The 72,089-nt window shown below is 41.5% G+C and overlaps 2 protein-coding genes across 6 annotated transcripts; both read right to left on the bottom strand.

The window, feature by feature from the left end:
• Positions 1-16,614: 16,614 nt before the first annotated feature.
• Positions 16,615-40,440, bottom strand: NYX (nyctalopin). 2 transcript variants are annotated; one of them, XM_063444263.1, is made up of 3 exons: positions 40,257-40,440; positions 39,565-39,642; positions 16,615-18,106 (listed from the first exon to the last, which is right to left on the bottom strand). In XM_063444263.1, the coding sequence occupies exons 2-3, from the start codon at positions 39,596-39,598 to the stop codon at positions 16,728-16,730; spliced, it is 1,413 nt and encodes a 470-aa protein (XP_063300333.1). In that variant the 5' UTR covers positions 39,599-39,642; positions 40,257-40,440; the 3' UTR covers positions 16,615-16,727. The 2 variants fall into 2 exon arrangements, with proteins under 2 accessions (XP_063300333.1, XP_063300334.1); XM_063444264.1 differs by lacking the exon at positions 40,257-40,440 and adding an exon at positions 39,803-39,856.
• Positions 40,441-56,047: 15,607 nt separating this feature from the next.
• DDX3X (DEAD-box helicase 3 X-linked) lies at positions 56,048-69,419 on the bottom strand. 4 transcript variants are annotated; one of them, XM_063450126.1, is made up of 19 exons: positions 69,083-69,419; positions 65,208-65,259; positions 65,059-65,109; positions 63,714-63,785; positions 62,978-63,088; positions 61,500-61,617; positions 60,856-61,014; positions 60,677-60,776; positions 59,898-60,033; positions 59,667-59,752; positions 59,212-59,310; positions 58,949-59,109; positions 58,674-58,818; positions 58,384-58,528; positions 58,080-58,261; positions 57,880-57,997; positions 57,277-57,430; positions 56,903-57,026; positions 56,048-56,297 (listed from the first exon to the last, which is right to left on the bottom strand). In XM_063450126.1, exons 1-19 carry the CDS (start codon positions 69,125-69,127, stop codon positions 56,214-56,216), a joined length of 2,142 nt encoding a protein of 713 aa, XP_063306196.1. In that variant the 5' UTR covers positions 69,128-69,419; the 3' UTR covers positions 56,048-56,213. The 4 variants fall into 4 exon arrangements, with proteins under 4 accessions (XP_063306196.1, XP_063306197.1, XP_063306198.1 ...); XM_063450127.1 differs by having other exon boundaries at positions 65,059-65,106; XM_063450128.1 differs by lacking the exon at positions 63,714-63,785.
• Positions 69,420-72,089: the final 2,670 nt, after the last annotated feature.

Here is a 72,089-nt window from a genome sequence, read left to right as displayed (position 1 = left end):
GGGTCAAGAAGGATTTTTTTTACTAGTTTGTTGCAAAATTGGAAGTGCTTCAAACTGAATTTTTTTTCTCACAGCAAAAACAGATGTGAGAAAGGCTGAACTTAATGGACACGTCTCTTTTCAGCTATGTATCTAAGTAATAGTCATTCCATCGCAATCTCAGTCACGTGGCTATGTTAGAACTTTTGAACTGAATTAAGGGCATGAATAGAAGTCATAAGAAATCTATATATGGGAGGGGAAGACTCACCAGAGGGTGGGAGAGGGTTGAAAAAAGTTTAGCAGACATTCTCTTCACTAGCAGCATGTGCTAATACTGGGGTCAGATTGACCCCAACAGGCTTTTTAAAAATGTTATTAATTGTTTTTATTGCAAGCCACCACATGAGTAATCCTCTTTCTGCAGAGTTGTCCTGTTCAGTTGATTTTTGGTTTTCTGAAACATTTTGGCCGAAGCACACACATCCACAAAACGTCAGAGATGCAAAAGTACATTTTTCATTCAGAAATTGAAAAGCAAATCATGTTGCATATTGGTGGAGCAGACTAACGTGTCCCATAAGAGTTTCATTTCTTTGTGTTCCACAATTTCATTGACCACTGTACACATTTCTCAGGATAAATTCATGCTTTTTAACTCGTTAGCAACTGTTGGTATGTAAACAGTCCGTGGTGTTGGCTTTCAATATGTGACATCATAATGATGCTTTGACTTTATAGATAGCTGGACTGGGAAAGCAAAGCCATTTGCATCTTGGTGGAGAAGAAAAAAGTTTTCCCACCAAAGTGAGATCTTCCAGTTCCTAAAATGTACTTTTGTTCACAATAACTGAGTTTAGAAGAGAGCAGGTAACTGTTAAATGGAAGCTAATGTTTTGTGGGATTTGAAATATAGCTAGTAAGAAAGTGTATTATTATTTAAACATATGGCTCTATGTGTAAGTCTAACTTTAGAACGGAAGGTATATTTATGTGAAGAATAAGAAGGTTGTGGTGATTTGGAGCAAATCTGATTTCAAGCAGGAAAATGGGTTTCTTCACAAGTAGATCATTATAGGTTCGATTTTGGGATCTGTGTTGATTGCACAATGACTGTGAGGCAATAAAATGACTGCATACTGAAGGTTCTATCACTATGGATAATATCATGTTACTGTTTCAGATAAATATAGTTGTGGGTGCAGACAATAACTGAAGAGGAATAGGGATGCAAGAAATGGGGATGGTTATCGATGGGATATTACTGCAACATGGAAACGGAGTGTAACGGGAATTACTTAGTTTGAAATAGATTTGGATTAAATATAATGAAATCCAGCAATCGATTTTTGGTTCTCAGGTGCTGACAGAGAATATTATGCAATCTTTATCTTAGCTCCATCAGTGCCTAGTTTCCAAAAAAAAACTATTGACCTTTATTTAAAAACTAGGCACTGCTGGAGCCAATATAAAGTGGTAAGTTTGAAATGCCTTTACAGTGATGACTCACCTTAGGTCCTAGTAATATGGCTATTTTTTTTTAACTCTTTAGCAACTGTTGCCATGTAAACATTCTGTGGTGCTGACAACACATGTCACAGACTTTCAATGCATGACATCATAATGATGCTTTGACTTTATAGATAGCAGGACTGGGAAAGCAAAGCCATTTGCATCTTGGTGGAGCTGATTAAGAATCCCCACTAGAGCGAGGTCCTAAAATGTACTGTTGATCACAATAACATACAAGAAGTGGATACAGACAATAACTGAAGGGGAATAGGTATACAGGAAATAGTGATGTTATCAGTGGGATAGTACTGCATGTTATAAATGGGATGTAATGGGGAATTACTTAGTTTGAAATAGATTAGATGTGTTTTTTCAGAGCAATCTATCATTCTATAATCCTAATAACAAAGCAATAGTCAAACTAGTTTGAGTTTCAGGGTAAGGGTTAGTGAAGTGTTACGGTTAGGCCTATTGTAATGGTTTGGGAAATAATTAGGGTAAGTGATGGGTTAAGTACTAGTGATGAGGATAGGATTAATAATAAATATAATGAAATCCAATAATAGATGTTTACAGATGTGACAGGAGAGAAAACAATATCCTGTTATTGGTTTGCACTTTGACCTTTTAATGAATGCCACGTTCCATCGATGTGGCAGATTAAGGGCTAGGCTTAAAGTAAGATTTCGGGTTAGTGGTTAGGGCTATTGCAGTGATGGCTAATTGTGACACCATAAATTGTTTCTGGACTACATTTCCCATGAAGCTCAGCTAGCTTTTAGACTCTAAAATGGCAGGATCCCATTTCCTTGTCAGGTTTAAAGCTAGAGCAATATTAAGTTTAGGTTTGATGGTGAGGATAGCTAAGAGAAAGTGGTTATCTTGATATGTCTTCACAGTGATCGCTAATCTTCAAGGAACACTATAGGGTCAGGAGTACAAATGTGTATTCCTGAACCTATAGTGTTAAAAACACAATTTAGGTGGCCAGCTATTCAGCGTCTTCTTGCAGAGATGTCGTGCAGCACTAATCCAGGAAGCACCTCTAGTGGCCGTCTGAGTGACTTCCACTGAAAGTGTCCCTATGTAGCAGTGTAAAGACTGCCTTTTCTCTGAAACTGTAGTTGCTGTAGTGACTATAGTGTCCATTTAAGTCCTAGTAGTCGCTATAATCAGGCGCATTAAGAAGAGCTTTAATCAGGCTCATTCATTCTTTCTGATAGAGGTAGGGCTAGGGAGCTAGGCCTACTGAGAGCTAGGCCTATTATAATGGTTAATAAAATGTATAGGGTATGTGCTTACCCTGTATGAATTTGGAATAAGATTAAAATGAGGGTTAAATAGAATAAAATCAAGCATTAGAAGTTTAACACTCATAACACAACAATATGTCATCCCTTTATTGTCTTTCACATTGATCTCTTAAATTAAAGGAACACTAAAGTTGTTATGGTACTTTTTAGCAGTAAACCAAAATGTTTAAATGTCTATCTGTTCCTGTCCAAATTGAGAAAATTGAATTGCGTATATACGCTGAAGTAATTCAGTCTGACACACGGAGTTCAGGTTAAAATAACTTCGAGGAAATTTATTGGCAAGTGAAGCAAGAGCGGGCTCGCAGGCCCTTTTAAGAGGCATTTTGCATCATCATTGATTATCAAGATATCAGTAAATACACATCATTAATTGGATTAATTGTTAAGTGTCTGGATTAGTGTCCACCTATCAATATAATTAATTGGCTCAAAAACTAAGTGGTTAGCTACGTGTCCACCCACCGAGAGGTGGTATTGTTTGGACACGGGTGGGGACAAGGGGCTCAAGCGCCATTTCCCTTAGCATGAGGTTTACTCGGTGGAAAGGGGGGCTTGAGCGTCATTTTACACGGTCAGTGATGTCAGGTCTTGTGGTCAGGTGCAAGGTCTCTTATGAATAGAACATTTCATTACTACAGTGTTCTCATGGCCTTCAATTTATACTATGTTGCGAGTTAGGGGAAATTCAGCAGTTCCTGAGTTAGTCATGTCTTTATAGAAAATACAGTCTTTGTCCATTGTATTAGATGTGCTGGGAAATTCTGTCATGTAATGTAGTTTTAAAATGGAAAACTCAGGTTATGAGGACAAAATGGAGGATTTGTCACAGTATGGGGTTAAAATGGAGTTAGTGCAATAATTCAATACAAGTTCAATAAAGATTTTTAATAATTCTACATCAGTCCCCCCTATGAAATGTTAGATTCTAAGAGATAAACTTTATTTGTTAGTACCAGAAGACGTGTTAACCCAAAGGCACAGAAACCCCGTGGCCGCTAGCTAGGTGTTAATGCAAAGTGCAAGTCTGTCCCTAAATCTGACCCTAATAGGCTAACTCATCGTCAGTATGGCTCTCGAACACTTCACTCCCATGGGTGGCCCATGGTGGCTTGCCCACCACTTCTCCACACGGGGTCTTTACCATTCACTGACAGATGCTGTCCCTAAGCCGGTCCCTTCCTAGAATTCTCGCACTTTATCAACAAAAGGGATAGTTTGCAGCGGTAAACAGGGTGAGTTGAGATCTTGGAAATCTTGGTCATCAACTTCGAGATGTGTGAAAGTGGGTGCCGCTTGGTCAACAGTCTTCATGAGGGATTTCCTCAGACAAGGGAGGACACAACAAAAGAGAAGAGCAAAGATAAAAAGAAAAATTAGTATTGCCATACCAATATGCATTAAAGCCTTTTGCCATCCTGTCATCCAACCAAACCATCTTTCCCAGGGATCTTTTATCCCAGAATTCCTTTTTAACTCTTCAGAAAGTTCATTTAATTTTTCTATGGCTAATGTAACTTTACCATTAGGGCCTGTGTTTTCTGGGATGTAGGTACAACATGTCATGGTGTCTGGCAAAATTTTACATACTCCTCCTTTTTCAGCTAGAATCATGTCTAAGGCCATTCTATTCTGGAAGGCCATTTGGGATGTGGCCTGCAACTGTTCGGCCAATCCCTGGAGGGCATCTCTGGTATAATTAACAAAACGCTGTTGGTTATAATAAATGTAATTTATCCAATTTAAATTCTTGTTTGCGGTAACTATGGTAAAAAGTGATTCAAATCCTGCAGCAACTTCATCTCTTGCTTTAAATTCATTGGGCACCCCCCTAGGCACCCCAACGGCATCAATATAAACATGAGGATCAAAGCTTCCTTTCACTGGGGCTTCGCGCTTAACCTTAGTGTGCCTGGACTCATGGGTGTTGAGGTGTGTGTCAGAGATAATGTGTATGGGCATAATGGCTTTAGCCAAAGTACACTCCCCCCACCACTCTTTGTCCATTCTGGATCTTAGCTGTAAATACCCACACAACCAGTAAATATCCCCTAATGAACTAGTGTGAAACTGCAACAAGTTCATGGAGACATTTCTGTAGGTAGCACAATACCCCTTAGAGAAGTTACCCAAGAATTTACCAATTCCATCATAATTAGCATAACAAGTGTAATTACCTTTATATACTGTAATACCATCTGGGGGTTTGACATCCTTGGTTAGAAGAGGATACTCTACTGTCCATGCTTTACATATGGACCTGTTGAAATTGTAGTGATAGGCAAAAAGACTCAAAACACATTCTTCTATATCTACTGGCAGGGTTAAAGGCACAGTGCCCAGGTGAGGCCGGGCACCGCCACACACATAGCATGTGGTCTTGTTATGCTTATTAGCATTATATTTCATCCATTCTAACCATAGGTTAACATCATTAAAACCTGTTTCAGCGGCCATGGTATCTTCAAAGGTGGGGTTAGCAATGGCCATCATGTCTTGAAAGGTCTGGATGTGTGGTTTTAATGGGTTAGGGACCATATGGGTGGCCCCTTGCCACTCAGAAGAGTTGCACATATCTTTGAGGTAGAAATGCCCTAACTTGTGGTAGGAACCCTTTTTCCAATACATTCCCATTACATATTGGTCTGCATCTGTTGGACTTGGATGCTCGATATTAAGGATTAATTTCATTGGTGTACCCCCCCCAGGCTTTCTCAAAATCATTCTCTGGAGAAGGGATATACCATGATCATCTACTTTAGATAAGGCACTTTTTGGTTTGTAACCCCAGGCAGGCCCGGCATTCCATCCCGCCGCCCCCCAATGGTCACAATTGTGCCCCCATTGTTTGTCAACTACACAAACATATGGGTCTTTTGCATGAGGGATATCTCTATAGATATTCTGAATTTGTGATGTAGGGAATGGGCATTCTACGATGTCACAATAATCAAAGGTATAAGCAGCCACGTGGGTACATGATGAATTATACCAGAAGGTGTACCCACTAACATCTTTGGTGATGGCTACTTGCTGGGCCTTAATTGAACTAATTAAGGAGATGATGTACCAGAGGTACATGCTTGTGCGGTATCTGCTTCCTCTGGGGCAGGAGACTTCTTGCAGTGGGAAGCGTGGATCCAATGTGCCCTGCCGGCCAATTTGACGGAGGTTGCGGTGATCAGGAGAACTTGGAATGGACCGTCAAATCTTGGTTCCAGGGTATTTTTCCGCACAAATTTCTTAACCAGAACCCAATCTCCGGGAAGCAGGTTGTGGGTACCTGTATCCAAATCGGGATCTGGAATTGAAGAGAAAACTTGGGCATGTATTTTGTTTAAGGCACTTGCAAGTTCAGTTACATAGTCTACTAAAACATCTGATTGAAGCTGTAACTGTTGCGGGTAATAACAACCTAGTCTGGGTGCTGTCCCAAATAGAATCTCATATGGGGATAATGAGTGCTTCCCTCTAGGTGTGTGTCTAACGCTGAATAAAGCTATTGACAGGCTTTCTGGCCAGGGCATCTTTGTTTCTTGTGACATTTTTAACATTCTGGCTTTTAAAGTGCCGTTCATGCGCTCTACTTTACCACTACTTTGTGGGTGGTAAGGGGTGTGGAAGGCTAGGGTCACCCCCAGAGCAGTCCAAATTTCTTTAGTCACTGTTGCTGTAAAAGCTGGGCCCTGATCACTTTCAATGACTTCTGGAAGTCCGAATCTACATACAATATCTGTAAGTAGGCGTCTTGCGGTTGTTTTTGCAGTGATATTGGCCACTGGGTAGGCTTCTGGCCAGCCTGAGAACATGTCCACTATTACTAGTGCATATTCATGAGGCCCACTCTTGGGCATTTGGATATGGTCAATTTGAATTCTCTGGAATGGGTACATGGGTTTTGACAGGTGTTTTGAAGGCACTTTGATTGGTTTTCCTGGATTGCATTTTGCACAAATGACACAGGCCCTGCAGAAGCTGTTGATCAATGTTGTGATTCCAGGTGCTTCATAATACTTTTGTATGAGGGCGGCCATTAAGTCTTTTGACAGGTGTGCAGGCCCATGTGCCCATTGGACAACTGCTGGATATAAATTTTTTGGAAGGCAGAATTTAAAGTTGTTGTAATATATTCCGTATTTTAGGATAGCTCCTTTCTTCTTCCATTTCTGGATTTCTTCAGGGGTGATTGCAGCTTGCTGTTCTCGCAAAATTCTTAAATCAGTAGGAAGGGTTTGCAGAGCAAAAATAGGAACTTCTTCTTCTTGTCCGGACACTTCTTCATCCACTTCCTGCAAATCTCTGGCTGCTTGCTTAGCGGCCTGATCAGCCAAATGGTTGCCCTTTGCTTCATCTGTATCCAACTTCCCATGTGCCTTGACTTTCAAAACGGCCACTTCTTCAGGGAGTAGGAGGGCATCCATTAGTTCCTTGATTGCAGAGCTGTGTTTGACTGGTGTACCGGCGGTGGTAAGAAATCCTCTTGTCTTCCAAATGAGGCCGAAGTCATGTGCCACACCCAGAGCATATCTTGAATCTGTATAGATGTTGGCACGTTTTCCTTCGGAAATTTTGCATGCTGAAGTCAGGGCTTGTAATTCAGCTTCTTGCGCAGACATTGCTGGTGGTAAAGATGATGATTTGATAACTTCATCTGTTGTGGTTACAGCATATCCTGTATGGTATTTTCCTTCTTCATCAGCATATCTTGAACCGTCCACAAACAGGGTAAAATCTGGATCTGGTAATGGATTCTCATACACAGTTGGTAAGTGCACTGTCTCCATTTTCATCTGTTCAAAACAGTCATGAGGTGTTTCTGGGTCATAATCATTCACTATGACTAGATCTTGAAATTCCTTTTCCAGGAAATGGCGTGGCCATGCTTCAAGAAGATCAGTTGTTGGGTATTTGGCAATACCATTTTCCTGTAGCTGTGTTTCATCCATGGTGGCCCATAACTTTGCCATGGGCCCAAGATCATTCCATGACCTTGTTTTCAATTTGGTAACAGGAATATGTGGAATAGCAGTATCCCAATGACGGTACAGGTAATTGAGTTCTGGAGGTAGTTGGATCAGGACCATGCTATTGCCTTCAGAGTCACAATAGAAATCTTGAGCAGTGAGCTTCACATCAATCCAGTGGTAAAGCTCATCTTCGTAGCAAGGTTCAGGAGTAATGTTTGGCTTGTACCACATGGTACAGAAGGCATAATCCTGGCCTTCAGAGAGAGGTGTCTTGTCTTCGTAAAATGTTAAATGTGGATGCATTATTTTCTTGATACATCCACAGAGAAGGTAGATGTAGGTTTCATCCGTGATAAATCCATAGTAGATACCCCCCTCAGGGAGTGGAAGAAGAGTGGATGGATTAAGAACTTGACATCTTTGTATGGAAATGTTGTCAGGCAGAAGAAGATTCGTGGGGGCGTGGGGTAGGCGAAGGTGTCTGGCTGGAGACACGTGCTTGAGCTGGACTTGGTTGATAATGGCAGAGATGTCATGAGGGGCCAAAACAACCAGAGGGTGGCCAAGGACTAGGTCTGCAGTTCTTTCAATGAGTTTTCTTGCAGCAAAAACAGCCCTAAGGCAGGAAGGAGTCCCTCTGGCCACAATGTCCAGTTGACATGAGAAATATCCAATAGGCCTCTGGCGGCCTCTTAAGTCATTAGTTTGGGTAAGAACTCCTGTAGCATGGCCTTGTCTTTCAGAGACAAATAATTTGAAAGGTTTGGTATAGTCTGGTAGGCCCAAGGCAGGAGCAGAAGCTATGGCACGTTTAAGAGATTTGAAATTATCCAGAGCTTCATTGGTCAGGCAGAATTGGTCTGACTTGAGTGCATCATAGAGAGGTTGCATAAGCAGAGAGGCTTCTGGGATCCATGCTCTGCAGTAGGAAATGAGGCCTAAGAAGGCATGAAGAGATTTAGAAGTCCTTGGAGGTGGGATATCCAGTACTGCCCTTACCCGGTCCCGAGTAAGGTGTCTGGTACCTTGAGCTAGGCAATGACCAAGGAAAATTACGGAAGGTTGGCAGAATTGCAGCTTGAGAAGTGAAGCTTTGCATCCTTGTTCTGCCAAATAGCAAAGGAGACTAAGTGAACACTTTTCAGTAGTGGGAATATCATCTCCACAGAGCAGTAAATCATCCACATACTGGAGCAAAACAACTTCTGGGTGTTCAGCTTGCCATGGGTCAAGGATGGTGCACATGGCTCTTGCAAATTGACTTGGAGAATTTTGTGCCCCTTGGGGCATGACAGTCCAGGTATACTGTTGCATTTCATGGGTGAAAGCAAACAGGTATTGACAGGATGGATCCAGTGGAACACTGAAAAAGGCATTAGCCAGGTCAATGACTGTGAAATACTTTGCAGATGGTGGGACTCCAGAGAGCAGAGTGTGAGGGTTTGGTACAAGAGGGGTGTCCAGGACAGTTGCTTCATTGACGGCACGGAGATCCTGAACCATCCTGTACTTCTCTGGCTCACCTTTTGGAGTTTTCTTCTTCACAGGAAATAATGGAGTATTACATTCTGATTTACATTTCACTAGAGCACCCTTCTCCAAGAGTGCTTTGATTTGGATAGAAATAGCTGCAGCCTGTGCTGGTTTTAAAGGATATTGTGGTTTTCTTGGTAACTTAGCTCCTGGAATAAGCTTTACCACCACAGGTGGGACATTTAGGTGACCTATGTCCTCTGGGCCTGAGGACCATAATTTAGCAGGCACCTGTGTTTTTAACACTTCTGGGAAATTGGACCTCGGTTCTGCTGCTTCCCCACGGGGTCCTTCTAAATGCAGCATCAGAGGTAGGGAGCACAAGGCTGAGGTGTCTGATTCAGATAGAGGTGTAGACATTTCTACTTGTCCATCTGGAGTGAAGGTGATAGATGCCTGCAGGCGTGAGAGAACATCAGCGCCTAACAGGTTAATTGGGCATGTGGAGGATACCACAAAACGAGCAAGCAGGCTAGTGCCAACTCGTAGTGGAGTTGTTAAAGGGCTGTGTCTTGGCTGGCCATCCACTCCAACACAAGAGACATCAATATTTGACAGAAAAGATGGGTCTGGCAGGTCTTGTTCTCGCAGAACACTTCGGGCTGCACCTGTGTCAACAAGAAATGTGGTTGGTTGGCCCTCAATGGGTAAAGTCACTGTAGCAAGTGGCCCCCCCTTATCCCCTGTAGACACTGCCATGACAGGGGTTACAGACACAGGCTTGCCAATTTCCTAATCATCAGGTTCCTCAACTATTGGAACCGTTGTCTCGGCCTTGGGGGCCGGGGCAGGCCTGGACGGCTTTCTTGGCTCTCTTTTAGGTTCTGGGCAATCATTTTTAAAATGTCCTTTAGCCTTGCAATTAAAGCAATAACCATCCTCTGGTTTGGTGCCTTTGGGAACAGGGGTGGTGCGGGACACCATAAGAGGAGCGGAACTGGGCCTTCTGGGGGCCTGGGCAGATTCCAGACCCCTAGCAACTAAGAGTAAAGTATCCAGAGGAACAACCTTATATTCAGGGCGTGCAGCAATGATTCCCTTGCGTATGGAATCTTTAACACCTTGGACAAATGCACCAGACAGCATTTGTGAATGGATCTTATCAGTAAGATCAAACCCCAAATCTGTAAACATTTGATACAGTCTTGCATGAAACCTTTCCACTGATTCTCCTTTATCTTGTATAACATCAGTAAGGCCAGCAGCCTGATCTGCAAGTTTGTCCTTAGCCCATTCTCTCAATTGGTTGCAAAAAGTTACTCCGGAGGGGTAATCAACATCACTGGAGAGCAGATCTGTACTGAGGTGGCGGGCCATGCTGGGCCAATATGCATCCCCTGCTTTAATAGCACAAATGCTCAGTAAATCACGCCATGCGGCGGAATAAGTCTTTTGAATTTTAACTATCCCTCGGTAAAAAGGCATAGGTTGCTTTTCTGGGTCAGGGAGTGATTTCATTAAAGCACTAGCTTGAGTGGGGTTAAAGGCAACATATTTAGGAGGGGCCCGTTCTCCCCGACCCTTGTGTCCAAAGGGATCATCGATAGAACGATGAGCTGAGGCTCCCGCAGCCTCCAATGAGTCCTGGGATACCCTGTCATCCTCTTCCTCCTCTATTTCTACGATCTGGGCCCTTCTACGTGAGGGGCCCGCTTGAGGTGACAGAACCGGGGGATGGGAGGGAGTCCCAGATGCGGGGGTGGCTTGTGGGTCATAATCTTGGGATAAGTAGTCACCGGGAAGTACCGGCATCAGGGGTGCTGGATGACTGGGGGCCGCCATATTGGGGGCGTGAAAGGAAGCTGCATTGGGGTTAAGGGAAGAAGTGGCGGTCATGTTGGATGTGGGCACATCCGGGGCAGACTGTGCCGTACTGGGCATGACCGGAACCTGGGGAGTGGCTTGGGGAAGGGGGTATGGATAATTTGGATAGGGCAGGGCCATGGGATATGGGAAAGGGTATGGCCAGGCTGGGGAGGGCAGGAGAGTTGGGTGGGGATTAGGGAAGGAGGTGGGATATTGGACCGGGGTGGGGGCGGGTACGGGAGCGGACGGAGAGGGACTGGTAGGGGTGGGTGTAGAAGGAGGAGCCGGAGCAAGGGAGGAGGGGGTAGTTAGCTGGGCGGATGCAGATGGGAGGGTAGAGTTATCAACGGAGAGAGAGTGTAGAGAAGAAATGGCAGATGAAATGTTAGGATTAGGTACAGAAGATAGTGTAGGGATGGATGAGGATGATGGGAATGTTAGAGACGGGGAAGGGGAAAAGAAAGATCCATCAGAATTCAGGACCGGGCAGACAGGGGAGGTGATGGGATGGGCATCGGGAGGATTGGGAGTGGGGAACATAGTCAGCTGGCTATCACCTATTGCTGACTGAACCTTGGGGATAGACATCCCCTGGGCGCCATTTTTGGGCGCTGGCTGAGGGAATACCCCAGCAACACAGTTATTATGATACACAAACAATTTCACACCTTTGTGATTTATTTCTTCCTCAACCCAACCTTCCTGCTGAATAGCCTTCGCTACTCTGTACCATGCTTCAGCAGTCTTTAATAAATCGTTATCTGTGAGCTTGCCTTTCTTCTCTGTCAGTAATCTACGCCAGCTTTCTGGCTGCAATCTACCACATGAAGGCACAGCAATTTTACACACTTTAGCAATTCTTTCAACACCTTTAACCATTTCCTCTCCCTCTCTGTCTTCAACTAAATCACATGCGAGCCAGCCCCTACCGGGCTTACTCAATTCCTGCCCCATATTCCCCCTCCCCCTACACCAGCGTCCTAGATATAGGGAAAGAAAAGGAAAAAGGAACAAGAACGTCTACAATGCTCGACTGCCACTCGAGGAAAGGGTGGGTCCCCCTCAAGTGCGTCTTCCCAAAACGTAGACTAGTCACTGAATCCGCCTACCCGGGGTGGTAGACACGGATTGGAGCGAGGTGAGAAGTGTGTGACCAATCACTTCTCTATCAAGAGAAATAGGAGTGGATAGAGTAATAATATAGGAAGTGTAGAGAAGGTAAAAAGGTAAGGAGAAATCCTTAGAGACAGACACAGGAGTTTGAATGACTCCTAATTAAACAAACAAGACAACAATACAATTGAAATACAGTGCATGCATCACAGTTCAAATAAAATCAACAGTAAACCTTTCCTTTACTCGCGTGACCTAAGTCACCTCCCTCAACCTCGTAGTGTCCCCGCTCGGAGAACGACTTCCTCAAGTCTCACTACCAACGGCCACGGAAAGCAACTGACACCGGTCCGAGATCCGTAAGCCTCCCTCGTTACAGCAGTCCACTAGGAGTGGCCACCTCTATCCTCACACTCGTAGTGCCCCTATGAAACCCACTCATAAGTCCCACTACCCCGTGGTGATGAAGACAGCAATGCCTGCCCGAATCCACACACCACAAATAACAATTGGAATGCTCAAAGCTGGAGGGTACCACCTCTCTGCAAGCAGAGTTATGTGCACAATGAGGCTAGCTAGGCTATCAAAGTGACACCAGAAGGATCCCCAGGAAACTATGAGTCTACACAATCTCCACAGATCCAACACCCCTCTTTTTCCATACAGCCACAGCCACGAGGCTCCTAAAAGAGGTAAACAGGCAAAGAAGACCCCCAGGAAAACTTCCACAGGTCAACCCCCCTTTTTCCCTACAGCCACAGCCACGTGGCTCCTAAAAGGAGTAAACAGGCAACAGGACTCCAGGCAAATCCCCCGGGTCCACCCCCCTTTAACCCAAAAGGGGTAAACAAGCAAACAGGCGAACAGAGGACCCCAGGCAAAACCACCGCAGGTCCACCCCCCTTTATCCCAAAAAGGGGAAACAGGCAAACAATTCAAACACACCCAGGCAACAGATAGACTAAATGCAGGTAAACAAGTGAGTAACGAGACCCCGGGCAAGATATTACCTGTCTTTGATGTCCTCCCGGGAAGCAGTCACAGACACGTGGACGGGTCAATCAAAGGGGCCGGAACATACCGGTGGCTCTGCAGAAGTCTCTACCGTGTACCTGGAGGTGATCAATCTCCTTTCCTTCCCCACGGATTCCTCCGTCCAACAGCGTCTTCCTTAGGACGGCTCACCGGCCAGACATAGCCCGGGGCCCCACGTTGGGCGCCAAAGTTGTTATGGTACTTTTTAGCAGTAAACCAAAATGTTTAAATGTCTATCTGTTCCTGTCCAAATTGAGAAAATTGAATTGCGTATATACGCTGAAGTAATTCAGTCTGACACACGGAGTTCAGGTTAAAATAACTTCGAGGAAATTTATTGGCAAGTGAAGCAAGAGCGGGCTCGCAGGCCCTTTTAAGAGGCATTTTGCGTCATCATTGATTATCAAGATATCAGTAAATACACATCATTAATTGGATTAATTGTTAAGTGTCTGGATTAGTGTCCACCTATCAATATAATTAATTGGCTCAAAAACTAAGTGGTTAGCTACGTGTCCACCCACCGAGGGGTGGTATTGTTTGGACACGGGTGGGGACAAGGGGCTCAAGCGCCATTTCCCTTAGCATGAGGTTTACTCGGTGGAAAGGGGGGCTTGAGCGTCATTTTACACGGTCAGTGATGTCAGGTCTTGTGGTTAGGTGCAAGGTCTCTTATGAATAGAACATTTCATTACTACAGTGTTCTCATGGCCTTCAATTTATACTATGTTGCGAGTTAGGGGAAATTCAGCAGTTCCTGAGTTAGTCATGTCTTTATAGAAAATACAGTCTTTGTCCATTGTATTAGATGTGCTGGGAAATTCTGTCATGTAATGTAGTTTTAAAATGGAGAAGTCAGGTTATGAGGACAAAATGGAGGATTTGTCACAGTATGGGGTTAAAATGGAGTTAGTGCAATAATTCAATACAAGTTCAATAAAGATTTTTAATAATTCTACATCATAGTCACCTAAATTACTTTAGCTAAATAAAGCAGTTTTAGTGTATTCATTCCCCTGCAATTTCACTGCTCAATTCACTGTCATTTAGGAGTTAAATCACTTTGTTTCTGTTTATGCAGCCCTAGCCACACCTCCCCTGGCTATGATTGACAGAGCCTGCATGAAAAAAAAAAACTGGTTTCACTTTCAAACAGATGTAATTTACCTTAAATAATTGTATCTCAATCTCTAAATTGAACTTTAATCACATACTGGAGGCTCTTGTAGGGTCTAGCAAGCTATTAACATAGCAGGGGATAAGAAAATCTTAATTAAACAGAACTTGCAATAAAGAAAGCCTAAATAGGGCTTTCTTTACAGGAAGTGTTTATGGAAGGCTGTGCAAGTCACATGCAGGGAGGTGTTACTAGGGTTTATAAACAAAGGGGTTTAACTCCTAAATGGCAGAGAATTGAGCAGTGAGGCTGCAGGGGCATGTTCTATACACCAAAACTGCTTCATTAAGCTAAAGTTGTTCAGGTGACTATAGTGTCCCTTTAATATCTCTTTCTAGTAACTGGGTCGGGTGAAGAGGTTGGATTAAAGCCATGTTTCGGGTCAAGGTCAGTGCTGGGTTTAGGGTAAAAGCAGGGTATAGGTTAAGGCAAGGTCTAGAGCTCATGTTAAGGAAAACTAAAGCAAATGACATTGACATTGTCAAGGATTTTCATTACTGAGTATTTGTTCTATATTTAAGTGGGTGCAATTTTAAGCCATTGCCAGAGTCCAGCAAACTGCTGAGCTGCATACCACGGCTATGTTCCTCCCAGCCTCAACTGTAAGGAGGAACCACACTCTGTGCTGCCAGGCTGGTGGCTCGTTGCTCTATATTCTCTCCTTCTGTGTTTGCAATACAGGAATAGGTTTGCAGCTACCCGCCCTTCAACAGTTAATGGTCTGTCCATGCCTCTATATATGCAGAGAGGCTTCCACGGACAGAGGCTGCAGCATGTTCTGCCCAGCAGTGGCGGATCCATATCTCGGGAGGGGCACTTTTAGATTATTTAAAGAAATAATCCATGCACAATAACCACTACAGCTATGTGTAGTGGTTATGGTGCCAGGAGTCCCGGGATCTCCTCCCAGAGTAAGTAGTCTAACCGTCTGTTGGGATATGGGGCTATAGTAGGGCATAAGAGCAGTGGTGTGTGTGTGTGGTGCAATGTGTGAGGGGTGCAGTGTGTGTGTGTGGAGGGGGTATTGTGTGAATGTGTAGAGTGTGTGGGGCAATGTGTGTATGGGGGGCTGTGTATGTGTGGCAATGTGTGTGGGGGGGGCAGTATGTGTATTTTTGGGCAGTGTGTATGTGTGGGGCAAGGGCAATGTCTGTATGGGAAGCAGTGTGTGAATGTGTATGGTGTGTGTGGGGGCAGTGTGTGTGTAGGGGGACAGTGTGTGAGTGTGGGGGGGGCAGTGTGTGTATGTGTGGGGGCAGTGTGTGTGGGGGGCAATGTGTGTGTGTGTGGGGGGGGGCAATGTGTGTGTATGGGGGGGGGGCAATGTGTATGTGTGTGTGGGGGCAGTGTATGTATGTGTGGGGCAGTGTCACTGCCCAGGCAGTGAGAGGGAATGTGTCCTTCCCAGCCATCTTGCTTTTCAAGCAATAGAGGACTACACCAGACTACACATATGCCCAAGCATCCGCAGACACATTACAACATACACCCCTGCATGTACAGTACACAAACACACATTAGCCTCAAAACACATATACCCCAGCATTCACACATGCCTGCACATATTGACATTTCACAAATATATCTACAGAAATTAATTGATTATAAAAATAATCATTAGTTGTAGCTCTAAAATAGACCTTTGTATCAGTCCAGGCACTAACTAAGGTAAGGAAAAAAAAAAAATTATTTGATATTATTTCACAGTGAAGACTACGGTTACAACCCCCATTACCATTAAAAAGAGACAACCAAAATAAATAAGATACTGCACTCAAAACTGAAAATACAAAAATGCTTTTTATTTTTAATGATCACAGTGGGAAAAAAAGTCTTACTTTCTGGAACTTTTCCCTTAATTCTCAATCTGCTTCATATCAGTCAATGCTCCAAATAAATTATTATCAAAGGTACTATATATTGTAGATTGACAGCTAAAAGTACCCACGAGAATATATTTTAGATTTCACCAGCACTTTTAGAGTTATTAAACCACAGGAACAGTATTACCTACTATTGCAAGTTTTTAGCTCTATATTTTCACTCTATTAAAGTGGGTGTAAAACTAGCTACTTTAGTAGAGCATTAATAAAAAAAAAAAATAATGTGCTATTAAACAGTTTAATACAAGCTGTAAATGCATATAACTTGAAATAAATATTTGTTTAGAAGCAGCCAATTAAGCCCCCAGCACTTATTTTATCATAAAATAATTACTTTTGTTTAAGCAGGTGGCAGGGATTTAATAATATATCAAAGGGAATAAAAGAAAATCTAAAACGTTACAGTAATCTAGAACATATAAAATATCACAAGACTGGCAAAACACATAATTCCTTTATTATAATGCACTGTATTCAAAGAGAGCCCAGTGTCATTAGTTTCAGAAAAGGTACTATTGTCAAAACTCTCTGTTACGTTTCCTCGATCTTCATAATTGCCTAAAGGTCTAAGTAATTTGGAGATAAGGCTGCTCAGCTTTGATTCCATGGTAGATGGCACTCTCTCTGTGGGAAGGGGAATAAAATATGACAAATTGTGTTCTGCTGCATCCAAGCACACGCCATCGGGTGACTTTGTGAAGGTGACACTGCTGAGGTCAACACCTGTCACAGATGTTGGTGAAGAGCAGGGAATATCACGGACAAGCTTGTAGTTGTCCATCCAGTCTTTTAACCATTCAATCCTACAATCACATTCCCAAGGGTTTTTAAAGAGAAAAAGTCTCCCTATAAAATATACAGGTCTAAAAACATCAAACGGTAAAGTAGCTAAGTTATTACTATTTAGGTGCAAGGCTACCAAGCTTGTAAGATTTTCAAAAGCCCCCTCTTCTATGTAACATATTTTGTTTCGGTCAAGATAGAGGACTTCTAACTCAAATAAATCTTGAAACCATACATTGGAGACGTTCGTAATAAAATTCCCACCCATGTTTAACAGCTTTAATTTTCTCAGCCCTTTAAATGAGTTTTCTGGTAATTCATTTAATAAATTGTCATTAAGAAAAAGGAACTCCATTCTCTGGCAGTCTTGGAAAGACATATCATGAATTACATTTATTTTATTGTCTTGAAGGTTGAGATATTTCAAGTTTGTGAGGTCTTGAAGTGAATTATAAGCCACAGCTTCAATTTTGTTACTCTCCAGGTAAACATGAGTCAAATTCCTCATACCCCTGATGGATCCAGGTATCCTTCTAAAGTTATTTTGAAAGAAGATTAGTTCATTCAGAAAGGGAAGTTCTATAAATATTCTGTCGGGGATGTTAAAAAGGTTACAATCGGCCAAATCCAGTTTTACAAGTTTCTTTAGCGCTGAGAATGTCCGAGTGTGCAAATAACGAATGTAGTCATTGTGAGCCATTTTCAACTCAGTCAGGTTGGGTAGCCCTTTGAAAGCCCCTGGGGTGATGAAGGATATGTTGTTGTGACTCAGGGACAGACATTTTAATGAAGGCAGAGTGCCAAAAGCCTTCTCTGAGAGGAACTTGATGTTGTTTTTATCTAGGTTAATAAAGGAAGCTTCACAGGGAAATTCACTCGGGATTTCTGGGAGTCCCAATCGATCACATAAAACAGAGCAGTTCCTCTCATGTGTGCAGACACAACTTGAAGGACATGACCGGAAGCAAGCCCATATGGCGTAAATTGGTTGGATAAAAAGAACAGCTGGAAGAGAACAAACATTCTAGTAAGACATCCAATATAGGATACTGTACATGTTTAATGCAAAGTTAGTATTTCAGTAATAAAAAGGTAAGACACACACACATGCAAGTAAAATATAAAAGCAAGTAATCAAACAATGTTATAGGTAATAGGAATACATATCTGTTTACCTATGATGCTGTTGTTTTATGAAAACACTATAAACAATATGCATTTTTAGGATATTTACTCCAAGCTATTAAAAGTTCTAGAAATCTATTATGCAAATAATATATCTGTCATGACATTGATAAAATCACAATATCAATAACATTACACTATGCTGTTTGGAGTCCTTACTTGTCATGTTATTTGTATTTATATAAAATATATTTCCTAAACTAACATGAAAACTTTGAAATACAGCTCAAGGCCCATTATTCCTTTACAGTTGGAACCACACAGTGAGGCAAAGTGTGTTCTGCTGTCATCTGCCAAGACAAGAAGATGCTCAGCTGCCGGAAGATGAAGTGTAACTTATTATTGAAGAGTACATGTTTCCATTGCACTAAAGTCCAATGTTAGTGAGCTTTTTACCACTGCATGTTTGGTGTATAGTGATTTTGGCCTTGTGTGCTGGTGTTTAGCCATGGGAACCTATTCTGAAAACTCTCAATGGTTCTTGTGCTGATGGTGGTTCCAGAAGTAAATGTGGTCCTCTTGGGGACAGATAATGTATATGATTTGCTTTTGTGCATTATAACCCTTGGCAGTCCCATTCTGTAAGTGTGTGTGCCTTTGTGCATTAATGCTGAGACTTCTTTGCAATAAATAATTCCACGATAGCAGCATTAAGACCTGACTGAGGCAAATCTAGATGAAGATACTACCACCTGAGTAGGTTTTTTACTATTTAGTAAAGTTTGCGCTGTGTGTGCAAAATATCTCCATTGGGTGAACTTCATCTCCAGACTCTGCTGCATGCAATGTATTATAGTGTCCAAACTCATCAAGTGCACTGATAACATTGCTGAGGTTGTCAATGTATTAATATACTACTGTGTTTAATTTGAATATTTTACTTCTCAACAGGTTTCAAGTGAAAGAGTCAAATATTCTGTAGTTCTATCATTGCATTTTACAAGCAGGGCTTTGCAATTGGAGTTATCAGTCTCCCTTTTTCATCCTTGCTGTGCGTATTAAGACCACTTGCATTGGGCAGTAAGGTAGTAAATGATAATTACCAGACATTAATTTGTGTCAATGTACAGTTATCATGTTGTAAGATTTGTTCGCATATGTGGCGAAACCAACCTCGCCACTGGGCCCTGGAGAAGCCTGTTTGCTAGCCTCCTACCTGCTGACTATGGCCCCTGGGTTATTTGGGGCATATTGTACTTTATATTGCTGCAACTGGCCCTTTTAAAATCATCGATGGACATATTGGGACTTTTTGGGATTGTGGCGAAACCGACCTCGCCACGTGTCCTTGGAGGGGGCCGATTGCCCGCCTCTTGCCTTTGGACTATGGACCAGACTTTATGGGAATGTGATACCCCAGATAGCTATACCATGGAGCCTATTCATAATGAAAGACTATGGGAAAGACTTTAGCTCCATGGCAATTGTACTGTGTGAGTAGGATCTGCGCGCTATTCGGTAGTTTTGTGCGCGCAGATCCCAGCTATCTGGGGATAGGTGAAATGTCTGTGTGTTATGTGTAAAAGGTGAATTTATGTATTTTAAAGTGTTTTACTGTCTTTGTGCTTAATGGAGTCTGTCTCTGTGCTGGGAGATAATTGGATTACTTCTCCAGCACAGAGAAGGCCCTGGAAAGCTAGGGGTTTTAAAAGATACTTTTAGTAACTTTTGAACCCCTGGTCTGATCCATGCCTATTTTTAATATGTTGTTCCCCTGAATGGATTGATTGTGGATATGTATTTTTATGTGAATGTGATGTATGGTTTTAGAGTTAGGAAAGTTGTGTAAAAGTATATTTTAAACTGTATGCATAATGGGATTATGTGTCACACTAAGGGGAGGGGATGTGTGGGAGGTAACATCTATGTCATTGGTTCTTTTATGCCTCCCCCTGGGTGTGGCCTGTATGTGTGAGTTGGAAATAAAAGCCAGGCTGGATGAGCCAATCCTCAGTTCCTGTTTTACCCTCAAAGTGATGTGTCGTCTCATTATTGGGGGAAGGATTTATTGCATGCTGTTCCAGTTGACTGCTAGGAGTACAAGCCTATTCGTATGGTTCCTATTCAATGGTCTACAGCATTCATATGCTTGGGAGAATATAAAGGTTTCTCGGATTCGGTGATTGTGGTGTCTGCCAGAGTGCTTGGAGTCCTCAGGAAGCACTAGGAGCATCCATTAACGGAGGTACTCAGTCGGGGTGCCAGGTGATCCGTTACAGCATATAATTACATTATAATGCAATTTCAATAAAATGAACCTTTTTGAGGAGTCTGTGAGGCATTGCAAGCTAATATTGTAATTTGCAGCCATATTCTGCATAATAAAGAGTTGGAGCTACTTCTGTTAGCTACAGGAAATAAATTAATCATGCTGCTTTTATCTGTCATATATAAATGTAAAAGCTAGCCAACGCTGTGGTTTATTTTAAACAGACACACTTTCAGAGCTCAATTAGCCAATGGGCAGGTAAGGCAGCCATCCGTAAGCATGTACCTACTATAGGAAGCATTGCTTCAATGTTTTCCTGTATGGATTTAACTGACGCTGGATGTCTTCATGCAGTTATGGGACCTAAAGTTCCGGTAAGATCCCTCTAGTGTCTGTCTGGTAGATAGCCACTAAATGCTGTCTTAGTCTTGCAATGTAAAAATCTGCAATGTTTTACATTATAAGACTAAGAGCAATATAGACACTGTACCATGACTACTTCAATGGGTTGGATTGGTCTGGGTGCCTATAGTGTCCCTTTAAGATCATTGCTTTCTCCCACGTTCATTCATGATCATAATGTTAGACGTGCGATTGGTAATGGAGGTTGTTTAAGGTTATAGAAGGGTTAATGTTAGGCTTGGATTACATAAGGTGTTAAAATCGTGCCCCCTACACGTTACACAAACGCACTCGGACCCACAAGGACGATACATCACAATCTCAGGACGTATATGCCCCCACAGATACGCGTTTACATCCATATACGCACCTAACCAAGCGAACATGTCGTTCTGGCACACCATGCAGGCCCACCTGAAACTATTCCCATCACACCATGTAACCGTAGGCGGCGACTTTAACGCTACACTACATCCAACCCAGGACAGGCACCGCACAGAACCACCCATACGCAACCAACCATCAGCAGCCAAATCAGATAAACTATTACTCACCTTCACGACCGATTCCAACTTACTAGACATATGGAGAATCCAACACCCAACAACAAATGACTACACTCCCACTCCAGAATAGATATGTACCTCATCTCCCCATCCCTCACAGAGCATGTCAAAACCTCTAATGTAGGCTACATAACGTGGTCTGATCAAGCGGATATTACCCTAACAATCAACCTACCAAACATAGCACGACCCTGGACATGGCGACTGAACCCCACACTCCTACATAGCTCAGCCAACACAGAAACCATCCAACACGCGATCTCCGAATACGTTACAATAAACGCACCCTCAATACAATCTGACGGAATACTATGGGCAGCACATAAAACGGTAATCAGAGGCGTGGTCATAAACCTCGCCTCAGCCCAAAAAAAGCAACGCCTCCACACACTCAAACAGCTCAGGACGCTAGAGATCCAATTTAAGGAAGACCCAACCCCAAACCCCGCCGCACACAAGCACATTGACAGAATCGCAGCCTCAGACGGTCAAATTAAGGACCTCCCCGACCAAATAGCGGGAGTCTTCCAAGCTTACTTCGCGGAACTATATGACCACAATCCACAAGCTCGCCTCGACCCGAACATCCTCTGTGACCTGACAGACCAATAACTGACCTCAACCACACTACTAGCTCTAAACCAGCCAGCGGCTGAGCAAATAACGGCCCCAATTATCGAAGAAGAAGTGCCAAAAGCTATCAAAAATCATAAACCGAACAAATGCCCAGGCCCAGACAGATACACAGGACTGTACTACAAAACATTCACGAACACACTCACCCCACACCTTTGCAAACTATTCAACTCAATTATAACCGGAGATCCACTGCCTAAAGACATGCTACAAGCTAATATCTGCCTTCTCCCAAAACCACACAAAACACTCCTTGATCCTGGCCACTACCGCCCCATCTCACTATTAAACGTGGACATCAAACTATTTACAAAAATCCTGGCCAACCGCCTAACCCATACTTACATAAATTAACCCATCCAGATCAGGTGGGCTTCATCCCCAACAGGCAAGCCTGTGACAATATTAGGCGCACCTACAACCTCATATGGATCGCGACACAAAAACAAATCCCCACCCTGATATTGTCGCTCGACGCAGAAAAAGCATTCGACCGCATGCTCTGGCCATTCCTGTTCGCAACTCTACACAAATTCAATCTCCCACAGCCCTTCCTAAATGCACTACGAAGACTTTACGCCTCCCCCACGGCCAGCCTCTTACTCCCACTCACCCACCTGCCATCATTCACCATACACAATGGCACAAGACAAGGCTGCCCCCTATCCCCTATCCTTTTTGCCCTCTTGCTGGAACCCCTCCTACAAACGCTCAGACAACACAAAGCCATCACAGGGCTCAAAATCCGGGAGGAGGAATATAAGGCGGCGGCCTACGCAGATGACGTATTACTGACCATCACAGATCCCTTTAACTCCATGCCCCCACTCCTTCAGGCCATACAAGACTACGCGACCATTTTGGGCTAGAAACTGAACATCGAAAAAACAGAAGCTCTCGCAATCCATATAGACCCACAACAGCTCCAATGCCTAGCAAACACATACCCCTCTGACCTCACAAATACAGAGATCAGATACCTAGGTACCCACATTCCGAAAGACCTTACACAAACATACACACGTAACTACACTCCACTACTGCAACAAGCAGCTCAAGACCTACACTCATGGGCTGGCCTCTCGATATCATGGCTAGGCAGACTAGCGTCAGTCAAGATTAATCTACTCCCCAGATTCCTCTATCTCTTTCCAGGCTCACGACCACTGACTTCAAAACCTTACAATCCCAAACTGACCGCTATGAAGCCAACAAAAAAGCCAGAATCAAAAGAATGACACTCTACATACCGAACAGAGCAGGAGTACTGGGCCTCCCCCACTAGTACCACACTGCACAACTAGCTCAGGTACAACACTTACACGCCCCATACGGCATCAAAAGATGGGTAGACCTGGAACACACCATATTTGGCAGGGACTTCCCATCCCTTTATATTTGGCTATCCAAACAAGCAAGACCACAAACACCCACCACTACCCCTGCACTAACAAACTCCATTAAAATCTGGGATAAGATAGCACACAAAAGCTCCTTAACCTCCATCCCCTCACCCCTCACACCAATGCTACGTAACACACATTTCGTCCCCGGCATGACACCCCAACACTTCTCCAGGTTCGAAGATAACGATCTCCTCCGCTTCTATCAATTCTTCCGAAATGGAACACTTCTGCCCGTCCCTGACCTACCCCAACAAACGCCATTAACCACATTCGACCACTTTTGCTACATCCAAATCCAAAGCTTCCTAGACACTTCAACAAACAAAAAAGCAAGCACTACGACCCTCACCCCCTTCGAAAAAGCCTGCATGACGTGCCAAATCCAAAAGAGTCGGATATCCACTCTCTACAGAAATATAATCACAACCTTTACAGAGGGCTCACTCACATACTTGGGAGAGGGACCTAGGGCCACTGGACCACCCCTCAGACTGGAGAAACATATGGGAGGCCACAGTCTCCATATGTGTAAACCACAAGGAAAACGAGGTAATGTAAAACGAGGTAATGCGCTGGTACCTCGACCCCCTCCGGCTCAAACAAATGGGCATATCTACTACCAATCTGTGTTGGAAACAATGCGAGGGAAAAGGCACATACCTCCATGTCTGGTGGGAATGTGCCCAAATCGCCTCACTATGGCACCAAATCGCACAACTGACATCCAAAATACTACACACCATTATCCCACTAAACCCCTGGACATGGCTCCTCTCCAAGCTCATAGATGCCAAAATATAATGATAGCTAAAATTGCCCTAGCAACTAGAAGGGCCATAGCGGAAGCCTGGATCAAACCAGAAGTACCAACACTGCAAACAGTGATACGCAAAATAGAGGAAACCAGGAAAATGGACAAACTGTCCGCAATAGTACACGACTCCACCAATGCCTTCAACAAAATCTGGGACCCATGGCTCTACGAATTCCCACTAACCACGTCCGGGGCTAGGAACAACAAGGACAGACACCACCCCGGCCCAACCGGGGCCTGTCCATCCACACTCCAATAGAAGAAAACATCCCCACAGCCCACCACTGATCCCCCACCCCAACCCAACCCACCACCCCCTCCCCAAAAACTCCCCTCCCTCCTCACCTTCTCCCCCCTAACCTCACCACTGCTCCCCCTTAACCTCTTCACTCCCCCCGCATCGTTACTACATCACCACACCCCCACCTTCACAAGCCCTCAACACCTAGTACACACTCTCTACCCCCCTAAAAACGGCCCTGCACTGGACCAATCTCATCACATCCACTGAAACTAGCACACACCTAGACGAAGACAAGCGACCCACAGACAAGAACACCACACACCACACACCCACTGCACACTAACCTAACTCCACACTCATAGAAATGCTCAACACTAATCTCACCACAACCTCCCACAGCCCAGCAATCTAGGAACGCAATACTACATCAAACCCCCACACCTGCACACACCCCCCCCCCGCAACACAAACCACCCAGAATTAGAAACAACCATGACACAAAACGCAAGGAAACAGAAGAAGCACACTCCCCTCCCCTCCCAGCACTGTAAATACTCCCATCTCCCTGACTCACTCGCACCACCGACCTCAGGATGCTGAGGGTGCTGCCGCAACCACAATGTCTCTCAGTACACTCAGCGACTCCCCTGGTACCCGAGGTGATTCCAAGATGGGCACACCTCTGGAACTCTCACTACCAACACCTGTGACACACGCTGCATATTCGAGGGACGCAATTGTTATCCTTAACATTACATGAGAATGTTATCTCTTTGAAATGTTTCCAACCCCCCCCCCCCCCTCTCTATTCTGTAACCCCTGACCGTATCCAATGAGGCTTGAAACCACAACTATTACGAATTTATTAAACAAAGACATACTTGAAAAAGTAAAAAATGCAATATAGATCCTGCAACGTAATATTGTGAAAAAGTGCATGTACCTTGATACCCCCACCTCCCCTTTTTCTATTCTGTATCCCACATATCGTTTAGAACAAACTGAAAATACGACAAGTAAAGAATTTATAAAAATAAAAAAAGGATTGGGACTAAGGAAATAGTTTATGTATGTAGAGTTTGCAAAATACTCACCCTGCTATGATTGATAGTAGAATTGCAGGAGCTGTTCTACAGTGTGAATAACTCAATGTTTTCCATACTCCTTTTGCAAGGCATATCCCATGTGAGAGGCTGTTAGTGTTAGGTGGGAAATGATCCCTTACTTTTCATTTTGAGACACACACAGATACTGGAGGAACTGAAACAGCACTGTGTTCTACACCCTATTCAACTGTTACTGCATCTCTTTTATCAAGCAGATGAGGCTGACTAGACTACAGGGGACACTGGCCAAGGATCTTGGAACTTATCTCCTGTCACCAACCCACCTAAGCTCCAAAATATAACATTAGAACTACTGTAAAAAGGCACCCCTACAGGACAGGTGCCTGTAGGCAAATGCCTACTCTGTCTAAAGGGAAATCCTGCCTTGTTTACCGCTCTTTCCACACAGTCGTATTACCTCCCCACTCTTCCTCCCAGACACAAGGTTCCCTTCTAAAGCTTAATCACTCTGTTATAAAGATGATGATGATTATTTTCATAAAATAAAGTCAATTTTCCACCCTTCTTCCTCAGATGTAAGGTGCCCTTCTTACTGTTGTAATATCCTATTCCAACCTGTCTCCTAGGCCATTAGGTCCACTTCCCACACCTAGACATAAGCTAGACTTTCCACTATATTGTCCGAGACATTGCATAATTTCCGATTAACTTTCCAGACAAGTGTTTGACATTTTCATTCATGCTAGCATTTGCAATTTATACTGATTAATGTCTTATACACACTTTTATTAAGACAGTATGATGGAAGTCTGGTTCTCTAGATTCAGGTGATCACATGTTGCCAAACTTAGGATCATTGGTAGGGAAGCTATGGATCTCACGTTGAATATGATTTTAATAGAATACATTAATTTATACATGTTTATGATGTTCAGCTGGTAAGCATTTCTGTCACTAAGACAATGCTTCACAGTGAAAAAACTCCTATCATCCTATACACCTCATAAATTGATTGGTGTTTGGAAGAATCCACACTTTTTGGGAAGGGTAAAAGGAGTTCGGGCCCAACCATTTTGATTGTGACCGCATATAACGAGTTGTGACGTGTCATTAGAGAGGGCAGGCACCAGTTACTCTGTTCTAGTCACAGACAATGGTGCACACAAGCACTGCAAAGCGCGTTGGGCATTTTTGCCTTTTCATTTACTTTTCACTTAGCACAGTGTGATGGGGATATAGGTATAGACTAGGTTATGTGAGTATGATATTTTGAGAATACACTCCACTAAACGGCTAGTGTGGGGAGGGGATTGGTTTAGAAATTTGTGGCAGTTTGTTATATGAGGAGTTTCATATAGTAGTCCACTGTTTGTCCATGCATATTAGATATACGTACCCTATCTCCAGGCTAAATATTAGTCATAGAGCGTTCTCCTTTATTGATTTATTCCATCTGTTACTTACCCACATCCATGAGCTGTTGTGACTGCTAATAATCGAGTCAGTTATAAAGGGAATTAGGTGTTTATTCCCTAGATTTTATTTGTTATATTTTTTGTTACTTTGTCACCTTATCTCTAATCTGTTACCTACTAGGTACAATTTATAATGTCTTGATGGACACATGTCTCTTTTCAGCCCATGTAATTATGTAACTGAGCATTTTATCTCTCCCTTGGAGATTATTTACAGCCTATTATACTTGAAAAAACAGGCATTTGTATAATAACCTATTGGTATACAACAGGCTGAATATCTAGATTTAATAGGGATCTTACTAACCACGTTAGGTTCATGTTGCACTAATGTGAGTGACACATTCTAAGGATAACCCTTCTCTGTCTTTCCTGCAATTTTAAGCGCGTTTTGGCTTTTTTTGTTTTGTTTGACTGATTATATATACAAGGTCCAGTATAGTTATGTGTAATAAAGTTATACTATTATTCTTTTATTTATTTTGTGTTGGGACTTGCTCTTTTTAAATACTTCTAACATTAGGAGTTTTTTTAGATTTTGGTACTATTACAATTGTATTCTGGGTGAACCCCATTGTTTGAGTCTCTTTAACACGACTCTGGGTCCCCCTAGGGGAGACTTGGAGTATATATATATTTTTTTACATGTAACAATATTTTCAGTGTTCTAGTGTCCCGTCCTCTGGTCATAGCAAGTCATGTATTTAAGATGCCCATTATGTACACCATGAAATTTGAATTATGTGGATATTATTTTATTTCTTTTTTACTGAGCTTGCATGACAGAGAACAGTAAACACAATTTTCAAAGATTAATATTAAAAAAAAAAAAAAAAGAATGTATAATTTAAATATTCACAGATTATTCACCTTTGTACCAATTTCATAAATGTACATATTGTATATCAATTAATGTATGTAATACTGCATTACTCTGCTGTAGATCAAGTTTAGCAGACAGTCCTAATTTAATGTTCTATATTTAATCGGTTTCATTTGTTACAGCTGAATACTTTGCCTTCATTTCTTAATGCAATATATTGCACATTATGTTTTCTAATAACATTAAGTTCTCTACTGGTCAGAGGATATCATTATTTGGATTATGGTAAAATGTAGCTACACTAAAACAATCTCTTAATAGAGGATTTATAGTGCATTCTCTGAACATTACCAAAGTGATTTTTATGAAGCAGAAATTTTTTATATAAGTTTAATGATGACAATTCTAATGCTAAAAAGAGTTCAGTCATGCAGAAAGAAGAACATAATTATTAAACATCTTTCTTTAAGATAACATATTATTTAAATACATATTATTTGTTCTCTCTCTCTCTCTCTCTCTCTCTCTCTCTCTCTCTCTATATATATATATATATATATGTATTGTGTAAATCAATTTAAAATGTAAAAAGTACGAAAAAAGGGTGATATATGTGTACCATAAAAATTTGGTAACTATTTGATCCAGAAAACATTTGATTCAATTATTTACAATATCCAAAAGTGACAAAAAAATTAACAAACATAGTGTAGTACTGTGTATTATAATAAGGCAAAAATGATTTAGTGATATACCTGCACAATGTTTAGAGCCAATTAATGCCTTGATTTTATATTTTTTGGATAAGTGTTCCAAATGATTTCATATTTTAGGATAAACTTTAAAATAATTTAATATTATGAAAAATCTTAAAATTTTGTAATATTTAGATTTTCTTTTTATATATTGATACATTTTTATATATGATTTGTTTTCATTGAAAGCTTAACCAACAATATTCTATTGATGCCTCGATTTACATTGACCCCCATAGAATTTTATTATAGCTTAGTTCATGCAATATTTCTCCTTGAATGTTGAGAGTTAAAGGAATACAAATTTGTTTCTCTAATGCTGTGGTGTTTTAGTCACCATTCAGGTGACCACCACCCCACCCAAGGTAGTTTACTTACTTTTTATCCCACACAATGCTGCTTTCTCTGTGACTGGCCCCACCCCTTTGGATGATATCATCAATCTTGATGATCTCAGCCAATCCAATTCCTTCCTATGAGGGATAGTAGCCATGAGACCATCTGATTTTATGACAGTGTAGGTAGTTGTATGTTAATGAATCAGGGGTGAGGTGGTGAGTATGTAACAGAGTGGGTTACTATAGAAGTATTTTAAAAAGAATGCTCTTTTCTAGGAAGGGCTCTATTTTTCCCTTGGGTGTCATGCTGGCAGCAGTGCTCGGGTAGGCCTTTGAGATTCCTCACAAGCAGTAACACAGGCCTAGAAAGTGTTGTTTCACTGGAAGTTCATGGGATTCCAGCGGAGTGCTTGGGAGCCAATCAAAGTTAGATAACAGGAAGAGTTGATGAAGGCGGACTTATTGAGACACCTTTCTAAAGCTTCCACCATTTCCCTGATTAGTAGGTTGCTGAAAAAAACAAAGCATCAGAGACCACTGCTTTTATAAAGGCACCACTGGCCTAAACGTGTATTCTATTGCAGCCGGTGCACCAGGTTGCTTGCCCCTGCCTAAAAAAATGCAATCATGCAAATGTACACTACGTGGATTTATTTATTATTTGCCTCTATAGTTTAGCCACTCAAAAACAGTGGCAATGTTACGACAATCGACACAATGTGTGTCCTTATCAAGCCATGATATCAATCGTGGTCTGACATTTTAGCAGAAAAGCAAAAATTATATATTTGTACAGTAAGTATTACAAAATTAGGTTATGAAAATAGAGGGGCAAAGGTTTAAAAATAATATCAGGAAGTATTACTTTACTGAGAGGGTAGTGGATGCATGGAATAGCCTTCCAGCTGAAGTGGTAGAGGTTAACACAGTAAAGGAGTTTAAGCATGCGTGGGATGGGCATAAGGTTATCCTAACTATAAGATAAGGCCAGGGACTAATGAAAGTATTTAGAAAATTGGGGAAGAGTAGATGGGCTGAATGGTTCTTATCTGCCATTACATTGTATGAAAATGATCTAATGCATTGTTTGTAGATATTTATAAGGAACCTGATAGTACTTCTGAAAATGCAGTTTCCTAAAATTCCACCAGAATGTAAAAACAATCCCTATGTATGATCATAGTGCCAACATAAACTACAGACTGCAAACTATGTCCGTATTGTAATCAAAGTCATCAAAACCATCTATCTTGCCCTTCAGAGATACAGTGGGACAAAATTGAGCCCTGGCAGATATAATTCTGCAGGTTGACAATAATTGAGATATTTAATTTAGCAAAAGTTAGGAGTTGGGAGAACATGTTTACATCTTCTAAGGAGCGAAGTTTTTAAGAGACAGCAACGTTTTCAAAATCATAGCTGCAATTCAATAGAAACTTTAGAATGTTGGTTAAATATAGGTTAACCTTTCATTATAGACAATTTCTCAGGTGTGCATTAATTTTCCAGATTGATGTCTCGGATGTTTCCCATTTTTAGGTCACTTAACTGTCTTGCCTGACTGGTCATTCTTAGAATGCATTAAATCAAATAATTTAATAACCTTCAGCTCTGCCATTTTTTTTACTTTAAAGGTGACAGTCATCCATATCATATCAAAGTAATTTTTCTAGATAATGAGTCAATTCATATTTTACGATCATAGTAAATGAGTCCTGGGAAGGGATGCGGTCGATTTCCCAAGGGAACGTAAATGTTTATTTCCCCTGTATCTCATTACGGATTAAATTAAATAGTCCTTTTCCTTTTTGCCATTGAAATCATTTTCCCATGTGTGATATTTTTTATTTAAATTATGGAGGTTCATTTTAGAAATGCATATATTTTCCAAAAGGTTATTCTCTGTGAGGCTGAACTATAAAGACAAGATTTTTTTATAGTTATGGGTTGCTGCACAGGCAAGTATATAGATTTTGGGTCACTGCTTCAATAATGATGTTGGACCCCATTTCTCTAGGTGACATTATATTTATTAATTTCACAATTTGCAACAATTTTTAGGGTCAAATTATGATCTGATGCAAATTCTGACCGACAGCCACATTGACACCCAGACAGACGTATGGAGGGGTCCCCAGGGCAATTTACCCTGTGGTTTCTAGTTATGCCTCTGCCCCCACCCGTGAGTGGATAATGGTCACCATTCCCATAGACATCTCCTAAAGTAGTCCCTACCTACTAATAGTAAGAAGGGGGGCAAAAATCTAAAACCTGAGAAAAAAAATTATACTTAACATCAGCATCCAAAAAGTCCAAATAAAAATCCATAATTCCAGATGCCGCTAATTAAAATAAAAAAGGCCCGATCACAAAAAAATCCCAGTTAGATAGCTAAAAGCCCACCGGAATAAAAATAGTCCATCTTCAGCCGTGAAGGGCTTGCTGCAAAGAGTGGGAACATTTCCCAAGCTTTACAGTATGACCAAGAGTGCTCTAACTGGTTGGCTAGTAAACTAATCAGTCAGAGGACTCGGACAGCCAAGTTTCGAAACAAGTGAGACTTGGCCTTCAGAGCACTCTGATTATTTGGCCTGGTGACTGCTGCCCACCTTTGCCCTCCCCTTCCCTTTTGTTTGGAGCCTATTTTTTTTACAAGAATGTGATGTGCCCATTGTAAGGAAAAAGTGGTGAAATGACATGCATCTGTTGGAGACTAATATGCTTACAATCCAACCAGGACCACCATTAGAAATCCTAGATCCAAGTGCAAATTTAAGATACCACCACCCATTTGTCCTTTTTTTTTCCATTTACTAGATGACCCTACTCAGAGATTAGTGAATAACCGTGCAGAAAATCCTGGAAATAATACTGTAATGGTACGTTTGACTGTTATCAACCAATCAGGACTGCAATTCTACAGGCAGATGATACTGTAGTAAAGATTCAGAGTTTTCCCTGCCACAAGGATATTCTTTCCATTTTGCATTAGAAATTCCTGTACGAATACAGAAAGCAGGAAGAAATAAACAAAATGTGCAATCCAATGTGCACTGACAAGTGTGTGGGCAAAAATGGTCAAAGGTGACACAATGATGCTGGTGTATTTAGATAAAACACATTACCTACAGAGCTACATACATAGCTATCTGCTCAAAGACCATAAACTTACAAGAGGGCATACACATGGAACAAGGTATAAAGAGTAGTGATGTACCGAACTGTTCGCTGGCGAATAGTTCCCGGTGAACATAGCGTGTTCGCGTTCGCCACGGTGGGCGAACACATGCGCGGTTCGATCCGCCCCCTATTCGTCATCATTGAGTAAACTTTGACCCTGTGCCTCACGGTCAGCAGACACATTCCAGCAAATTAGCAGCAGACCCTCCCTTCCAGACCCTCCCACCTCCTGTACAGCATCCATTTTAGATTCATTCTGAAGCTGCATTCTTAGATAGAGGAGGGAAAGTGTAGCTGCGGCTCATTTGATAGGGAAATTGATAGCTAGGCTAGGGTACTCAGTGTCCACTACAGTCCTGAAGGACTCATCTGATCTCTGCTGTAAGGACAGCACCCCAAAAAGCCCTTTTTAGGGCTAGAACATCAGTCTGTTTTTTTTTTGTTTGTTTGTTTTCTGTGTAATGTAATTGCAGTTGCCTGCCTGCCAGCTTCTGTGTCAGGCTCACAGTGGATACTGTGCCCACTTACCCAGTGCCACCACTCATATCTGGTGTCACAATAGCTTAAGCTTGCATTTAAAAACAAAAACTAATTTTTCACTGTAATAGATTGAATAGCAGTTAGTTGTCTGCAAGCGTCTGGGTATCAGGCCTTCAGCGTGTACTCTGCCAACCTCTGCCAGTGTACTTTGCAACTCATATCTGGTGTCTCTATAGCGTGCCTTTAAAAAGAAAAAAGTTTTTCACTGTAAGCTAATAGCAGTTAGTTGTCTGCAAGCGTCTGGGTGTCAGGCCTTCAGCGTGTACTCTGCCAACCTCTGCCAGTGTACTTTCCACTCATATCTGGTGTCACAATAGCGTGCCTTTAAAAAGAAAAAAAGTTTTTCACTGTAAGCTAAAAGCAGTTAGTTGTCTGCAAGCGTCTGGGTGTCAGGCCTTCAGCGTGTACTCTGCCAACCTCTGCCAGTGTACTTTCCACTCATATCTGGTGTCACAATAGCGTGCCTTTAAAAAGAAAAAAAGTTTTTCACTGTAAGCTAATAGCAGTTAGTTGTCTGCAAGCGTCTGGGTGTCAGGCCTTCAGCGTGTACTCTGCCAACCTCTGCAAGTGCACATTGCCACTCATATCTGGTGTCACTATAGCGTGCATTTAAAACCAAAAAACTTTTTCCACTGTTATAGATTGAATAGCAGTTAGTTGTCTTCAAGCAGGTGTCAGGCCTACAGCGTGTACTCTGCCAACCTCTGCCAGTGCACATTGCCACTTATATCTGGTCTCACAGTAGCTTGCACGCATAGTACCACTAATCCAAAAAAAAAATGACAGGCAGAGGCAGGCCACCCCGCAGGGGCCATCGTGGGCATGGTGCTGTGATTCCCTTTTGCCCTAGAATAATGCCCAGTTTTCAGAGGCCACGTACCCTGAACTTGAAAAGTTCTGAGGACATAGTTGACTGGCTAACACAGGACACCCAATCTTGTACAGCTTCCGCTCGGAACCTTGACGCACCATCCTCCTCCAGCTTAGCTTCGGGCACCTCTCAAGATACCACTCACCCGCCTGCCGCCACCACCAACACTAGCTCCACAGCCGCTTCACTTGGTATGTCAGAGGAGTTATTTACACACCAGTTTGAAGAAATGAGTGATGCGCAACCATTATTGCCAGAGGATGTAGATAACAGAGATATGTCTCAGGCAGGCAGCATTACACACATGGACGTACGGTGTGATGATGATGATGTTGTACCCGTTGCTGCTTCCTTTGCTGAGTTGTCAGATACAAGTGAAGCGGTTGATGATGACGATGTGTCCATGGATGTCACGTGGGTGCCCGCTCGGCAAGAAGAAGAACAGGGCGAAAGTTCAGATGGGGAGACAGAGAAGAGGAGGAGGAGACGAGTTGGAAGCAGGGGGAGGTCGTCGCAAGGAGCTAGTGGCACAGTCAGACAGCATGCATCGGCTCCCGGGGTCAGCCCGACAGCACGCCAATCAACGCATGCTGTGAACCACCACCAGAATGCCGTCATTGCAGAGCTCAGCAGTGTGGCATTTTTTTGTGTGTCTGCCTCTGAAACAGCGATGCCATTTGCAACCTGTGCCAAAAGAAACTGAGTCGTGGGAAGTCCAACACCCACCTAGGTACAACTGCTTTGCGTAGGCACATGATCGCACATCACAAACGCCTATGGAATCAACACATGAGTACAAGCAGCACACAAACTCAAAGCCGCCATCCTCCTCCTGGTCCAGCATCTTCAGCCACGTCAACCACTGCTGTCCTCCTTGCCCCCTCTAAACCATCCGCTACTCCGTCTCTCGCCTTGAGCAGTTCCCGCTCATCTTCCAACAGTCAGCTGTCTGTCAAGGACATGTTTGAGCGTAAGAAGCCAATGTCAGAAAGTCACCCCCTTGCCCAGCGTCTGAAAGCTGGCTTGTCTGAACTATTAGCCCGCCAGCTTTTACCATACAAGCTGGTGGAGTCTGAGGCGTTCAAAAAATTTGTAGCTATTGGGACACCGCATTGGAAGGTACCCGGACGAAATTTCTTTGCACAAAAGGCAATCTCCAACCTGTACTCGATTGTGCAAAAGTAATGGCATGTCTGGCACAAAGTGTTGGGGCAAGGGTCCATCCTGATACCTGGTCTGCAAAGCATGGTCAAAATAGAAAATCTACAATACAATAACAACAGAAAAACATAGTGCAATAATGCTATAACAATTTAGAATGGTGAGTAAATGCAAAATTGTCACACTCACAAACCAAAATTGATTGTAGGCGTTATCATAAACCTCAGGACTTGTGGAGCATCATGGCAGATATAAAGGAGAGAAAATATAAAAATATAAAAATAATAGTGCAGAGTATCTTGATAAAAGTGAACACTTTAATATACAAACACACTTACAAAAATGAAGTGGAAAACAGGCACATCAATAAATCCAATCTTGGGATCACTGGAATCAGGAACACCAAAATGACCAATATCCAGAATGTAAAAAGATGTGAAAGTAAAAATAAAAATACAAAATAAATAAAACCAAAGTCAAAAGTTCTGCACTAAAATAGAAAGCCCGGGCTTTCTATTTTAGTGCAGAACTTTTGACTTTGGTTTTATTTATTTTGTATTTTTATTTTTACTTTCACATCTTTTTACATTCTGGATATTGGTCATTTTGGTGTTCCTGATTCCAGGGATCCCGAGATTGGATTTATTGATGTGCCTGTTTTCCACTTCATTTTTGTAAGTGTGTTTGTATATTAAAGTGTTCACTTTTATCAAGATACTCTGCACTATTATTTTTATATTTTCTCTCCTTTATATCTGCCATGATGCTCCACAAGTCCTGAGGTTTATGATAACGCCTACAATCAATTTTGGTTTGTGAGTGTGACAATTTTGCATTTACTCACCATTCTAAATTGTTATAGCATTATTGCACTATGTTTTTCTGTTGTTATTGTATTGTAGATTTTCTATTTTCCATATTAATCTGAGGACTGTGAGGAGTCCTTATCTACAATACTTCAGTACAAGGGTAATTGTTTTTAGAGTTTTTCTCTATCTATTTGCCCACTAAGTGTGTGTTTTTTCTTTTCCACGCTCTGGTGTATCTGGTCATTTCTGTATAAAGCATGGTCAAAGCATGGTCAGGGCAGGTATATCACCTACACTGCGCATTGGGTAAACCTGCTGACGGCTGCCAAGCATGGAATGCGTGGCTCTGCAGAGGAGTTGGTGACACCGCCACGACTTGCAGGCAGGCCTGCTGCCACCTTCTCTACTCCTCCTACTCCATCCTTTTCCATAACTTCCTCGGCTGAGTCCTCTTCTGCTGCTGCGTCTTGCTCCACATCAACTGCACCCCCCCCCCAGCTCCCCAGGTACTATTCCACATCCCGGATACGGCAGTGTCGCGCCGTCTTGGGTTTGACTTGCTTGAAAGCAGAGAGTCACACCGGACCAGCACTCCTGTCCGCCCTGAACGCACAGGTGGAAAAGTGTCTGACTCCGCACCAACTGGAGATCGGCAAAGTGGTTTGTGACAACGTAAGAAATTTGTTGGCGGCATTGAATTTGGGCAAGTTGACACATGTGCCGTGCATGGCACATGTGTGTAATCTGATCGTACAATGCTTTGTGCATAAGTACCCAGGCTTACAGGACGTCCTGAAGCAGGCCAGGATCGGCTTGGGGATAACCGGAGAAGTACTCACAGATCACTGTTCAAGGTCTGTTTGTCTGGATAACCCGTCAGCATTGCCATTTTGCTTCCCAGCGCGATAGTGAATTGTAAAGTCAAAAGGCTGTAGCGCCAAACTCCAGCCCAACAGCCTGGCATTGTCTCCTGATACCCTGTTCAGTCACACCAACGGGTTGTGATCTGTGAGTAAGGTAAACGGTTGTCCATACAAGTAAGGTTGCAGCTTTTTGAGGGCCCACACCACTGCCAGGCACTCCTTTTCAATGGCAGTGTATCTACTTCCCTGGGCAAAAGTTTCCGGCTTAAATAAGCCCCGGGTTGCTCGCCGCCATCTGCTCCGACTTGGCTCAGTACTGCTCCCAATCCAAACATAGAAGCGTCTGTATGGACAAGAAAGCGTTTAGTTGGATTAGGAGCAGAAAGTACAGGTGATTTAATGAGCGCCGTCTTGAGCTGCTGGAAGGCCTGTTCACACTCTGGGGCCCATACTACTATCTTGGGAAGGTTTTTACGTGTTAGATCCGTGAGAGGTTTAGCTAGGGTGCTGTAATTAGCTATGAATTTCCTGTAGTACCCTGCGGTACCCAGGAATGCGAGGACCTGGGTTTTAGTGCGGGGGGTTGGCCACTTGGCGACTGCCTCTATTTTAGCGGGTTCTGGTTTCTCTAGCAGGCTCCCGACTCTGTGCCCTAAGTATTGAACTTCTGCCATTCCTATATGGCACTTACTGGGCTTTCGGGTCAGTCCGGCCTCCCTAATCCGGTCTAGTACGGCTCCTATGTGGGTCAGGTGTTCGGGCCAGGAGCAGCTAAAAATGGCTATATCATCCAAGTAAGCGCAGGCATACTCCTGAAACCCATCCAGTAGCCGATCTACCATCCTCTGAAAGTTAGCCGGGGCATTCTTCATCCCAAATGGCATGACCTTAAACTGATACAGGCCAAACGGGGTGACAAATGCCGACTTGTGGATGGCGTCCTCGGCTAATGGAATTTGCCAGTACCCCTTGCACAGATCTATTGTGGTGAGGTACTGGCCTCTGGCCATTTTGTCTAGGAGCTCGTCTATCCTGGGCATAGGGTAGGCGTCTGAGGTTGTTTTATCGTTTAGCCTCCGGTAGTCTACACAGAAACGGGTCTTGCCGTCCCGTTTCGGCACTAGTACTACCAGGAAGGCCCAGGGGCTGTCAGAGTGTTCTATCACCCCTAACTGCATCATTTCCTCAATTTCTTTCCGCATATTTTCTTTAACTGCTTCGGGTATGCGATAGGCGGTTTGGCGAAGGGGGGTCTGGTCTAGGGTTTCAACTTTGTGAGTGGTTAACGGAGTGTACCCAGGTAGGTTGGAAAACGTGGCCCCTTGTCCTGGATTAGTCTTTGGACCTGGGTTCGCTCCTGGGGGTCTAACCGTTCTCCTAACTGTACTTCTCCCAGGTCTCCGCTCTGGCCCTCTTGGTCTAGGAGATCTGGGAGTGGCAAATTATCATAATCTTCAGTGGCAGGTGCACAGATCGCAGTTACCTCTTCCGTGCGCTCGTGGTATGGCTTGAGCATGTTCACATGGAGCATGCGCTTGCCTCCCGTGCCTGTGACCACACCGATCACAAAGGTGGTATCACAAACCTGCTCTACCACCTTGTATGGGCCCTGCCAGGAAGCCTGCCGCTTGTCCTTGTGAACAGTGTCAATCCATTTCTGCCAAGTGACCCTATGTAGGGGGAACAGTCCCTATTCTGCTCTGTGTCAGTGTGTATCAGGGTCCCTGAGGACAGGTGTCAATCCATACCTGCCAAGTGACTCTATGTAGAAGGAACAGTCCCTATTCTGCCCTGTGTCAGTGTGTATCAGGGTCTCTGAGGACAGGTGTCAATCCATATCTGCCAAGTGACCCTATGTAGGGGGAACAGTCCCTATTCTGCTCTGTGTCAGTGTGTATCAGGGTCCCTGAGGACAGGTGTCAATCCATATCTGCCACGTGACCCTATGTAGGGGGGAACAGTCCCTATTCTGCTCTGTGTCAGTGTGTATCAGGGATCCTTAGGATAGGTGTCAATCCATATCTGCCAAGTGACCCTATGTAGGGGGAACAGTTCCTATTCGTCTCTGTGTCAGTGTGTATCAGGGTCACCGAGGAGAGGTGTCAATCCAAATCTGCCAAGTGACCCTATGTAGGGAGAACAGTCCCTATTCTGCTCTGTGTCAGTGTGTATTAGGGTCCCTGAGGACAGGTGTCAATCCATATCTGCCAAGTGACCCTATGTAGGGGGAACAGTCCCTATTCTGCTCTGTGTCAGTGTGTATCAGGGATCCTTAGGATAGGTGTCAATCCATATCTGCCAAGTGACCCTATGTAGGGGGAACAGTCCCTATTCTGCTCTGTGTCAGTGTGTATTAGGGTCCCTGAGGATAGGTGTCAATCCATATCTGCCAAGTGACCCTATGTAGGAGGAACAGTCCCTATTCTGCTCTGTGTCAGTATGTATCAGGGTCCCTGAGGACAGGTGTCAATCCATATCTGCCAAGTGACCCTATGTAGGAGGAACAGTTCCTATTCTGCTCTGTGTCAGTGTGTATCAGGGTCTCTGAGGACAGGTGTCAATCCATATGTCGAGGTGTCGATATGTCAGGTGTCAATCCATATCCATTGTGATTTAGGAATGTTAGGTGATTTATGCCCTTTATGGATTAAAACCAGACTCTGCATCAACTGTGTAATTTTCCATGGGAGTTTTGCCATGGATCCCCCTCCGGCATGCCACAGTCCAGGTGTTAGTCCCCTTGAAACAACTTTTCCATCACTTTTGTGGCCAGAAAGAGTCCCTGTGGGTTTTAAAATTCGCCTGCTCATTGAAGTCAATGGCGGTTCGCCCGGTTCGCCGGTTCGCGAACGTTTGCGGAAGTTCGCGTCCGCCGTTCGCGAACCGAAAATTTTGTGTTCGCAACATCACTAATAAAGAGGAATAAAATGATCATACAAATCACATAAACCATGTAATTATAACTTATGTTAAATGGCAATTTCTATGAACCAACATAATACATTTTAGATTTTGATTCAATACACTTTGAGTCACAAAAAAAAGAAAACTATTTAGAATATGGTAGTTTGATATAATCACAGACTCTCTAAGATAATATTGAGCAAACAAAAGCTTACCATATACAATTTTGACAAACATCACTTTTCCCATTAGAATGTGACATTGCACAACCCATCACATGCGGAATATTTGATCTGAAATATATCAATAAAAAATAAAAAATAAAGTAAAAATTTATTTTGTAATCAATTTACTGTTATACTGTTAACAAATATACAACGTGAATATTTTTATGCAAAGATATGTTCATAGTGATATCTTAATTTGTTTTTTTATTTTATAACGCGAGCATACCATAAAATCCGTATCTCCTATACTCCTTACCTTTTGTGTGTTTTCTGTAAACCCTCAGACATTTTAAAAGTAAATAAAAATAAGCTAAAATATTGGGAAAATTTAGGAATTACTTTGTAAATATTTACAAATCTCTTCTAAATTCACCATATTATGCTTAATCATTACATTTTAAGATATCTATTAAATGTTTATGTACATATTTAGTGAATTAAAAAAAAAATACAACACAGCCAGCCTTATAAGTCATTTTTTAATGACAATTTAATATCTCAAATAAATCAATTATTTGCCAAACATTTCTCATCAACTATTTGTTTTGTTTTTTCCATTTAGTAATGTCCTCCCTACTTTCTCCCTATTATCCTAATACCATTTTGAATATGCAAAAACTATACATTAAACAACAACAAAAAAATAGAAACAAATATAATAAAGTTCAGTATCAACCTACCTATTATGTTATCTAGGCATGTCTTCTTTCCATCTGTGTGCGTTGTTGTCTGATAAATTTCTCTCGCTGCAGTCCATTTAGTGCTTATCCCTCTGAAAGAGATCATTTAATGGTAGCAACGTCTGCAGTATCAAGTGTGGATTATGAGAGGGAGATGTACGAATGGGATTGCTTTAGTAGCAAGGCACAGATTGCTCATTGCTGTGTGGGTGAACCCAGTATTCCAGCCAATATTTGGCGCTGATCTATGATCCATGATAACAGTACAGCTACAGATACAATGTAATTTTAAAATTTCAGTACAGATTGCAGAGCTGTGATTTGCCAATTTGCGTTATGCTTTTGGATTGACAAAATGATGCCGAAAATTTACCAGACAGCAATATTAAGATTTTTTAAAAAAAATTGTAATTCTTAATATATAAAATATTGAAGTATTTAAGCAGGAAATATATATTTATCTTTGCTATTAACCAACGTACTAATATTCATCTAATTAACCTCAGAAGAATTGAAAGTTTACTTGTTGCTGAGAGTTAAACTGAAATAATTATTCATAAGGTCAACCTTGTCTCAAGTAGATAAACAGGGTTATTCACTAATGTGATAATTTAAAGTAAATTTCAAATTTAAGGTCAGCTAGTCTGGCCTTAAATATTACATTTGCTTTGAATTCTCACTTCAGCAAATAACCTTGGATGTGTGATATACAAATCCAAAACAGCTGTGCATCTGATTTTGCCATTACAAACCGAGTACATGTCCGACGCGCACAATTCTTCTATGGCTCTATAGCTCCAACATATTCTGCAGAATGGTACAATGCAATTCAGATAATAAATGGCTACTTGTGAAATTGATAATGCAAGATTGGAAAATATTGGTAAACCCTTCAAGATAAAACAAAACTATTATAGTTTAACGTGGTTCAAGAAAATTATATTTAATATGATATTCCGCATGTTTGATTTGTTTGTTGTATAGATTATAAACCTTCCTGTGATTCGTTCATTTAACAGTGGGTTAAAACATAATCCCCAAAAATTCCAGTTATTTATTTTCTCCCAAAAATACACAAAAATGCTGAAGAACCCCCTGGAAGACCTATAGTGTCGGGTATTGGATCAGTTTTATCCAATCTTTCAGAGTATATAGATATTTTACTACAACCCTTGGTTAAACAAACGAGATCATATCTAAAAGACTCTTTGACTCTTTTATCTTTTTTAAGTGATTTTAAATGGTGTCACAATTATATACTGGTAACCTGTGATGTACAATCATTATACACTATAATCCCACACAATATTGGATGCCAGGCAGTAGAAAGGATTTTAAAACAATACAGCTCCATCCCAGATTCTCAAATCAATTTTATTATACAAGGTATCAATATAATTCTTACTAACAATTATTTTTGGTTTTTAGATTCATTTTATATTCAAAAGAAGGGTACTGCTATGGGAACCAGGTTTGCCCCCAGCTATGCTAACCTCTTCATGGCGGATTGGGAATCCGAAGCTATTTGGGGTGATCATTGCTGGCGGGCAAACCTGGTTTCCTATTTCCGTTATATTGATGACTTATTTTTTATTTGGCAAGGCTCAGAAATGTCTCTTAAACTGTTTTTAGACCATTTAAATGTGAATGATAGAGGTATTGTTTTAACTTCAGAATTCAGCAATACGTCAGTGAATTTTTTAGATTTAAATATCTTTATCCAAGACGGATGCATCCAAACAAAAACTTTTTTTAAAGAAGTTTGTACAAATACAATAATAGATCAGACAAGTTGCCACCATAAACCCTGGTTGGATGGCATCCCAAAAAGCCAATTTCTTCGCCTCCACCGTAATTGCTCATCTACAGCTGATTTTATTGCCCAATCTACCTCATTGAAAAATATGTTTTTAGAAAAAAACTATGAAGTAAATAAATTAGATGTAGCTCTGGAGTCGGTAAAAGAGAAAGAAAGAAAAGAGCTCCTAACATATAAAGTGAAAAAAGCAGATCCCCCACAATTGCCTATTATCTTAGATTTTAACAACAAGAATAAAACCTTAAAGAAAATCATAAACAAACACTGGCACATTCTGAAACAAGACGACCTTTTAAAAGACTACATCCCAGATAGACCTAATGTTATATTTAGAGGAGCGCCGAATTTCAAAACAATGCTTACCAAAAATTATACAAAAAAAAGTGTACAACAAAAAAAGAATTTTTTATCTAAACCTAAAGGTTGTTTTAAGTGTAACAATTGTATTGTATGCAGAACCACAAAAGGTACCACAAATTCTAAAATTACTAATTTTTCTTCTAACATTACAAAAACCTCTTATCCTATTAAAGACTTCATTGGCTGTAACACTAAAGGGGTGATATACCTATTGGAATGCCCATGTGGATTACAGTACGTGGGCATGACTAAGAGATGTCTCAAAGTAAGAGTGGCAGAACACTGCCGTAACATAAAAAGGGGCTATGACAACCACTCAGTCTCTAAGCACTTTATGATACACAATAAAGACCCGACACTTCTGAAAGTCATTGGGATAGAACATGTTACCCTCCCATGGAGAGGAGGTAACATTACCAATATCCTGGGCAAAAGAGAAATGTATTGGGTATTTCAACTCAGAACCCTTGCCCCACAAGGACTTAATGCAGAATTTGATCTTTTTAACTTTTTATAATATACTATATCATTATTTCTCTCTTCTCTGCTCTTTATATCCAAATCCCTTTACTCATATTCATATATATTCTTCCATATTTATTTATTTATTTTCTTATTTATTTTCCCGTTATTTATTATTATTATTTTCCTATTATTATCTCTAAATTTATTTTTATTCTTTTCTATTTTTATTTAATTTTTATTTTTATTTTTATTTTATTTTCAATTTAATTTTATTTTTATTATTTTTACCTATATATATTTTCTCTCACATTACTTTCTTATATTCTGCTGCTCCAGTATAAGTTACAATTTTTCTTATTCTTACTTTTCTTCTTCTATGACTATTTTATTTATATTCATTTCCCACTACTTACTCAGAAGTTATCTCTGTTTGTTTATAAGGCAACTATCCAGTTTGTACATATTCTTGTCATCCCTGTAGATCCATTACACTTACACACATACCCACTTTACATATTTACATATTCATACTCTGTCCACATATACACATTTCTCTCTCTTCACTTTTTGTTACTATTCCAAAGTTTGCTTTCTTTCCCCTCTCCTTTTTTTTTTTTTTTCCTTTTATTTTCATTATGCTCGTTTTTATTCTTATTTTTCCCTGTACATTTTATTTCCATTTCTTTATGCTGCCTGCTCGTTTACCTAGACGGAGGTGTGCTTTGTTGTGCCGACCTCCGTCTAGACTACATTGCCCAATGCCCATTGCGGTATACCACGTGATCGCGGATGATCGCGATCACGTGTCTATCTGACTACATTGCCCAATGCTCATTGCGGTATACCACGTGATCGCGGACGATCGCGATCACGTGTCTAGTTGCCCTTCTCATACATCCGGTCCTCCCATGCCCCTTGCTGAGCACTACATTACCCAAAAGTCTTTAGGGAACTCCATGTGATCGCGGCTATCCACGATCACGTGATTGAGTACTCCCTTCTCATTAATTATCCTTCTTACTTAATAACACTCGTTTTAAGTTAATATTAAGGGTTTTATTTATATTTTTTTATTATTATCATTAAAGACTTGTATTTTTTCTGTTTTAATATGTTTTTGTATTTTACACTGTGTATTGATGACGTCATTTTGGCGCTAAAATTTGAATAAGCATTTGTTTTCTTAGCTTATTTAAGCATCTATGTACCAGGCTGATTTTTATTATTGCCAGTTGATAAAGCCCTGTGTGGCGAAACGCGTTTTGGCTGTTTTTATATATTTATTATCTTATTAAAGGAATATTGGTTTTACCTAGAATTACTTTGCCATATATCCTTTATTTATTTATTTATTTATTTTACCTGGTCATATACTACTGTGAAGCTGATACCTGCTAAAGAATCCTAGGTGGGGACTATACCACCCAAACGAATAGATTGAGCAGTATATCCTGCTCATCCAAATGTGAGTACCTGCATTTCTACTATTTATACTCATTTTTTATCATATCTACAGTGAGCACTATATTTGGTTGTTTTTTTTTTTTTTCCCCTCTTTTTATACCGAGGAATTACCTTCACCTTATCCCGCCAGTGGGGGGCAGACGCCACTGAATGCTTATTATACTTGAGCTAGTTTATGCTCAATAATAGGTGAGTAATATACCTCTCCTATATTCACCCTGCTCTTATTGGTCCTCAGTTTGCACTATTGGATTTTCTTTATTTTGTCTTTCCATGTATACCACGGAGTCAAGACACCCCATGAATTAGAAGACTCATTCTCTTCATTGGAAATTCCTACATACCAAGCCTTCCACTTATTTATTGGAATATACAAGCAGACTATTAAGTATTGGGACTATTCATTATTACTGTTCCGTTCCTTACTGTAAGAGTGTATGCAAGTGATATTAATATTAATAATTTTATTACTATTCATTTTGTCTTTCTGATCTGATTATATTTTATATTTTTATTTATTTATTTTACATTGTTATTTCACATCCATTTGTATCCAGCGCGACCTATTATTGTGTTTTTGCCATAATCCCCAATTAACCTGAATTGGAGAATATTTTAATAGGGTTATTCTGGCTTATATTTGCGAAGTGGGTATGAATTTAGCACTACCCACTGTTTATTGAATATAGATTTTATGGTTAACAATCTGAAATAAAGTACTAGAAGTGTTCCCCCTAAAAATGAGGGAGAACCAAAAAGAAAAATAAATTGCCTACAATGACAAACTTAAAATAATGTGAAAAGCAGTCTATTTACAACAGACAGTGCACTGATTATTAATAGTGTGAAACGGCTCTTTGGACTATATAGCTATGGTGCAACAGAGACTAGGCCCTTATATAACCGTCAATCTAATTCACAGTCTTAATAGTAAAGTGGTTGTAGATAGACCAATTATAAAACATATCTAAAGTGCAGTATAACATTGCACTCTACACATTTCATAATAAAGGTCTCTTTTATATATTATATCTATATATTTTATACAATACTGGTCTCTTAACCACTATGCAAATAACATGTAACTTCACACAAGGACTGTTGAACTATACTTATGCACTTGAACACAGATAAATGTTAAATAGTGATGTCCCGAAAGAATAGTTCCTGGAGAATAGTTCCTGGCGAACATCGCATGTTCGCTTTCGCCACGGACGGCGAACATATGCGATGTTCGGTCCGCCCCCTATTCGTCATCATTGAGTAAACTTTGTACCTCACAGTCAGCAGACACATTCCAGCCAATCAGCAGCAGACCCTCTCTCCCAGACCCTCCCACCTCCTACACAGCATACAATTTAGATGAATTCTGAAGCTGCATTCTTTTTTTTGTATTATTTTTTTTGTGTGTTTATTATACATTATCCTCCATAGCCAGTAACCTGTGTTTATTATACATTATCCCCCCACAACCAGTAACCTATATTTATTATACATTCCCCCCCCATAGCCAGTAACCTGTGCTTATTATACATTATCCTCCCATAGCCAGTAACCTGTGTTTATTATACATTATCCCTGCCATAGCCAGTAACCTGTGTTTATTATACATTATCCCTCCCATATCCAGTAACCTGTGTTTATTATACATTATCCCCCCCATAGCCAGTAACCTGTGTTTATTATACACTTTCCCTCCCATAGCCAGTAACCTGTGTTTATTATACATTATCCCCCCAATAGCCAGTAACCTGTGTTTATTATACATTATCCCTCCCATAGCCAGTAACCTGTGTTTATTATACATTATCCCTCCCATAGCCAGTAACCTGTGTTTATTATACATTATCCCCCCCATAGCCAGTAACCTGTGTTTATTATACATTATCCTCCCATAGCCAGTAACCTGTGTTTATTATATGTTATCCCTGCCATAGCCAGTAACCTGTGTTTATTATACATTATCCCCCCCATAGCCAGTAACCTGTGTTTATTATACATTATCCTCCCATAGCCAGTAACCTGTGTTTATTATACGTTATCCCTGCCATAGCCAGTAACCTGTGTTTATTATACATTATCCTCCCCATAGCCAGTAACCTGTGTTTATTATACATTATCCCTGCCATAGCCAGTAACCTGTGTTTATTATACATTATCCCTCCCATAGCCAGTAACCTGTGTTTATTATACATTATCCCCCCATAGCCAGTAACCTCTGTTTATTATACATTATCCCTCCCATAGCCAGTAACCTGTGTTCATTATACATTATCCTCCCATAGCCAGTAACCTGTGTTTATTATACATTATCCCCCATAGCCAGTAACCTGTGTTTATTATACATTATCCCCAATAGCCAGTAACCTGTGTTTATTATACACTATCCCCCATAGCCAGTAACCTGTGTTTATTATACATTATCCTCCCATAGCCAGTAACCTGTGTTTATTATACATTATCCCCCCATAGGCAGTAACCTGTGTTTATTATACATTATCCCCCCATAGGCAGTAACCTGTGTTTATTATACATTATCCCCAGTGGCGTACATACCAGGGTCGCGGCTGCGACCGGGCCCGGCCCACCAGGGGGCCCGGCCGCCCCTGCGACCCGGTTTGTACCCACAGGGCCAGCCTCTTTTGCTGGGGGGCCCAGGAGCCGGCCACCTCCGGGCCCCCCGAGGCTGGCCCTGCTGTCACCCGGCTGGCGGGCGCGCGAGGGAGCACTGTCCCCTGGGTGCTCCCTCTTCAGCTCCCTCGCGCGCCGCACTGAAACCGGAGCCGGAAGATGAGTCATCTTCCGGCTCCGGTTTCAGTACGCGGCGCGCGAGGGAGCTGAAGAGGGAGCACTCAGGGGACAGTGCTCCCTCGCGCGCCCGCCAGCCGGGTGACCAGCAACACCACTGGACCCCAGGGAATCCCCCCAGCTCTCACACAGGTAAGGAGGCTGGGGGGATTAAATAAAAAAAAAAAAAAACACAGAAAAAACGTGTGTGTGTGTTAGTGAGTGTGTTAGTGAGAGTGGTAGTGAGTGAGTGTGTTAGTGAGAGTGGTAGTGAGTGAGTGTGTTAGTGAGAGTGTTAGTGAGAGTGTTAGTGAGAGTGTTAATGTGAGTGTGTTAGTGAGAGTGTGTTAGTGTTAGTGAGTGTGTTAGTGAGTGTGTTAGTGAGTGTGTTAGTGTTAGTTTGTGTTAGTGTGTGTGTGTGTTAGTGAGAGAGTGTGTTAGTGAGTGTGTTAGTGTTAATGTGAGTGTGTTAGTGTTAGTTAGTGAGTGTGTTAATGTGAGTGTGTTAGTGTTAGTGAGTGTGTTAGTGAGTGTGTTAGTGAGTGTTAGTGAGTGAGTGTGTTAGTGAGTGTGTTAGTGAGTGTGTTAGTGTTAGTTTGTGTTAGTGTGTGAGAGTGTGAGTGTGTTAGTGTGAGTGTGTTAGTGTGAGTGTGTTAGTGTGAGTGTGTTAGTGAGTGTGTTAGTGAGTGTGTTAGTGTGAGTGATTGTTTTAGTGAGTGTGTGAGTGAGTGTGTTAGTGTTAGTGAGTGTGTGTTAGTGAGTGTGTTAGTGTTAGTTTGTGTGTGTGTTAGTGAGTGAGTGTGTTAGTGAGTGAGTGTGTTAGTGTGTTAGTGAGTGTGTGTTAGTGAGTGTGTTAGTGTGAGTGATTGTGTTAGTGAGTGTGTTGGTTTTAGAGTGTGTTAGTGTTAGTGTGTGTTAGTGTTAGTGTGTGTGTCTGTTACTGAGTATGTTTGTGTGCGTCTGTCACTGAGTGTGTGTCTGTCAGTAAATGTGTGCGTCTGTTCATGAGAGTGTGTGTGTGTGTCTAAAGCACTTACCTTTCTCCAGCGCCGGGCTCCCTTGGCGCTGGGGATCTCTCCGTCCCGATCCGCCTCTCGGCTCCGAATGCACACGCGCGCATTCAAACCGCCCATATAGGAAAGCATTACTCAATGCTTTCCTCTGGACGTTCAGCGTCTTCTCACTGTGATTTTCACAGTGAGAATCGCAGAAAATCCTCTAGCGGCTGTCAATGAGACAGCCACTAGAGATGGATTAACCCTCAGTGAAACATAGCAGTTTCTCTGAAACTGCTGTTTTCAGCTGCAGGGTTAAAACTAGAGAGACCTGGCACCCAGACCACTTCATTGAGCTGATTTGATCTGGGTGTCTGTAGTGGTCCTTTAAGGGTATGTGTTTATGCATGCACTGGCGTACATACCGCGGTCGCACGGGTCGCAGCCCTGCGACCAGGTGCCCGCCATGTGTTGCGGCCCCAGCCCGCGCAGAGTAAGCGCGGGGGGGGGGGGGGCCCACAGATCAGTTTTCGCACCGGGGCCCCATGGGTTGTGTGTACGCCACTGATTATCCCCCATAGCCAGTAACCTGTGCCAGTATCCCCCATAGTCATTTATCGTTGGACCTGGGCAGCATGATGTCTTAGGCCGGCCCAGAGAGTGAGTGAGTGAGTGAATGAATAATATAATATATATGTTCAGAAACATATTAGTAATGTATGTAAATCGGGTTCATGCAAAAAGGGTGAAAAGGTATTAAAGAAAAACACACTTATTGCATCAAATTTACAAAGCCAAACTTTTAAAAGCTTTCCTCATTTCTTTCTCAGGATGAGGAATATATCGGTTGTAGACTGAGGATTTCCATCTGCCCAATCTTTTAATAATATGCACTGGAGTGTCAGTGTTGAAGGAGACCGAAGCTGCCCCTATTCTAAATGAAAGACCCGAGACATGGATACAACCCAATCTTAGGAGTAGTGTTCTGATGTAGAAAATGAATTTAGCCGTAGTCATAGGGATTCAGTGAGAGTAGTGGTGAAATGTGTGTGGCATGACTGAGTGTGGGTAACTAAGAGCCAAGTATTTTAACTGGGCACTAGTTCTAGGTGGGATAAAGTGGTATAACAGATGGATGAGTAGTTTGGTTCGTCTTAGAGGTTTGTAGAGAAAGTATACAGTGATCATGATTTTTAGCGATATCCAATATTTTTAAGATGGTCTCAAACAAACATAAAATGCTATATAAAATTTGTGGGAATATCGAATAGTCGTGTACAGTAAATCAGAGAGGGCTCAGAATATCGAACCATCGATCGGTATCCAACCTTGTGCAAATGGGGAGTTTGCGGTTGTGCAAATGGACTGTTTGCGGTTGTTTGCAGTGCGTTAAATGGGGAGTTTGGTCTGTCACTGTGAAGCGGGCGTAACCCTTACACTACCTGATCGATACAACATCATACCTGATGTTTTAAAGCACGTTATTCCAAACAATTTAGGAATGTTAGGTGATTTATGCCCTTTATGGATTAAAACCAGACTCTGCATCAACTATGTAATTTTCCATGGGAGTTTTACCATGGATCCCCCTACGGCAGGGATGTCGAACATGCGGCCCCCCAGATGTTGCTGAACTACAACTCCCATGATTCCCTGGCTATCTGTTTCATTGAAAGAATCATGGGAGTTGTAGTTCAGCAACATCTGGGGGGCCGCATGTTCGACATCCCTGCCCTACGCCATGCCACAGTCCAGGTGTTAGTCCCCTTGAAACCACTTTTCCATCACTATTGTGGCCAGAAAGAGTCCCTGTGGGTTTTAAAATTCACCTGCCTATTGAAGTCTATGGTGGTTCGCCCGTTCGCGAACATTTGCGGAAGTTCGCGTTCGCCGTTTGCAAACGGAAAATTTTATGTTCGCGACATCACTAATGTTAAACCATGCTCTCAAAACTATATTTAGAACTAACAAGACTTAAAGCCCAATATATAAAACAGACACAAAAACCCCACAATGTATCTAAAGTGCTAAGTAACATTGCACTATATCCACCAGTTTGGTTATTGGTATAGTGCAATGTTACTTTGAACTTTAGATACATATATCTACTGTACCGGGCTTTAAGTCCTGTTGGTTCGAAATATACCCGTGAGTAATTTTGAGCTCTACGTTTGGCCACACATGCACTAGAGGGGGACCATAGCAATACCCTCTTTGCATCAGGCCACTCTCTGCTATAATTCCACCGCTGCCTGGAACCATGAACTTGGTGAGCCTCATTAACCATCCCTATATGAAGAATGAAGGTAAGGAAAAATGGCAACCTGCCTAGGGTCTTATGGGATTGTCATAGACCCAGGGTTGCAGGGTAGGTGTTTGTCTTGCTTGGGTGGAAATTTTACAAGGGACCTTCATTGCTTCAGGTTGTTTGAATTATATGGACAAAATGGAGCTGAGCATTTGTTTGTTTTGGTGAGGCTGACTGTTGTTTTCAGCAAGCAATACAAAGAATTATGGGAAGAAGACTTGATGGGGAGTGCTACCAACGTCACCAAATATTTCAATTCAGGAATATCCCAAAATAGCCCTAGGAAGCTGAGAAGTAACAGAGGTACTCAGCCGGAGTACTCACAGATCGTTACAGGGAAACTCCAGTGCCTGTTTTCCTGGCACTGCAGGTTCCCTCTCCCCGGTTGCTGAAGGAGTTAAAACCCCTTCAGTAACTTACCAGAGGCAGCGACATGTCCCACGTCGCTGCTTCTTCCTCCGCCACCGCTCCTCCGTGATTGCGTCGGCAGGTGGGCGAGACTGATCCCGCCCACCGGCCCGGGAGACAATGCGCATTAGAGCTCCCCATAGGAAAGCATTGAAAATGCTTTCCTATGGTGAAATGAGCAACGCTAGTGGTCCTCACACAGCGTGAGGACGTCCAGCGACGCTCTAGCACATGACTTCTGTGCTATTAAGCTGGAAGTGCCCTCTAGTGGCTGTCTAGTAGACAGACCCTAGAGGTGGAGTTAACCCTGTAAGGTAATTATTGCAGTTTATAAAAAGAGTAGTGGCAGTTGGCACCCAGACCACTCCAAGGTGCAGAAGTGGTCTGGGTGCCTGGAGTGTCCCTTTAATCCTCTAGATTTGGTTAGAGTAAATGTTCTGGTTGATATACGATTTAGTTAAAGGATCACTATAGGCACCCAGACCACTTCAGCTTAATGAAGTGGTCTGGGTACCAGGTCCATCTAGGATTAAACCTGCCTGCTGTAAACACAGCAGTTTCAGAGATGTAAACTGCTATGTTTACATTAGGGTTAATCCAGCCTCTAGTGGCTGTCTTAATGACAGCCGCAAGAGGCACTTTTCACTGATTTTCACAGTGAGAAGACGCCAGCGACTATAGGAAAGCATTGAGAATGCTTTCCTATGGACTGGCTGAATGCGCATTCAGCTGATGACATCAGAGGGAGGAGGAGAGTCCCCGGCGCTGGGGAAAGGCGAGTGTTTAACCCCTTCAGCCCGGCAGGAGACCCTGAGGATGGGGGCACCTTCAGGGCACTATAGTGGTTTTTTTTTTTTTTTTTAATTGAATTTGTAAGCACCAAAACATTAGTTTAAGGAAGTGGTTTTGGTATATAGATTATGATTCTGCAGTCTCACATCTCAATTCTACACACCACAATTGCTTCATAAAGTTAAGGTTTGATGCTTAGAGTATCTATTTAAAGTATATTTTACCATAGCAAACCACTATTTAGAAAGGTGCCCTATTTTATGCATCTCCTACTTTGACATGTCTGTTTTTATAACGTTAGCCTAATTGCGATACTAATCCTCTTGGGGCTCTCTGCAGCTTAAAGGACCACTAAAGGCACCCAGACCACTTCAGCTTAATGAGGTGACCTGGGTGCCTGGTCCAGCTAGGTTTAACCCTTTTTTTCTATAAACATAGCAGTTTCAGAGAAACTGCTGTTTATAAATGGGTTAATCCAGCCTCTAGGAGCTCTCATTGACAGCCGCTAGAGGGTTTCCGCGCTTCTCACTGTGATTTTCACAGTGAGAAGACACCAGCGTCCATAGGAAAGCATTATAAATGCTCCCCGCCCGGCGCTGGAGAAAGGTAAGTTTAACCCCTTCCTCAACCCAGAGTCCGGCGGGAGGGAGTCCCTGAGGGTGGGGGCACCATAGTGGTCCTTTAAGTAGGACCTGCAATTAAGCACTTGTGAGAATGAGGGGTGCACAACCAGAGGACTTCAGACAGCTCTCTCAAACAAGCATATATGACCCCCTGGGCTACAGTATGCCAACTCAGCGAAAGGACTCCATGTGAAACCTTATTCTCATAATAGTAACACTGGCCTTAGACAACTCAAATCATTTCTAGTACCAAACTGAAGGGGTGAAACAAACCTATTAATATAGAGCACCCATACATGTTTCATACAGTGTGTAAATAATATTAGTCAGTTGTGCTAGACTTAGAGTTTGACATGCTTTATGTAGAATATATGTTATGGCTTAGATTTCTAGATTTAGTTTGCCTTTTAAATTAAAAAGGTGGCAGTTTCCCAAAACCATTGCTGGGTCCATAAATATTGCTGTTGGGTAAGAGTGAGGCTTGCCCATTTTTAAATGTGCTTCCAACAGGAGAGTCAAGAGCTGACTGTTCACTTGCTGCCTTAACAAGTGCAACTGTAACAATGTAATCAACTTCAGTGGTTTTAAAGGAACACTATAGTCACCAGAACTACAGCTTATTGCATTTGTAATGATTAGTATAATCAGTCCATTCAGGCTCTTTGCCGTTAGCACTTTTCAGAGAAAATGCAGTATTTACATTACAGCCAAGGGATATGGACATACCCTGTTTGCAATACTTTGTGTTGCCTACTTTTGCAAATGTTATGGAGGTAATTCCCACTTCTGGGCTACCATATGGCCTAAAAAGGCAAAAGAACCAATCTAGAAAATGTCAAGCTTATATTTGACCCAGTTACTTTCAAAAAGTTATACCCCAAATGCGTTAATAGGTTTAAATGGCTCTGGCAGCCCAAACTTGCCTTTGTCCCATAGTTTCCTCTGCTCTTCCAGAATTGGTTCTTTTCTTTCTGATATATTTTCCTCATAGTAGGGTCTGTTTTGTTTAGTCATTTAGGTAATTTTATAAATCACTGTCAGTTATAGGAAGATGGTGGCACCTGAAATAAGGATTTGGGGCCAAAAAAAAACACAAACGGTATATGCTGGTGAATTTAACAGGACTGTTGAGTTTTGAACTTTTCATGATGCAGATGTAGTCTGAAATGCCATAGCTTGCTTACATTACAATTCCATCACCCTGAAGCACTCAGACACAACATCTTGATATAACCACAAAGCATTAGATGAAAAAAAAATAAGAGGCTAAAGATATTTTATTCAGGAAAGGCAGTGTAGCTAGAATGTCAATCCAGGGGTTGGGAATCTTTGTTACCTGCAGCACTCCTGTGGCAGACCCATTTACTATAAGACATTACAAAGTAATTATGTCCACTTGGATTATAAAGTTAAACATGCTGTAACTCTCCTTTCCGAAGTAGTGCATGCGTTTAAATTGCTTGGTGCCTTGTTTTGCATAATCAAAAACAGAATTATGAGGGGTGAGGTGAATAAAACACATCAAGACAGAAATCTTTTGCCATTCAACTTTTATTTTTGTAATAAAATCAGTAATGCACAGCACATGCAGTGCTAAGCATCTAAACTAGTACAATAAGCAGTTCCTAAACTAGAGACTTGATAGTCAATTTTGACATTTAGCAAGTTTGAATCCATTCTTTGCATATTTTTTTTTTTTTTAACTATTTTTTAAGAAAGGCATGGTGCCAAAATACACTTGCTAATATGTAATCATTGAAGACAAGTCACTGTATATTTCCATTATGACAAAGATAACCACATGTTTGAGGATTGCAATGTGCCAGACATTCACTGAAATAAAAAAAAATTAAATTAAAAAACTGAAACCACACAACTAAACAAAACTCACGCAACAAACATCTGAGAATCTGGACACTCCATATCAGTGTTTTGAAGTGTTTCATTAATATCTTAAGACAAGTGTATCAAAACCTTGGCATGTTTAATTTTAAATTGCCAATTTAATTTCAATTACACCAGAAAGTTATGGCTGCATCGCCAAGACTGGGTCTGCTTAATTTGACTTAAGAGTTTAATATGACTTAACATTAAAAGCTCACACTACCCCGAAATATATAATTTCACGCATACGTTGACATTCAACATTCAAGTGCCAGTGTTTTTGTACTGTCTTTTGGTCAAGTTTCTTTAAACTTTCAAAGAATCACTTAGGCTTACAAAAATAAATATTTGTCAAAATGTTCAATAAATATTACACAAAACTAGCAGCAAAAAAGTATCTAGAAATCGATTGTGTGCAAAATAGTTTCCTTACCCAACTAAATACACCCCTGGTCCCTAATAAGTCTCAATCTTGCCCTACACTGTAGAAGTGTCCCTCCCACCCATCTCCTAGAGACAAAAAGATTTGAGGTTAAAAGGACACGCACACAAGACTTATAAAAATTCTCAATATGTGCAATAAAAGAAGTTTTCTATAAAGTTATGGGCAAAATGTACACGGGCCACCTATATTTTATATAGCACCATAACAAATGACCTCAATACTGTCAAGTGCACCTACAAAAAGTTTACCGCAAGGCACAATACACATGTATAATATATTGCACTTTAGAATTTGCCGATCCTATGCCACCAAGTTTTTAAATTTCACTACATACGGTAAGTTAAATTTCAAGTGGCATTGGAGTGTTAAAAAAGATGGGAATTAGTCTTTGGCCAGATTTAGCATTTACATACTAAATACAATGGAAACCTATGCAACTAAAACTGACTAAACTGCACGTTAGCAGATTGACACCTTGTGCAGTCATGTACATTTTTTTACCACCATTGATATTTAATTTACTCGTCTGGAGCCATTTTACAAAGTCTACTGTAAGCCAAGTATGTTTGTTTAACTTCCCAACGCAGCTTGAACAGAGTAATGTGAATCTGCATTAAAATAAAGCCTGCTGCATAATTCTTCCTGTTCATACCCTCTTGACCAAAAAACATCAACACTAGCATGCGTTATTAGACCAAAATCAGCCAGGCCTGTCACAGAACCACATACTGCTGTGGTCAGCCATTCTGCCACATTTCATGACAGGCATATATAAATTTAAAGATGATACCTCCCACAAACTATTTCAAGTCTCAGATTGTTTTAATGTTCCCTGTATGTTCGGCCCATATTTGGCTAGCTCACAAGTCATGATCTGCCTAGATATTGTTAAAGGAATTGCTGTATTTTCTTGCATTCGCTGAAAACAGTGCTTTGTATGCATGAACGTTCATACACACCGTTGTGACTGGAATGGCTTATTAAGAAGACTTCAGGTTCTATGTACCTGTCCAGGATAGAGTGAGCAAATCAGAACTTAACTTGTTACAGTTCGCCACATTAGAACTATTTTTTCTGATATGCTTCAAGGCGTTTGCCCCAAAGTGGCAAATTAACAGAAGCCCTAATGCATGCTTACTGCACAAGTTTTTCCTTGTAAAATTAATGTGTGAATGAAACGATTCCTGTTTTGAGTTGTATCACACCTGTGTGCCAAGGTTTGATTTCGCCCAAGTTCAATAAATTTATTTTATCATAACTTTATCTTGAGCAATACTGAGCCAACAGGACATGAAAAAAAAGTTGTCTAAAGTTAAAGGCACAGTACATTAAACAAATTATCCTCAGTCAAAATAAATGCAGTTGTTGGGAGAGGGGTGGATTTGGGAGTTAATCCAAAACTACAGCAATGAAGTCTTCAACACCAGAGTAAGTCTTTCCCCCCCCCCAATTTATCTTCATGGCCCAGAGCTCCCTTAAAAACAAAATTCTGTGGAGAATCACAGTTGGTAATGTACAAGTTCTTTGAAGCTACACAAGGTATAGTCTGGCTAAGTTACATGTGGTTTCCATATTAGCTTGTTTGGTTGAGTCATTACTGCAGAGATTTAGTTGCCCCACCAGTCAACTTGGGAGCTGCCACCGTAATTACCACCATAGCCATCACTGTTATAGAATCCCCCATAGCCGCCGCCTGTGAACAGAAGAACAGCAGTTATTACAAATGTGAAATTTGCACAGGTTTCACATAGAATTAAAACAAGCATACAAATACTAGGGACAACCCCACCTAAAAAGACATGCAGAAGTCAACTTGTATGCATTTAAGGCAGGACACATTGCACACAAGACATGAAGTCCAGAAGGGGTTTGCTTTGCTCATCTGTGCTGCATCAGAATATGGCATTTGCCACCAGTAGCCAAATTTTTTTATTATCTGAAACTGGGCTGTAGTAGCTTCTCCCTGCACTCCTGCCAGCACAAACTGTTTTGACCAGGTCGGATCATTATATTACCTATTAAAGCTGGATGAAAGCTTTGTTAAAGGTTTCATTCTAGTAGGCCTTATGGCCTGTGGATGGAAAAACTACTATACAGCAGTGGCGAAAGCAAACCGGCAAAGAAGCTGCCATATCTGAAGTTGCTCCAGAAGATGCCCCTTTTACTGGCCCCCAACCCCACCACCTATAAAAATATTTAAATAGGTGTGCACACAACTAAGCAACCACCTTTTAGATTTATAGATTGACTTTAAGTATTGCCAAAAACTGTTAAAACTTGTCAAGACATGCCTACCTCCACCAAATCCTCTGCTACCACCATGGCCACTACTACGTCCTCCACGGCTACTGCTGCCAAAGCTATTTGGTGCACCAGTGCTCGTTCTGTAATCTCTAGCGCCGAATCCACCGCTGAACCGACTAAGAAAGAAGATATAATAACAAAATCAGGAACACTTTCCACAAAATATTTAACAGTGAGGTTGGATTATGAGGACAGAATCACAATGTACGCAATATCATTTTGCAAGTTAGATACAGGAGTTCTATTTAATATGGATAAGCAATCACTGGCTGTTTAATTTGGAATCAGAAGAGAGGCACTTGTCAAGTTGGACTATAAATCCTTCTCCAATTTTGCAGTCAGGTTAGAAAAAGACCAGACATTTACCTCTTTGAACGGCCACGAGTGCTACTCTTGTGATGCTGCTCATAGGCCATGTTCTCCAGCCATGATGGTACTTCTTGTTTTGCTTCCACAAGTAGATCCAACAGATCCTTTGTTATATTTATATTCTTTTCATTGAAAAAAGATGTTGCAAGACCTAAGAAATAGGAACAAAAAGTAATGCATCACACCAATTGACTTCCAGAATACTTCCACAGTTACATAAAATACATTTGTTAATGCCATTCATTTGTGACTAAGGATTCAAAGAAAATTTCCTCATATGCATTTGATAACACGGAAGGGTTTCCATATGCAGATTATACTACTTCTGTAGTTGTACAAACTATCCAATAGTTTCTTGTTGCATGCCAAAGCCAACTATTGTTTTAGTCTTAATATCCCAAGTACATCCAAGCATATGGAGATTTGTTGCAAAAAGATTAGTCAGAGGCTTTTTTATTTAATGTCCAAGTACAAGAATCTGGTAAACTATAGGCATTTTACCCAAAGCAGCATTAAGTGTTAAATTACACTGGCAATGCACAGGACAAAGTATCCTTAACGATGTTTGAGAAGTACTATAGCCAGAGAAAAGTAACTTACCCAGATTACCAACACGACCAGTACGGCCAATGCGATGTACATATTCTTCGATGTCACTCGGCAGATCAAAGTTTATAACATGTTTCACGTTTGAAATGTCAAGGCCTCTAGCCGCAACCTGTATACCAGAGAGTGTATTTAGTCACAGCATTTAAAAAAAAAAAGAAATTAAATAGATTTTTTATTTAGCAGACACTTACAGCAGTGGCAACAAGGATTGGGCTCTTCCCTGAACGGAACTGATGAAGTGCTTCTTCTCTGTCTCTCTGAGATCGATCTCCATGTATACTTGTGCATGCATAACCTTCATGGTACAGGAAGTCCTCAAGAGCATCTGCCCCCTTTTTGGTCTCCACAAAAACTAGTGTTAAGGAGTCTTTTCCTAAGAGAATAAATACAAGTTAAGTTATACTGCATTGGAGTTTTGTGGAGTAAGTAGTGTTTGTGGGTTGAGTGGGAGAGAGGGATTAGAATATATCCCACCAAGACCAACATAACTCGTACCTGTAGCATTCAGGAGATCCAGCAAAAATGACCGCTTATCCAACTCCTCTACCCAAACTACTTTTTGAGTAATATTTTCAGATGTAGAACCAACTCTGCCAACTGCCAGGAAGATATATTCATCCAAGAAGTCACGAGCAAGTATCTGTTGGAGATTTAAAAACAGTTTCCATTTTGGTAACATTCTTAAAGGAATAAACTATCATAAGCAAGTGGCCTTCATGTTAGTTAATGTACATTCGGAACACAAACGCATTCTATAAATAAAAACAAAAAAGTCAGACAGCTACCTGAATTTCTTTGGGGAAAGTAGCACTAAACATCATAGTCTGACGAACACCCTTTGGAGGCATTGTATCTTGTTCAACAATTCGCCGAATTTGAGGCTCAAAACCCATGTCAAGCATTCTGTCTGCTTCATCAAGAACTAAATATCTGTAAGTGTAAGATTAAATAAAACATTAGCTGTCAAGGTATAGAAACGCACATTGCAACAAAAAGTAGCAATACTTGCAAGTATAACTTAAGTTTGAACAATTCAAAAGCCACTAGTTTGAATTCATACCTGCAGAAGTCCAAGCCAATTTTCCCCCGCTCCATCATGTCTACTAGACGGCCTGGAGTAGCAACAAGCAAGTGGCAGCCGCGTTCCAAGTCCCGAATCTGCTGCCCAATATCTGCTCCTCCATATACAACACACGGACGAACTTTGGATCGGTATGCAAACTGCATTAAAAGAAAACATGCTTTAGACTAAAGCAAGAAAACTGATACAACAGCACTCCATATTAAAATGGTGCTTCTCTAAACACCAGAACACTAAAGTACCTTTCGTGCTTCTTCATAGATTTGTACTGCAAGCTCACGCGTAGGAGCCAAAACCAGTGATAGAGGAAATTGTTTGCGCCTTCCATATCTTCCATTATCCTGCAAAATAAATATAAGAAAAAAAAAATTAGCCAGCTATGAAAATTCTGTAAATATTTCTCACATTATCATCCACCTATGTAAAAAGTGACATGCCAAGAATCATAACCAAAACAACTTGCTGTAGTTATGTTGCAAGGACCCAAACACTGAAGACTAACAAAGGAAAGGCAATCCTGGCTTCCACATTAGGGTCTGAAACAGTCACCATCATCCCGGCTACTTTAAACAAATATTCAAATGCCAAAAAAGATTTTTAAAAAGCTTCACAAATGAACTCAACATACTTGGACTAGACATTTAAGTGTTTTAAAAAGCATTTCAGAAAGTATTGAAGAGCAAAACAAAGTAGATACCTTTAAGTGTTTCACAGCATCTCCAGGACCATCTGCATAGATTTGACTGAGAATGGGTAGAAGAAAAGCTGCAGTTTTTCCAGAGCCTGTGTGCGCACAAGAACATACGGTCAAAAAAACAAAACCCTCACAAAAACCATAAGCGTACCATTTCAAACACCTAAACATTGTGGCTGCAAAAAACAAATTCGCACATTGAGCGCTATACACACACACACACACGTGGTTTACCTGTCTGTGCACAAGCCATCAAGTCCCTTTTTTCTATGATTATGGGAATGGCATGTTTTTGCACTGGAGTTGGCCGCGTGTAACTTGTCAGCTGAATATTCCCCATTATTATTTCTCCCATATGAACATCTTGAAACTGAAAAGGGAGGGGGAAAAAATAAGTCTAAATATACTTTTCACACCCAAGAGAAGTTAAACATTAGGTAGTCTAGCATCACCTGGCTTTCATAGCACATATGGATGTGAGCATTTCCAACTATATATGCTGCTATGTTTTAATAGCCAATCCTCAAGCACTTTACATCAAAGATACAGGGTTGTCAAATAAAAGTCTTGTTTACCTACAGGTTCTAGATCAAAGATTTAAATCGTATTGTACAAGTGGAAAAACCTCCCTTTTAAATCTTTCACTTTCCACACTAGCCATATGAGAGAAATTCACCACTGGTGAATGAGCTTTTATCCTCCAGGCGCAAGTAACTTTTGAAGGCTGGCTAGCAGTGCAGGACGTTTTAAGCCCTGGAACAACACCCATGTTTACACAAGGACTAAAGAGGACACAACTTAGATTTTCTCTATAGGACAGATAAAGATCCACAAGTCTACAAGAACAGTAAAAGCCCGAGAACCCTGACCAGTCAAACACAAGTGTGGAAACAGGCTATAATCTTCGAAGTTCTCCTGCAGTTAAATAAGTTCCACATCAATCTCAGTGCATCATTTAGATAATCATATTAAGACATAAAAACCCATGAAGGACAAGTCGAAAAATTACATACGGTCTCAATGTGCGGAGGGCAGTTGTTGCCCGTTGCTTCAACCGGAATATCATCATACTTCTCAAAGTTAATGCCTGTATTGCCTCCAGAAAAGAGCTCCCTGAAACAAAATTGAGAGATTATTGCAGCTTTGCACCGGTAGTTTAGAAAACCGGAAATACCAGAATTTCAACACTTACTGTTCAACGCGATCATTTGGGGCAAGGGGTTTTGACCAATCATCTTCTTCGTTTCTTTCATCTGACCACCGGCTACTACCACCGGAAAATCTACCAAATCCACTTCTGTCTCCACGACTGCTTACTCCATCAAATCCATCTGGGCGACGGTCATCAGATCTAAACACAAAGCATATGTCAGAAATATAAATTATACATTTAAAAAAAAAAAAAAGTTTAATAAGCCATTGACATGCAGTGCTATTGTACTATGATTCCAAGTAAGATTTAATGAAGGTACTATATATCTATCCTGAATAAAAATAAAATCCAATATCCCCATGCCATTAATCTTTACATTATTAAGTAAAGTCAGTTTTCTAGTGAACTTACCCGAGGCACATTTGGTTGTTTACCAGTTTATGCGATGGTGGCCAAGGTGCGAGAACAGCACACAGGACTACCCCTCAGGTTTTTTGGCAGAGGAATGGGCTTTCACCTTACTTGGTTGCACAAAACATTGTTTAATAGACAAAATAGATATAAAACCCCACAGCTGTGCAGTGCATTAAAAGTTTTGATTGAAGACTACAGATCTCACATTAACCATAATAAGTCCCTCCCAACAAAAATGAGAAAGTCCATAAAAATAAAGAATCTCTTACCGCCTGGTTCCACTTCCTCTATCATTAAATACACCTGCTTTGCCACGAGACCCAAAACTGCTGTATGCATCTTTGTCTCTTGAGTTCCAACTTGAGTTATTATCTCTGTCATAGAAACCTAACAAACAAAAGGATCCATGATGGCTTATTGCACACACTATGTTAACATACATACAAGAATGTCAGTGTAGTGGGCCAACAATTTACACAAGCACTACGCACGCAATAGCTATAGGTATCAAGATAATGGGACTAGCCCTAATCCAGTTAGCATTTCATTACCAGTTATGTCAGTCCTGACTATATAGATTTAGGCTAGAAAATAATTGCACCTTTGCAGTACATGTACACTGTGCAAGTAATGTATATGCATACAAGTAGTTCTGTATTTGCCTTGATTAGTGCTTAAAGGGACACTATAGGCACCCAGACCACTTGAGTTAAGTGGTCTGAATGCAGTGTCCCCATTGTGCTGCTACATTGTAGCACTAAGTCTGCCTGTTTTGTGGATCATTTAAGTCAATTACATACAGTAACAATGTAAATACTGAGCATGACATGCAGAAAAATTAAAGCAGCTCTGTCACAATATATTCTGAGTATTTAGGAAATAAAATTCTTAGTAACTCTTAATTAAGCAATTCTTATTTCTTGGAATACCAAAGAAATGTTAACGCAAAAAAAAAAAAAAAAAAAAAAGGTAGGAACTATATTTTCTTATGGTCCAAACAAAAAAAAAGGTTGGAAAATGTGGAGCTTCAACTGTCAAGCTTTGCAGACAGGCATCTTTTTGTCCACTGAGATTTGGGCTACAGGTCTTTTAAATGAAGTTTACCCTCACTTCCCTAAATTAAAAGATAATTTCCATGATGCATTATTTCAAATGTTTGCCTGATGCAGGCAGACATTTTTCCCCATCAGTATGAATGCTCTGTAAACTGATAGCTGTACTACGGTTGTTACCAAGTTTAAAGGAACACTCCAGACCACTTCTGCCCATTGGAGTGGTCTGGGTGCCAACTCCCAACACCCTTAACCCTGCAAGTGAAATTATTGGAGTTTATAAAACTGCAATTACCACTGTGCAGGGTTAAGTCCTCCTCTGGTGGCTGTCTATCAGACAGCCACTAGAGGGACTTCCGGCTTCTTCAAACACGAAAAGATTTCAGTGACACTGGACGTCATCACGCTATGCACGAGTACCTCCAGCTCTCCTGTGGGGAGGTCTAATGCACGCACACGGCCATTGTCGCACATGCGCATTTTGTTTTAACTCCTTCAGCAACATGGGATGGGGGAGTGGGAGGATCCGCAGTGCCAGTAAAATTGGTTTATTTTCCTGGTACTGGAGAGTCCCTTTAACCACAGCAGATTAGCCCTGACTTAGGGATGTGAGAACAGTGAATTACAGTTATTTCTAAAGCACCAACATATTCCAAAGAGCTGAGCACAATTCAAACAATCTTAACATTCCATACCTCTGTCTGTGCGGCCAGAACCACGACTCCCAAGGCCACTGCGATCACATCCATTTACTCCATCGGTTCCATTAATGTAGCCATTACCCCCACGTGAGTCCCAATTTGAATCTTTAGGTCAGAAAAAAGGTGAATTTAATGAGAACAGTTTTCTAACAAAATGTAAAAAAAACCCAATTTTTTTAAAACCAGAATTTTACCCAAATGTGTCACATGGCCAAAATATAACTAGTGTCTAAAAGCAAGCTAAAGCAAGCTGACAAAACCCCACAAATAAATCTTACATGCACATTAGTATAGTACCTTTATCTGATAGTGTCTTACAAGTGAGAAAAATCAACTGATTCGAAGTTTTAATTAAGTTTGAATATTTAGAAAAGCCAACATTTCATAAAAAGCTTGACAGTTCAGAGTATGCCTGCATTGCAGCTGGTCTTAAAATTTAGAGGGTACAGATTGTTTTGAAATGAACAAAAAAAATAATAAAATAAATAAAAAGTCAACCTGTACAAGACATGGAATTTAGTCTATGTATGGTGCAGAAAGTGTCTGCTTTATAAGCTTCATACCTCAAGACAATAGTAAATTAAGTAATGAAGCCACTCTGTGTGCTCAGAACAAGATTTGTTAATGCTGAACACTTAGGATCTCACTGCAATTCACAGGCAGCTCAATGGCTATAGCTTATGCAGGCCAAGCTATTGTACAGCCAACACACCATGACAGGTAACCGTACCAGTTCTTTGGGACCACCAGTCACCGTAGCCCTTATATACATCTACAGCTGGGTACTGACACCGTGGATAACCTACATAACAATAAATCTTTAAGTATTTTCAGTTACTCTACCATAACTTAAAATTTCTATTTTTGCATCACTGCATAAAGTGACCTTTAGGAGAATAGTGGCATTATATAAAGTTTGATATATATACACACTCGCATTAAGGTCCAGAGAGCATATTGATGAATTTAATGAAAACATTTTTGAACTACCTACCCAACTGCATATCATTTACCACCACTGCCAGATCAATACTCTCAAAGTAAGCTATGGGTTTTAATAGAAGCATTCCCATAGACTGAACGGCTATTTATACTAAAGCAGCGTTTCCCAGTTGGTGTTCCGCGAGAACACAAATGGGGTTCCAGACAAAATTTCTAAAACCAAAATGGCTGTGAGCGGCAATCTCCCTGCTTGGCTCCCCCGCGTGCACAGCAGTGATGCCGGAGCCGGAATATAACATCACTTCTGCATCACTAAGGCGCACGAGGGAGCTGAGTAAGGAGATCACTGCTCACTTGCCATCTGCATGCCAGACGTTCAGCAGCCCCACAGGTAGGGAAGGCTGGGTGGAGTAAAGTTAAAATTAAATATAATTGAATGTGTGTCTGTTAGGGAGTTTGTATGTCTGTCAATCAGTGAGAGTGTGTTTGTATGGGTCTGTTTAAAAAAACAAAAAACAAAAAAAAAGGTACTCCAGTTTGCATTGATTAAATGCTTCTGTATAAAAAGCAGTGTCCCCCCCCCCCCCCCAATACTTGTGAATGAGAAGCATCACGTTTGACACAAATCACAGTATGATGACTGCACAGGAAACTGATTACAGCTGCTGTGAGTAGACCAATTTCAACCCTGATAATGCCAATATGGTATAGATCTAATTACTTTGAGACATAGGCATTGTATGGGCTTAGAGTATGAATCTCCAGGAGTAAGAACTAAAAAAAAACAAAAAACGTATTCACGAATGGGTTACCAACAATAAATGTAATCACCACAATAGTTGGCAAGCTGCACAAGAAAAGGCTGAAAATTACATCTGAAAAATATACAAAATGCTATTTTTGCCTAAATTGTAGCTGTCGTGAAATCACAAGTCACTGTAGCAAACAGTTATTATTCCACCCTTTTCAGACAGATGTCTTGGGAATTTCCTACAAACGTGGCTTTTTCAAAATGAGATGGATAAAGTTTAACAGTTGTGAATTAATTTGACGCAAATCTGAACTTGGGACGATGTCAAATAAATCAGTTCTTGCTATTCATGACGGTGTTCATTTTTAGAGAGGAGACTTACCTTGTCTTGAAGCCTCTTTGTTTCTTAAGTGTGGGGGAATGTAACGGCCTTCTGGGGGTAAGAAAATAAGCGCGTTTTAAAGGGAGAAGAAAAAAAACAAACTATTTTCATTTAGAGTACATATATACATACACAAAAAAAAGACTTACTAGTTGCTGCACCACCACTTTGTTCGTCAGAGTTCAAGCCCAGGCCAGCAAACTACAAAATAAAGTTGAAAACAGGGTTACTTTTACATTTGGCTTCATATAGTCATAACAGATTGCATTCTAACTTGCTTACTCCAAGTAATTCTAAGTAAGTTGGTATAGTACAAGTGCAGTATAAGGATAGAATTTTATTCCTAATAGATTCTACATCTATAAAACTTATCTGAGCCATCTTGAGAAATAGATGCATTTTAAACTTTACAACAGAACAGCTGAAGTACCAAAAGCTATCCATCACTGATTTGATTAATTGTTTGAGCAAGACACACTTGGACCACAGTATTACTGCATTATGTAGAAATGCTCTTCGCTTTGCTTGAGTAAGAGACCTCTACTGGTTGCATTTAATATTGCTACTGAAGATACAACCAAGGTATTAAAAAGGAAGACAAAATGGATGACAGACCCAAAAAAAGGAATGTGAATGAGAGATATAGATAGATATCATCACAATTTGAAGATCCAAATACAGAGTGGTACACAAAGCTATTTACTATGTAGTTCAAAAAGTGCTCTTGCATGCAGCAGAGCTTAAAACAAAACAGCCATTTATAAAGCGACAATGCATAGGGTATTCACTAAAGACTTGAAATCAAAAAGTCATATGCAGAGAGTTCTAATTTCTTAAGTTATATGCCACCAAGCAGGGTGAGCTGATGGATCCAGGTATTCCACGTACTGCAACATTTGCAGTGGTACCAGGTTCTAATGAGAGCCCAAATGACCCTTTGACAATGTTGGCAAGTCTTCATAAGTAAAGGCCTCTAGTATAGTTTTATTATAGTTCATTTACAATGCCTTCCTCCAGATGTTGCTGAACAACAACTTCCAAGAATCTCTGGAAATCTATTGCACTCAAAACAATATCAACACCCAGGATGGCAGTTTGTGATACCTCATGTAGATAATATGCTCAAGTTAGTAACTACATGAACAAAAACCAAGGACTATAGCTTACATACAACATAAAAATTAAGTGACACTACACTGTATCCATTAGTGCTCACTGTACTAGTTAGAGTGCAATGAGTCCTTTGACACATCACCTTGTTGAGTTAAGTGTGAGGATTATTCACAAAAGTAAAAATTCAAAGCAAGTTCTAAAATTTAAGTTACTTTATAAAAAAATAAATAAACATAGCTGAACTTTAAATTATATATGTCAGCTATGTTTTCGATTTAGCTACCCTGGCTTTACAGTGAACTTTTACTGCAAATTTACATTTTGGCTAAAATGTCCACAAATTCATAGTTTTTCCATGCTGCATTGTGTATTCAATCTAGAATAGATTTATTCACCTTACCTTGCTGCAGTGTCACCATTTTTTATGGGCGTTACTATTCATGTAACACCTCCAGTCAGTATCCTGCTTATGTGATTTGCCCTGCTTGGGATATGCATCCCCAAGCAGGGCAAACATCCTCAGCAATGCCAACACTGGCCTAGTTGCCTTCCTGCTGGCTTATGATCAGAGTGACATCAGGTACTCCGCTTCAAAGTCCATAACCAGCACTAGTAGCGCCTGCTAGGGAGATTGCATATCAACTGTAGTGCATGCACTATGGTGGTCCTTTCTGCTCTCCCTTGGCAGTCATATCAGTGACAGTCAGTTTTTATATAGGTTTTTCCTCCCAAACTATATACACGTGCTAGCACAATATATAGGCAAATATATAAAAACCATATGGAATCCTTTAAATATAAAATTCAGTTTTATTCACACTGTAGCCAATAACCCTGTGCTTCCCCAGGCCTTACTGCATCCTGACATATGGTGTCAATTACACTCCCAAACTATCTTTACAAACCCATTAAACCTTTGGCACCACTGAGAGACCTCTCAGGTGGGGCAGACTCCAAAATTATTTTACCGTTAAAGTACCCTAGTAATTTAAAGTTACTGAAATTCCAATCCAGACAAGAGATATACAGAGTAAAAAAGTAGTGTATTTCCTCTGTCTGACTTTCTAAGGTACAGTGTCAATCCAAAGACAGGGAATTGGCTCAGTCTCTGAAGGATCCCATGGGATCCTCCATATACCTTATTGCTTTAGTCTTGTGCAAGAGTACGACAGTGACGTCATCTAGTGGTGCTTCTGAAGTGAACCTGCCGGAACAAGATGGACATGCCTGCAAGGGAAAGGCAAGTCTCCCCTTTTTCTACCACCCCAGCCACTGGAACGCCAGCAGCGACTTCACTGGGTCTTTATGAATTCAGTTAAGTCCCCCGATGGTGACAGTACCACTTTAAGCATTAAAAATAAAATCTAAAACCCCACTCTGCATGCGCGGTGTGGTATAATTCCTATTTAGTTGTACCGCGCATCACTATGGCTCTTTCATGAACTCAAAAATTCTAGTTCTTACAGCCACATCAACAGATTCCCTGTTCTGAACCATGGAGGAAAACTTTTTTAAAAAAGCTGATCTTGTGTAAATTTGTAATGTGTCATGTTCCCTTTTAATTGGTAGGCTAATATGATTCACAGAAGTGTGAACTGTTAAGAATTTGATATAAATTCCAGATTTAAGACAAATTGAAAACAGGATATTTTCAAGTTTGGTACTTTAATTTGTACTTCAGCAAATAAGCCTGTAAAAATAGACTACCAAAACCTATTACATCAAAACTACCTAGAAATACAGGAATGATTAGAATTAAGCAGAACAGATCATCAAGTGTAGAACTGAAAAGTTTCAAGCTGTACTACACTACAAGCCTGCACAAAGGTTAAAGCCATCACTTGCCAATGGCTAAAGGAAATTATGAGTCAGTGATTCTAGACTAAACGTCAGTTTCAGTGGAATGTAAAGTTACTCATGGGCTTATAAAGTAGTGATGTGCTATATTGTAGAATAAACAGCACCTCCACATACACAAAAAAAAAACCACAAGTTAATTGACGGCTACAAACAATGTAGCATCTTATCTACTCGCAGGAAACAGATTTATACTAAAGGCCAAGTTTAAAAGAATCGGAGGCTATTCCAAGTGGAGGAAGTCTAAAAGTATTAAAAACCTGCTCTAAAACCTTTATAAATAAAGGATCCAGGCAAGTCTGGTGCCCAGGCCTAACAGAGAGCACGTTGTACAGCACTGAGCTCATCGCAGCCTCCACTGCGCACATCCCATTAACAGTGTTTATATAAAGATACATAAAGCGATCCCTGTGTCTATATTGTGATTAAAAGCCCAGTAATAAAGCTGACCCGACATAACAGGTAAAGCTGAGCAGGAATTCCCGGATTGTTTACATTACTCAGGAATATCCAGCTTTAACATTAAAATAAATCGATATAATCGGTTGGATCAGTGAGTGCGGTGGTTATAGTGTGATGTGGTTATGGTGCGAGGAGGAAGCCCAGGCCCAGTGTTACTGGGATAACCCGACTGCGTGTCTCCCCCTCCCCCCCCCCCCTTCCTCTCACAAAGGCCGCCATTGTGTGAATGCCGCAGCAAGGCCTAAGCTCCCCCCTCTCTCTCACAGCGGGGAGAACGGGCCCATCGGCTCGCCACCCGGGCTAACAGCCACCGGCCCGGCCTCCCGGGACCCCTCCCCCCACCAGGGACCAGGAACCGGCCGAGATCAGTCACCAGGCCCGCCCGGCCCTCAGTGACGCACCGGCCATTAACCGGCAGCCGCTGCCGGGAGATAAAATGGAGGCCGTGCCCGGGCTGTCCGGAGAGGGCTGATCCCGGGGAGGGAGGGAGTGGGCCGGATGGCCCGGCATTATGTAAGTGCGCACTCAGGCGGCGGCGGGGACTAGGCCGCCATTGTCTGCCCCCCTCGGCCCCGAGCCCGCTCATACTGACCTGCTGATCTAAAGCATGGACATTTTCGATGGCCACATGACTCATAACTAAAGTGTAGGAAGGCCGGGATCGCTCGAGCTGGAATTCACGGACACGTAGTATCGGGAAGGCGGGCGAGGATCAGCTATTCTTTCGGTAGATGTCGGTCGGGCGGTTATTGCTGCGGAGGTTGGGGTTTTTTTTTTTTTTTTACGGTTACAACAAAAACAAAAAAAAAATAAGTAATAAAGTTAGCTGCTGTTATCCTTAAATAATGCCGTTTGTCTAGCCTTTTAAGACGCTATAACGCACGACGCGAACAGTGCGAGATGCTGCTCCCAACTGAACGCCGGAAAGAGCCGGGCCGTCCTGTTAAATACGAACGCCCTGGCCGATGACGTCAACACGCAATGCTGGGAAGTTGCCACTGATGGTGTGGGAGGGGGTTGGGGGAGAGAGCAATGTCCTTAGAGCTCGCGAGCGTTCCGGGGGGCAGCCTGGGCTGGTGGCACGCGCACGTTGCCCGAGGAGAATCTCCGGCTTTTAAAAAAAAAAAAAAAAAAACAACGGCCGGGCCGGCTCGAGGAGCCCTCTGCGGCTGGCTCTAACGGGGGGCACGAGTGTCCTGGCTTACGGCGCTGTGTGTAAAATTCAATGACGCTGAAGCTGGCTTCTTAAAGCGACAGAGCAACAAAACTACTACAGCGGGTGGCAGTGGTTGTGGTGCCCTGATCCCCATCCCAACACCCTAGTAAAAGAAATGTGTGTTCAGTACACTATAGTGGCCTCTGGTTGCCCACTCTCCCCTTAGCAGCTAAAGGGTTAGAAAACAAAATCTTTACTCGCCCTATTCCTTGACGCGCCGCGTTCTCTGATGTTATTAGACGAGGAGGGCAGTCATACGCACCGCGAGCGCATTGGGCGCTCCCCATAGGAAATAGTTGCTTCGATACTTTCCTAGTTGGATTTTACTAATGCTGGATGCCAGCTTAATTTAGGGGGGCTATAGTCCGCTAGCACCCGAGCAGTGCCCCCAGTGACTGTCTGAGTGACAGGCTTAATTATTCCTGCAAAGTAATTATTGCAATTTCTTTAAAACTGCAATGTTTTGCCTTGCAGGACTAAGGGGGACGAGGACATTGCACCCAGACCACCTGGTGTGGGTGATTATAGTGTCACTTTAAGCGTCAAAGCATCCGTCAGGCACTCCTATAGTTGCAAGGAAAGTAAAATCAAATCATGCCACCCTACAGGAAAACTGCCATCACTACAGCTGCAGAGGTTATGGTGCCAGGAGCACCATGGCAAAAACTTTTTTAGAATGGTTTGAAAACTTACCTGTACGGCAACACCGCATCTGGTTGCTTCCTGAAGAAGCACGGCGTAATACAAGATGCCTCTCACTGGCTGAGAGTAGCCCCGGTTAGCTCAGTGGAGATAAGTAGATTGTCCTTTCAGAAGAAGGGCTGTAGGTGCCCTGGAGGATCCAAGTAATTTGTCAAACTATGTGACTATGTGGAGGATTTCTTGACATCATAACGACTACAGCGGGCATGTGTTTGTGGATGGTGTTCCTTTGAATGATTTTGGGGCAGCCTTGCAAGTGGAAACTGACATTTTTGAGAAACCGTACATGTTGCAATTACCTTTTCTCTAGGGGCTTTTTGACTGAACTAGATTCAGTAACTATTATATCTGTAACCATTTTGCTGAAAGCATGATGATGTTGGACGCATGGTGTGCATCCATTCGTCCTCTATTAGATGTATTAAATTGACAGATTGCATGGATCATTTCACATGCGCCATGTTTCACAATGCCTCTCTATGAAAAACGATTGATTTGACAACTTTGAATGTGAATCAGGCTACAATAAGGGTTCTGTCACATGTTCTGGTTAGTTAAAGGGACATTATAGTCACCAGAACAACTACAGCTTAAAGGGCCACTCCAGGCACCCAGACCACTTATGCCCATTGGAGTGGTCTGGGTGCCAACTCCCACTACCCTTAACCCTGCAAGTGTAATTATTGCAGTTTTCATAAACTGCAATTTTTACCTTGCAAGGTTAACTCCTCCTCTAGTGGTTGTCTACTAGACAGCCACTAGAGAGCACATTTTGTGTGCTATAGCGTCGCTGGACGTCCTTACCCTATGTGAGGACCTCCAGCGTCGCTGAAATCCCCATAGGAAAGCACTGAAAGCACATTTCAATGCTTTCCTATGGGAAGGTCATGCGCATTAGGACTCCCCCCACCGGCGGCCGTGCATGCTCAATGGAGGAGTGTGGGTTTTAAATCCTTCAGCAACCAGGGATGGAGGGTGGGAGGGAGAGGGAACCTGCAGTACCAGGAAAACGGTTTGTTTTCCTGGCACTGGAGAGTCCCTTTAATGTAATTGCTCTGGTGTCTACAGCCTGTCCTTGCAGCCTTTTAAATGTAAACACTGAAAAGGTAGTGCTAATGAAAAATGCTTACCCACTGTATTTTAGGGAGGTCAGATGACACTATTTTGCCACTCAGGATATATAGAGACAGTATTGTCAAAAACAGAAAAATTGAACACATAATGGTGCAGTATGTCAATAAAACCAGGATGTGGTGTGGAGGAGATATATATCAAACTCACATGGTATAGAGCCTTACTAGGATAGGCTCGAGTCTCAACGGCAGGGGTATGTATGGTCATACCAGACCCTCTCTAGATACTCGGCCCAATGGTTTGCAGATATATGGAGACAAAAAAGGGACAAAATACCCTAGTACAGGATTGTATAGATAGAATGGTGGTCAAAATGACAATGCAAGGGTTTGCTCACCTTTAATAGAGCCAGCTGTACAAGGCTCTAAGTATTAAGGCACCTGTGTCTTTAAGAGAGACACTACATTGATGACATTTTTTTCATCTGGAATGGCGATATACTATCTATGACTAATTTTTTACATCACCCTGAGAATAACGATTAGGGTATTAAATTGACAAGTGTCTTCAGTAATAAATGTGTTAACTTTTTGGACCTCAACATCTA

This window comes from Pelobates fuscus, chromosome 1, assembly GCF_036172605.1.
Source record: "Pelobates fuscus isolate aPelFus1 chromosome 1, aPelFus1.pri, whole genome shotgun sequence".
Taxonomy (NCBI): Eukaryota; Metazoa; Chordata; class Amphibia; order Anura; family Pelobatidae; genus Pelobates; species Pelobates fuscus.
Note: the sequence above shows the minus strand (reverse complement) of the source record. Positions and strands in the feature narration are given on the sequence as shown.

Bases quoted from the DNA above. Each gene is read 5' to 3' on its own strand.
- NYX (XM_063444263.1), bottom strand. From the start codon at position 39,598: ATGGGAAAAGTGATGTTTGTCAAAATTGTATATG. The intron at 18,107-39,564 runs GTAAGCTTTTGT...GTTCTCTTCCAG, and splicing joins GTTTGTCAAAATTGTATATG to CTGTTCTTTTTATCCAACCA.
- DDX3X (XM_063450126.1), bottom strand. From the start codon at position 69,127: ATGAGTCATGTGGCCATCGAAAATGTCCATGCTTTAGATCAGCAG. The intron at 65,260-69,082 runs GTCAGTATGAGC...TTTATTTTGTAG, and splicing joins TCCATGCTTTAGATCAGCAG to TTTGCTGGCCTGGGCTTGAA. The intron at 61,618-62,977 runs GTATGGAATGTT...TTTGTTTGTTAG, and splicing joins TTCTGGCCGCACAGACAGAG to GTTTCTATGACAGAGATAAT.